This window comes from Ambystoma mexicanum, chromosome 5q (assembly GCF_040938575.1).
Source record: "Ambystoma mexicanum isolate Mex_15411 chromosome 5q, UKY_AmexF1_1, whole genome shotgun sequence".
NCBI lineage: Eukaryota > Metazoa > Chordata > Amphibia > Caudata > Ambystomatidae > Ambystoma > Ambystoma mexicanum.
Window position 1 is genome coordinate 130,418,919 of NC_090933.1, and position 72,089 is coordinate 130,491,007.

Genomic DNA, 72,089 nt, shown 5'->3' on the forward strand with positions numbered 1-72,089 from the left:
ACACATTTGTGATGGTTTTGCCCACAAAATGCTAGTATATGAGCTTGTAGGAATACACTTGTGATGGCTTCACCCCAACATGCCAGTATTTAGGCTTTGTACCAACATTCTAGTATTTTCCTCTATAAGAACACACTTGGGATAGCTTTGCCCCAACATTTTACTATTGTCCCCTGTAAAGTACTTTGCCTCAACATGCCATGCCCATTACTGCAGTGTTTACACTGCCAGCCTCCTCGACCCTCACACACACATGCCGCCCTTTGCCATACATCTCCCTCTGTCGTGTGTACGGCATGTAATACACACACACCATCAAACATACACCTCACATTCACACAACACTCACACACATACTTCTGCTTTTTTTTATTTGCCGGATGCTTGTGGATATCGGTCACGCCCCTGGTCCCCTCAGCTCCGCTACTCTTTCTCTACCTGCGCAACTGCAAGACCCGGCAGCAGCAGGAATTACGGACCATGAGCCAAGTTGGTTGGCACCTCCCGCCCTGATGGTGTGGCCCCGGGTAAACCATAGTATCTGCCAACATTGCGTAATGTACAGTGCCTGCCCTTTAAAAACAGGCTTACTAATGGTTTAAGAGTCTATACTGGTGCTGTTCTATACAAAATAATAATCGTGCCCATTCATATATTGCACACAAATTATATGTCTCTTGGCACACTCATGGTTACTTCTAACACCCCATAATGCTCTTGGCTATCAAAGACTAATGATACTTCTGTGATGTCATTTTCTGTGTCACATCCGCTAATGTCCATTTTTATGTAAAAGAGGTGGCTAGGACATCTATTTCCTTGCAAAACTTAGAACCGTTGATGATTTTTAGCTAGAGTTGATGGTTGTTTTCTTTTTTACTGGCCATGGACACGTCCAGGCGGCTATTTCAAGTGATTTAATGGTAGAGTTGTATAAACATATGGGCACAAATCATGAACATTGGGCTGGACAGCCGTAAACCAGTTTAGGGGAAAGGGTTTTCTTACAGTACGCAGCCGTGATTGAGAAACTGGGAGTAAAGATAGGAGTTTTTGGCATTCAGCTGCTAAAGTGGCCATCTCACCTCAGTCCTGCTGCTTGGCAATAGCTAATTATAGAGTTCTGAAAACAAAGACCCAGTAAGGCTGCCAGGCCTGCATGTAGTTCCTGTCAAGGGAACATAATACTACTCGTGTAACTTACTAGAATCTAGTTAATAGGGCAGCTGTGTCCACAAGGAATCATGGGTTCTCATTCATCCTGGAGCCCCACAGAAGTCATGGGGTCTCATTACGAGTCAGGCAGAATGGGTTAACGGGTTCCGCTAATGGTTGCGGACCCGTTAACATCATTCCGCCTGATTACGAAGTCCCCTCGTGGGACCCGGTAAGGACGCCTGTTAAAACCAGGCGTCCTTACCGGGTCCCGCGAGGGGCCAGGGAGCTAACAAAGGGACAGTCGTAATCGGCCCGTTGTTAGCTCCCTCTCCCATTCCTATTGAGCCCTATGGGGGCTCAAATGGGAATGGGAAAGGTCTGGGTTCCCAGAGGGAGGAATTACTGGGCCCTCCAAACTCGGAATGGCCCGGTAATTCCCCATTCAGGAAATCCGGACCCAGTTTTGGTGGCAGCCATGCCGCCGCATGGCTACCGCCAAACCCGTAATGAGGCCCATAGGATTTGATACGGCAGTACCACCATATACTAGAATAGGTGTTTGTTCATGAGGCACTAAGGATGTGAAAGCAGCTTCAGTGACATGCAATGAAGGTTTATCCGAAAGGTAGCGTTGCGTAGAGAAGAAGCCATACACCGTGGAAGATGGAGTGGAAAGAAATTAGCTAAGGATATCATAGGAGGAATTGCCATATGACAGCTCTTTGACTCTGTGCACCTCCAGTCCTGGCCCGGCTCTATTTTGAAATCCTGGGATTTATAGAGCGAAGATCATGGACCAACGCTGACAGCTCCAGCGTTGAATCTCCGCAGTGGCAGCATGTAAATATAGAGGGCGACGGCGTTCTTTACCAGGAATTGGGATGGGAGGGCGAGAGTTGTTTGAGGTTTGTTTAGGTGAGAATAGAGTTATAAGAGCAACCATCCGATAAGGGCGTGCATGTATCGGCAATGTCAGGGTCAGGATCAGGCAAACAAGCCTGACAGGCAACATGCAAGACTGAGAAAAGTATTCATCCACTCATTATGCGCTCAACATCATCATGTAATGATCAGGCCAAACAGAAAGTAGGAAAGCAGCTGTATTATTGACAGTAATGCATAAAGCTTCCAGACGTTTCTTTGCCATCAAGGTAGCCTTGCCATCTTTCAGCAAAAACTAAAAAAGGAGGGTCGCCAGAGAGATCATCATTTTCATTTGAATACTTCAGTGAGATAGCTCAGTGAGTTAAATGACCGCGGCTGACATCTGGGTGTAGCCTTTCAAAGATCTGGCAGGGCTTACTCACTTTTCCCATAATTCCTAAATTGGGTACCGTTTAGTAACGGGGAGACGTGTTAGTTGCAGTGCTTCCAAGGGACGCATTCCTTCTACTTGCAGGCGCCAAAGTCTTGCAGCCTCACACTCTGGTACACAATTTCCCCCGCCCCTTCCCGTCATCAAGGCTTTTTCACCACCACCAAGTTGCCTCACATGAAATGTGGAAGGTCCTTCTCTGCTTCTAGAATGAATCACACACCTGCCTGCTTGATTTCCCTTGTAAACCACCCCCCACATACAGCGCAGCTAGCAAAACCCCACAAATAATAAAATAAGCATTGGCAATGCCAACAGTTATGGCTTTTGTGACGACAAGGAAACGTTATTTGCCAGGCATTGTCCTAATGGTACTAACTGGCTATTCATATTAGCTAGCTGAAAACTGGTGCACATACCAGTGAAACTTTTGGCTTTGCCATTGTGTTAACAGGACCTCAGTGAAGGACACACATACTGATTATAAATCAAGTGGCTGAAGGCAAACCTGGTTAAGGTATTTTTATTACACCAGCAGCACGTTTACTCTCAGAAGACTGAATTGAAAAAACCCTGGCAGGCACTTCGAGTACAGTTTGATTTTAACGCTTGTTAAAGGTAGCTCACAGAGATCCCAGTGGGGGGCGTTTTGCATTGGGAGGGGCATGAAGCGGGTGGGAAGGGCCATAGGAATCTGCATGGCAATGGGAAGTCAATGGGTGGATAAATAACAAAAAAACAACTAAATGCATGGTGTACCTCCTCATATGCGCCTTGAATTGCCTACTTGAGATCAATCAGCGCAAAGGGTGGTGGCCTGACCTCGCGGCACCTCATAGTTGTCAGATAACATGGGGGGATTCCACTTTCACGCCCAGTGACACTATCAGTGATGGTATTGGGTCTGTTTTACGCTGTTCTGGAAGCTTCTCTTAAAAAGTTGCTGGTTCATACATGGGATCTCTTGTGAGGGGTAAGCAGTGAGTGTTCAGTGGCTGCTACTGTGGAGTCTAAGCTTTGTAATCCCCTCAAAAAGAAATTCGAAACTCAACTTTTTTCAGGAGCCCCCTGAGAGAAGCTGGTGCATGCATATTGAGTATATATTATGGGAGCTCATTTTGAACTGGGCTCACAGGAAACAAAATGTGTAAAAGCCTTGCGCGAGGCTTTCCCACATTTCGTTTCCCATACGCCCCATTTTCATTCATGTGTATGGCTAGAGGAGGGGTGGATGGTAATTTACGATTACGTTGCCTGCTTCCACTCTGCTGTATAATAAATACTACAGCATTTCCACCATCATGGAATTTCATGCTGTGGATTCCTTCAGAGTCTGACGGCTTTCTGCACCAGGAAAAGCAGGCGGACTCCATAGGAATCCATTGTAAACGTTGCCTGCCATGCGTCCGTGGCAGGTGGTGTTCACTTCATTCGCACGGTAGAGAGCAAAAGGGCGGCGTCCAATCGTGGACGCTGCCCTTTTACATTTCCCTTTTGCACTCTGCCATGCAAATGAGGAAAATGTGCCGGGAGGACCTGCCTACGCTTAAACGTAAACGTAACCGGTCGCCACTGCCCGGGAGCTCGAAATTGAGCCCCAGGTAGACGGGTACAACCAATGAAATACAGATGCACATGCAATATATCCCAAGCATACCACTAAATTTAAGGACAGAAAAATGCGGAGCAGTTGAACACAGATCATAAATTAAACGTTATTTTAAGGAAACGTATTGATATTTTCAACCGTTTCTACATAGCTCCCAACTCACACGCTTATGGCGGGTGTCACCCGCCTTGTAAACAGCGGACTCACCCGCCAAACCTCATGCACGCCCATTCATTTCAATGGGCCGCTCACCCGCCAAAAGTAAAATCGGGTGTTTTCACCCGCTTTTGCAACATAAATGGTTAAGAGCTATGGTTTCTAACCATTGGTGGGCATGTGACAGAGCGATTGATTTAGTATAAAATACATTTTTCAGGAAAGAACTGAAACCCCTAGTCCTGACTTGACACTTTCCCGCCCCCAGAAAACCCAGCACCCTCTTCCCCTCTACAGACAAGAACAAACGGTTTAGATGCAAACTGGCGTTACTGCAACGCTTCTATAGCTATTTGAAATGTTAGAAATGGGTTCCACTGGATCCAGTTGCAGCTTTGGGACTTTTGGGCATTGGCATATAATATGCCATGTGGACAAAGCAAGGGAAATTCTCCATGTTAAAAAACAGAAGCACAATTGAAATTAATAAACGGCACTGGCCAGCGCCAAACTATAAAAGTGCAGCTTTTCCACAGAAGTGCATTCGCTTTAAAAAAAAATCTGCATGGCAACATCTGGATCCATTAGAATACATTTGCAACGCTTCAACTGAAAGTTCCTGCGTGAAATGCTAGAATTCGCTATGGCTCAGCAGATCTTAGTCAGAGGCTTCCGGGTACGTCGCCGGTCTCTGCGCCTGATTGAGGCTTTGTACAGTGTGCGCAGTCTCAGGCTGGTCTTAATGCTGAGTGGATGCAACGCAGGTCCACTGCCGGGTCAAGTTCCTCCCCACGGAATTCCTCGCCGGAGACAGATCAAGCCAGTGACATGGAAAACTATGACCCCTTTCACAGAAGGTCCCGCTTCCAGGGTGGGGTTGCTCGACTGAAAGTTACTGTCCGATCCGTCAAGGCGTTTCGGATGTTAGAGGATGCCCCCTCTAAGGCCACTTACGCACTGCAGGTCACCACCTTTCAAGGCAGGTTAATGGCGATGGGGCTTAATTTGCCATGGGACGCACTTATCAACTTTCCTAGGCCGCCATAAGCATTTTGTCCAACCTACCCTTTGTTAGGAAGTGGCCCAAACCGCAAATGGTTACTGTAATTGGCAGGTCACAATATTAAGTGGAAAATGTAGTAGGGCAAAATTAAGAGTTCAAAAACAAAGTCAGCAAAAAATAAACCATTGGCTTGCATAGTGTCATAGAAATAAGTATAAGAGGAGATGGGGGAAGGCCCGAGAGTACACAGCAGCCGCAGGCAAATGGATAGTGTCTGCCACAATTAATTGTGCACCATTGCGCTAAAGTGAGAGCCGATATTTTATATAAAAACGATTAAATAAATAAAGGTTCAATATTTTGCATCAGGTGCCATACATTTAATAAAAATTCCACATCCTGACCGATATTAATGCCACCTTTATTTTGTGCCACCATATTATGCTTGGACCCTGCAATATGGTGGCTTGTTGTTCAATCTGAGTATTGAACCTTGCGTCATGCATGTGTCTATGAGAAATCTACTATTGCTGTTAGAAGCTACCGCCGGAGTGATGATTTTGGGAACTCCTATCTTGTACCTCTGTACAGTTCAGCATATTTTACCCCTATTGGGGGAGGGGTCTGTGATCCTGCAATTGGTTGTTTCTATGCCATTAATGCCAAATGTGCCATGCTGCCGCTGTATAGCTCTGCTTTATTGATGCAAGCTACAGGCTTAAGTGAACACGCTGGACTCTTTTTCAGCTACTCATAAGGTGAGTTTATTTCTTAGTTTCAGTTACACTTAAGATGTAGGTAGATACACATGGGGAGGGCCCTCACCATGCACTGTCAGCTCTCACTCCAGCTTACAAACAAAGGACACTCATTGACACCTGCAGAAACTTTGCTAGCCAATCAGCTGTGGGGAATGCAGGCTTTATCTATATATCTAAGCCAGCACTGTATGCTGCTTGCCTGTGCTTTGTTTCCCAGCGCCCTCTCTGCCCTAGGACCGCAGCTCTCCCACACTGCTCCTTGCTGCCATCCACGCTACCCCTGATCTCCCACTGTCACGACCGTAATGTTTGTTGACACCTTCCAACCACGGCCCCCTCATTTTCACATGGCCGCCTTCCTTTCACTAGCCCTTGGCCATACACATGCAAGAGTTCCACATAACACTTATATTGCGGGCATAGGCGTTGCTTATGTTCTGTAGCCACAGTTTGCGCACTTGCCATCGCCTATGCTTTCTGAATTTTAGGGAGCCTTTGGCAACCGGGGGGGTTGTCCTGGGACCCAATAACATTAGCACTCGGTTCTAAGGGTCGTACCGGATGGTAACTGCCTGGGGACCTTGCCAATGTCCCTCTCTGCCCTTGGGCCTATGAATTTGGCCTCTGGGCTGTTAGCCCTTAGAACTGGGTATTGTTGCATAACTCAAGAGCTTGCACCAACGGTCCATGATCACTCAGCCACATGGTATCATAAACATTCCCTGCAGCGGTATCCACGCAGGTCTGAGAGGCATGTCACAACACCCTTCCCTCTGTTAACATTCCAAAGACACTGAGCTAATTAAAGGATCGATAAAATGTGAATTCACCTACTACCAAGACTCAACTTACCACTATGTAACTACCCATCCCTACCATTCTAACAACGACACCTTATAAAATAGCTGTGGTCTTCAAAGCTTTTGATCCCAAGACCCTTAGAAAAGGTTGCCAGACGTGGGCCTCCCCTATACACATGGACTCAAAAATAGTACTTGATTGCCAACTGTTATTGTGTACTGGTGTATAATGGTTCCCCCTAACGGAGGTGTGGGTGCCAAACACCACATTCTTTCAAAATCATGTTGCTTTGCAGTAACAACTCCTATTAGAAGGCACATTTCTGTTTTAAACTGAATTCAGCATTCACAATTCTCATCTAGAATATGGAGGATTGGACTGAAAATAGTGTTTGGTATTTATTTTCCACAAAATAAAAACATCCAAGATGGCCTTCCTACAATACATTCTCACATGTAAGTGGTGTTACGATTCTTTCCTCAAATACAACAGCTTTGAGATTGCAATCAATTCTGCCACTTGGAAGCTGGAAGGTGGCACATCGGAGAGCAAGTGCAAGCAGTGGGTCCGTCTTTCTGCAGCCTGCCTGTCAATATTTGGGTCATTTTTGCGACAGTCAACTTGAACTTTTGTTACACCTCCAGCTTTGAATGATATTTGGTCTTTAGGGCTGCAAGTGCTGAGAATCCAATCTCACAAAGGTTCGAGGAGCTGAAAGGTAACAGTACATTGACTGTACATTTGGACAAAGCTGGAAAATCTGCAGACACATTTAGCCAAAATCCACCCAAAGAAATGTTCTTGAATTGACTTTCCAGTGTGCAGTCACTTTGAAGTTCCATTAGTTCCTGCTGGAGGTGTATTGGGAGATGGGTCTCGGCCGCTGCAAGGAAAGGCTGATCCACCCAGTCATTCAGGTTAAAATTGTCCCGTGGAAAGTATTTTTCGAGACTGGCTATGAGAGCAATAACATGATTTCCTATTACTGTCTCCTCAAGTTCATCTGCTAATATACGGAAACACATTGATAATGGATCTATGTGATCTTACTGAAAAGAATTTAAACAAATGGTTCCTCCCAAAAAAACATGTTTCCCCATGCTTCTAACTCCACCCCGAACCACCACCCACACCTTTTAAATCTTTACCATATATTTAAGTTTCGGTATTTTATCCGGTAATATTTAATTTGTTGATTTCAATTTGGTAGCATGACTGGATACCATTGGTAATACCTTAACCAACCCTCCTCTTCCAAAGCTCCAGCTTCTTCTTGTATGCTGATATTTTTGCATTCATAGCAAATTATGTGGTTTCAGTGCCATGCAGCGAGGTTTCGAAAATTCAATTTATGAAAGATGTAACCCAGGTAAGCTAACTGTACAAGCCAGCGTGAATCACAGAGAGGCTCTACCTTTGGTGTGGTCTAAGCCCAGAAGAAAGTGTCTTACTTTGTTTCTCTGTTAAAAAATGCAATTTAGAACTTTTCCCCTGGAATGTCACCTGACCTGCACATGAAACAACAAAGCATCATGTTCTGCTTCCATTTCTGCACATAATGTGGCAAAGAGACAGGCTCTTGTGGGGTGCATCTTAATACAATGTACAATCTTTTCAGCAGAAGTCAGCACCTCTGTGAGTTCATGCCCCATATTGCGCACAGCCTTAACTTCCAGGTGTATCATGCAGTGTGTCCACACAGAGGGCCTCATTACAAGTTTACCGGTCCGGAAACAAGAGTGCCGGTAAGCTGACCGGCATCCTTGTTTCCGGACCGGCAAACTACAACTCTGCCTGCTGGAGCTGCTGTGCCCGACAGGTCTGACGCAGCGGCCACGGTAGGCAGACACTTCACGGGAGCACCAGCACCGTTGCTAACAGTGCCAGAGCTCCTGTGTCCCCACTCCCATAGAGTCCGGTGACTCTATGGGAACGGAGATTAACAATTTACCGGCCAAGAGGTCAGGCACCAGTAAATTATTCTGAGGCCGGCGGCAACCCGCCGGTAGCACCGGCAGGGTTACCACCGGACTTGGAATGAGGCCCAGTATGTGGAGCCACTATCAACACAATTTGCTTTTAATCCAGCCCTAGCACCACACATTGGATGAGTAGATCCGTGCAAATACCATCACAGGCATCCCACATGAATCCATTGAAACTGAGGAGGTTGTTAAGCATGTCAAAGAGTTCAGATGCAGTCGCTTTGCCCTGAATTGGTTTACAACATAGGAAATCCTCCAATATTTCATTTTCATGGCAATATCTTACACAAGGAATAAAATGACCTTCTTTTGAAATGTCAGTAGCCTCACCCAACTGTAGGGTAAACTGACTGCATTTCAAGTGTGATATCAATTCTGTATGAATATCAGAGGACAGGTCGGTGATGCAGCGGCAAATTGTGGTGTATGACTTTGGGATAGTTTTGCATTACTCTGGTGCATTGGCACCAAGCATTACCCGGTTCACAGCAAGAATTGTTGGAAGAATCACTTTCTTGGCATCCAGAAAGGCTTTCTTGTTTTTTTCCAGCTAGTATACAATGTGCTAAGAACCTTTCAAAGCATTTGCAGGCAGTGAGGCCACATTTGTAACTGTGTCTTTTTGTTCTTTTATGCCTTGCAACTTCCGTACAACAAAGTCCTTGCTCTTCTTTGCCAGATCAACGTGTTTTGTTTCCAAACAACGCCTTCATTTTGGTGGCTTCAGGCTGTCTTTTGATAATGTAACGCCACAAACTATACACTACGGTCTACCTTATATACCAACTGCAATCCATGTGAACCCAAAATCCAAATAAGAGCAATCCTATTACTGTGTTTTCTCATTTGTTTTGTCTGTATCCAGCTCTCCCGCTTTTCATTTGAGACCCCTGCCATCTTTGGGCACTCAGAACCAATCCATCTCAAAAAGTGAACTGAATCTGTGAAAACATTGCAACCCCCTGTTTTACTGTATGTCACGTTTTTAGTTATCTTAGGTCACGTCAGCTTTAAAAAACCATTTGAAGTTTGCAAAAAATAAAAAATCCCCAAAAAAGCCTTACAATGGCAAACACCACATGCAAAGGTTTAAAAAGAACAAAGTCAAAAGCTTGAAGAAAAAAAAGATTGGGCCAGACATAATGGGTGGAAAAATGCACCACATTGAAGTCTCAGAAGACTCCATGTTCGGATCGTCAAGCCCTAGCCCGTTTTTCTTTTGAAAGTGAGCTCCCAGACCATGTCATTGGATGACGGAGGAAACCACATTTGAATGTACATTGCACAGAACCAATGTAAACCATCAGCACTTCTACTCACCAGTGATACATAGTAAAAACAAACCCTTCCCCGCCTGCGTGACTGGATCTAGTGCTTCGCTGGATTTCTACTGCTAGGACATAGATGGTTAAGCTGCTGCACTGATGTTTGGAGTGATGCTGCTGCAATGAAAATCAACAGTTTGCCAGAGATACATGGCTCTACCTGAGACTCCTCAGGGTTCAGAATTAAGATTAGATGAGCAGGAGCTAAAATCAGCTCCTGGGTGTTAGGCATCACCCAGTAAGCAGGGCCTAAAGCTGGGGAACCAGGAGCGAGTACACAGCAAACTGTAACTCCAACTTCCACATGAGAGGAACACTTTCACTCCCCCCTCCACTGGTCATGAGAAAGGGAAAACTTCAAAAATAGGTTTAAAATCCTTAGCTGAGACTCCTAACTACATCTTTAGAATTGCCCTGACCTTTTCACCCACGTTAAAAAGAAATAACTAAAAAAGGCCATCGTTACCTTTGGCAAGGTCTACTAGATATGTCAGGATTTCTGATGGTGCCACTGCTGCTGGGGACTTTGTCTGCTGTCATAACTGGGATGATAGAGCCAATTTGAAAATTACATTAAATATGAATCATAGACCTACCACTTTGATCTTAACAATAATACTGGGTAGCCATACACCATTGCCGATTGGCACTCATTTTACTTGCTTATATTTGCACACTACACTCTTCCAGATAACGCACAGCCTCCCACAACAGCTACCAGGAGCTACTTTTGGCTCCCCAAGCCAACTGGTGTCTTACAAGCATACATATGTGACATCAATTCACAGTATTTGAGAATGTTAATAGAGAAGAATGAGGACACATCTAGTACACCTTTAAACATAAAGGATCATACATAATGTGCAAAACGTTAAGGGGGTAATTCATAGAATTCAGCGCACAAGTGGCACACGCGGCTGGCGCACAGTGTGCGCGTGCAGCAGTCTGCGCCAGCCGCGTGCGCTGAAATCCATTTCCGTGCACAGCGTATTCATGGATTTCAACATCCATAACCAGCCGTGGCAGAGAGTAGCGCAGCGACCCTGCAGCAGCGCCAGTTACGCCCCCAACCCCTCCCTGTGCGCCATCAACAGCGCACAAATCCCGTACATGGCGCACAGGCCAGTGGACCAGCATACAGCCCCCCAACCACGAAAACGTCTGTAAAAATCCCTGTGCACCCCTCCGAATACACGTACCCCGATGCACGGGAAGTGTTACACGCGATTGGCCCTGTGCGAGCAGGGTACGTGTGTTTCGGGGGTTCGCGGGAACTTTCACACATGATTGGCCTTGTGCGAGTGGGGTACTTGTATTTCGGGGGTCCGCGGGACCTTTCACACGCGATTGGCCCTGTGCGAGCGGGGTATGTGTATTTCGGGGGTGCGCGGGAAGTTTTACACGCGATTGGCATTGTGCGAGTGGGGTATGTGTATTTCGGGGGTGCGCGGGAAATTTCACACGCGATTGGCCCTGTGCGAGCGGGGTACGTGTATTTCGGGGGTGCGCGGGAAGTTTCACACCTGATTGGCCCTGTGCGAGCGGGGTACGTGTATTTCGGGGGTGCGCAGGAAGTTACACATGCGATTGGCCCTGTGCGAGCGGCGTAAGTGTATTTCGGGGGTGCATGGGAAGTTTTACACTCGATTGGCCCTGTGCGAATGGGGTACGTGTATTTTGGGGGTGCGCAGGAAATTTCACACGCGATTGGCCCTGTGCGAGCGGGGTACGTGTATTTCGGGGGTGCGTGGAAAGTTTCACACGCAATTGGCCCTGTGCGAGCGGGGTACGTATATTACAGGGGTGCGCGGGAAGTTACACACGCGATTGGCCCTGTGCGAGCGGGGAATGTGTATTTCTGGGGTGCGCGGGAAGTTTTACACGCGATTGGCCTTGTGCGAGCGAGGTACGTGTATTCCGGGGGTGCGTGGGAAGTTTCACACCTGATTGGCCCTGTGCGAGCGGGGTACGTGTGTTTCGGGGGTTCGCGGGAACTTTCACACACGATTGGCCTTGTGCGAGGGGGGTACGTGTATTTCGGGGGTCTGCGGGACCTTTCACACGCGATTGGCCCTGTGCGAGCGGGGTATGTGTATTTCGGAGGGTGCGCAGGAAGTTTTACACGCGATTGGCATTGTGCGAGCGGGGTATGTGTATTTCGGGGGTGCGCGGGAAATTTCACACGTGATTGGCCCTGTGCGAGCGGGGTACGTGTATTTCGGGGGTGCGCGGGAAGTTTCACACCTGATTGGCCCTGTGCGAGCGGGGTAAGTGTATTTCAGGGGTGCATGGGAAGTTTTACACTCGATTGGCCCTGTGCGAATGGGGTACGTGTATTTCGGGGGTGTGCAGGAAATTTCACACGCGATTGGCCCTGTGCGAGCGGGGTACGTGTATTTCGGGGGTGCGTGGGAAGTTTCACACGCAATTGGCCCTGTGCGAGCGGGGTACGTATATTACAGGGGTGCGCGGGAAGTTACACACGCGATTGGCCCTGTGCGAGCGGGGTATGTGTATTTCTGGGGTGCGCGGGAAGTTTTACACGCGATTGGCCTTGTGCGAGCGAGGTACGTGTATTCCGGGGGTGTGTGGGAAGTTTCACACCTGATTGGCCCTGTGCGAGCAGGGTACGTGTATTTCGGGGGTGCGCAGGAAGTTACACACGCGATTGGCCCTGTGCGAGCGGGGTACGTGTATTTAGGGGGTGCATTGGAAGTTTTACACTCGATTGGCCCTGTGCGATTGGGGTACGTGTATTTCGGGGGTGCACGGGAAGTTTCACACGCGATTGGCCCTGTGCGAGCGGGGTACGTGTATTTCTGGGGTGCGCTGGAAGTTTCACACGCGATTGGCCCTGTGCAAGCGGGGTACGTGTATTACTGGGGTGCGCGGGAAGTTTCACACGCAATTGGCCCTGTGCGAGCGGGGTACGTGTATTACAGGGATGTGCGGGAAGTTACACACGCGATTGGCCCTGTGCGAGCTGGGTACGTGTATTACGGGGGTGCGCGGGAAGTTACACATGCGATTGGCCCTGTGCGAGCGGGGTATGTGTATTTCTGGGGTGCCCCAAAGAATTGGCAGGCAGTGTGTGTCCTCCCAGGTGTGCCCTCTCCCCCCTCCCCAGGGCCTGCAGGCAGACCCCAACACAGGGGTACACACTGCAATCCTGGCCATGCCCCACAGGCAGCCCATCCACCCTGGTGAAGCCCCCCAGCCAGCCCACATGTCACCACGCACAAGTGAGCACTAACTCATGTCCCCCAGCACCCCCATCCACCCAGCATTGAGGGGCACCTGCCAGCAGCCCCGACTCATGTCCCCCAGCACCCCCATCCACCCAGCAGTGAGGGTCAGGCCCCGACTCATGTCCCCCAGGACCCCCATCCACCCAGCATTGAGGGGCACCTGCCAGCAGGCCCCGACTCATGTCCCCCAGCAGCCCCATCCACCCAGCAGTGAGGGTAAGGCCCGACTCATGTCCCCCAGCAACCCCATCCACCCAGCATTGAGGGGCACCTGCCAGCAGGCCCTGACTCATGTCCCCCAGCACCACCATCCACCCAGCAGTGAGGGTCAGGCCCCGACTCATGTCCCCCTGCAACACGAAAGGAAGCTGCACAATCATGGGCCTCATGTGCACCAAAATACCACAGAACGCCACCCCAGTGTTGACATGTAATGATTTCACCAATCCACCCCACACCGACATGCCTATGTCAGGACTCAAATCAAAAGTCAACCATGTACATCAACTAGGGCTGTACCGAATAGCATATTTAGTATTCGGCCGGATACCGAATAGTTTGTCAACTATTCGGCCGGAGCCGAATAGTGAGCCGAAAAGTGGCTTCAGTGCCCCGGCGGCCTCATGAGTCTGGGGGGGGCCGCTCCTGTAGGAGCGGCCCCCCAATGCAAAACAAATGTCGGGCCACCGGCTTTGGCCCGGTGGCCCGACAAACACAACATTATTGCGGTGAGGCCGCGGGGGTCCCCTGTGGCCCCACGGCCTCACCGTGCTCAAGAGGCGAGGGGGCACATCTCACAGCGAGGCCGCCGGGGTGGCTTCAGTGCCCCGGCGGCCTCATGAGTCTGGGGGGGGGGCGCTCCTGTAGGAGCGGCCCCCCAATGCAAAACAAATGTCGGGCCACCGGCGTTGGCCCGGTGGCCCGACAAACACAACATTATTGCGGTGAGGCCGCGGGGGTTCCCTGTGGCCCCGCGGCCTCACCGTGCTCAAGGGGCGAGGGGGGGCACATCTTACAGCGAGGCCGCCGGGGTGGCTTCAGTGCCCCGGCGGCCTCATGAGTCTGGGGGGGCCGCTCCAGTAGGAGCAGCCCCCCAATGCAAAATACATGTCGGGCCACCGGCTTTGCACCGGTGGCCTGACCAGCATACCTGCAATTACTGCGGTGAGACCGCGGGGGTGCAGGGCACCCCCACGGCCTCACCGTGATGAGGGGGGATGGCGGGGGGGTCACTTACCTGGTGATTTCTCTGGGTCCGGGTGCTGCCATCTGCTGGAGCCCGTCTGTCGGCATAGGAAGCGACGGAAGGGAAGAACTGTTCCCTTCCCTCGCTTCCTATTTCAACACGTTAGGCTGGTTCCTCTGTGGTCAGACTGCAGAAGCCAATAGGCAAACAGCTTGTTTGGCTTCTGCAGCCTGAACACTGTCAATCTTTCTATGATTGGCTGTCCTCTCCCAAACAGGGAGAGGGCAGCTAATCATAGAAAGTGGACTTCGGCTTCGAGTCCCTAAACAGAAACTATTCTGCCGAAGCCGGATAGCTGTATTTCAGCCGAACTTCGGCAGAATAGGGACTCGAAGCCGAAGTTCGGTACAGCCCTAACATCAACACATGTCCGTCACACACACACACTGTTTGCCATAGATCGTGTAAAACCACATTTTGACATGCATGAACCAATGAGTGAATCCCACACATGGAATTAAAATATCAAAATGTATTATGAACAAAATCAATGTAATGAAATGAAAGCCAAAAAAACAATACAAACATGAAATGAAATGCATGGCCAAAAATATGAAAAATGAAATGTAGATCCAATCCAAATAAATCCTAAAGAAAAATGGTCCAAACTCTCTGTCCACCAAAACAAATCCAAAAGAAACGTAAAAATCAAATTCCATTGCTCCATGGTGAAATCCAAATAAAATGTACACATAAATCCAATGTCCAACTATGTACAAGCAATTTTCAAAGGGTCCATGAGCCTAACAAAAGAACAGAAACCTATCAAAAAAACTACCTAAGAAATAACTATATACAAAAGTGTGGGGCATAGTCCAATCACCCCAAAAGAAAGGAAAACGAAAATTAAACCTAACACTAAAAACTATTTGCAATGGCGGCGGGCTAGTCCGACGGCTCACTTTCCGATGTCCCGGGCCATGGCATCATCGAACTCCTGCTCAATGTCCTGGAGGCGGTCCTCTACCATGGCCCCGAGGGTTCGCAGGGACGATGCCATGTTGGACTCCAACTCCCTGCGAATAGCCTCGAGGCATTCGGCCCGCCTCAGTGCCCTCCGCATGGAGTTCTCCGCCCTGACCATTGTGAGCCGTGCCTCTTCTGCCCGCCGCCGCTCCGCATCTATACGCTGGCCCAACCGCAGCCACACGGAAGACAGTCCCATTCCAGGGTTCTCCTGTCCTCTGGCCAATGCCTGCCCCTCTGATGTTGATGGCCCCGAGCCATCATGGCTCCCATCTAGAGCCTGCTGCTGTCCATGTGCCCTGTCCTATGATGCCTGCACATCCTCCATCGGCTGGTCTCCAGTTGTTGGCATGTCCACCCCTGCTGGACCGCCGACTCCCGACTGTGGCAGGGATGGGATCTCCACCAAGCAGGCTGTGTTGGTCGGGCCAGGTCCACAGGGGGCCCTGGTGGAATGTGGGCCGGAAGACGGCAGGGAGAACGACTGGCGCATAGTCTCCACAGAGGAGGAGAGGTCCGCCAGAGTGCACGACACATGTAGGAATCCACCGACCAGGGCCCCTCCCAACAGTGCCACGTTGCCACGCAGCTCTTCGTGATGCCGTGCATGCTCCCCCCAGGAAGCATGCACGTCATCACAAATGTCACGCATACGCAACGCGACACCAATCAGGATGGAGCCCATACGGTCATGGGACCCCTCGTCCGCAGTTAGTGGAGAGGCAGATGACGTGGGCCTCCCCCCTAGCTGTGGACGTGCATGGGACGGGCCATCGCTGCTGGTGCATGGTGGTGTGGTCACAGGTCAAGGACAGCGACATGCACAGGCCCCTCCGCGGTGACCTGTGCTGCCTCCTGACCCTGGCCCTGGACTGCACCACTTGCACCAGTGGTACTACCCCCACCAGGCCCCATGTGCGGCTCAGTAGCGGGCTCCTCCTCCTCTGTAGAGACCACCAACCTGGATGTCTCCGCACCGTCTTCCGTCTTCCGCCATTTCCCTGTGGGGGCTCACCCGGCCCTTCCGCTACAGCCGTAGTGGCAGATGCGGCACCAGTCCCCTCGCTCCCGGATGATGGCCATTCCTGGGAGGGTGGCTGGGCCTTGCGTCGCCGCCCGGTGGAGGCATCCCCGCCGCTTGGCTCCACAGCGCCGTCTCCGCCCTCTTCTGCACTCGACGCTGCGTAGAGGGAGACATAGAACACAAGCATCAGGGCACTGTACAATAATCCCCTAGACAGGAAGCAATAACACATGAGTGGCACTGTCAAACGTCACTTCCATCCTGTCCTTCCAGAACACATGGGTCAAGGACGCAACACACATGCAGAAACAGGCACGACGCATGCAATGCAATCAACATCAGCATCCATGTACAAGGCCCTCCATGGACATAAATTTTGCCTTCAAACTCACATGCATCATGGCTCATACTGACCCCATGCACACACATCACCAGAGGGTCATGCATCATGGCTCGTACACCACAGACACAGTGGATACAACGGTGACCAGACTGCATGAGTGAATCGTCACGGACATGTGTCATGCATCCATGTCATTTCAAAGTCACACACACGCTTCTCAGATACACAGACATGCACACCATACATGTACATGAGAGCAGCACCCATCTCTCACCCACCACCCATGTCCAAGAACAGGGACTGGCATGCATTCATGTGTGCATTCTGCATGCAGCTCCCCATGTCTTATTGGAACACATGCACCATCCATGTGGTTCACGCATTTCTAGTCTCACATGCACTACCAGGATGTCCCGGCTCACACACATCCATACATGGCCTTTCTTACACATACAGGCAAGTAGCTGACTACCAGCACACTGCAACATGCCCTGTTTCACACAGCAATGCATAGCCACTTACCGCTCGACTCCAGACGGGCTTGCATCCTGAGGATCTGGTGGTGAAGCACTGGGCGAATTCGCTCCTGGACCCTCATCTGCTGGTTGGTAAACTGGCCCCGGTGCCCCGCTGCATCCTCTGCCTCTAAGAGGCACTGGGCCTTCCTGAGGGTCCTGGACTTGTAGTCCTCCCAGCGCTTCTGGACGTGTCTCAGGTCTCGGGGTGCCACCCCCTCCGCGTTGATGGCACCCACGATGTCCATCCAGATCCTCCTCCGTCCTTCCTTGTCAGCGCGCGATGGTGTGAAGAGGGCATCATAATGCGCCAGGACATGCTCCACCAGGACACCAACTTCCTTCTCACTGAAGCTGGTGGCCCTCTGCCTCTCTGGCTGGGGGTCGCCAGTGGTCTCAGATGGTGTTTGGCCCGACATGGTGACCCCCGAGGCAGGCGTGGGTGGGCAACTGGGTCCTGTGGCTGGGCTGTGGAGCGATGGTATCCCAGTTGGGAGTCTTCTGTTCCAGCAGGGGTGGACACAGCAACTCGACCCCTGTAGATGGCTGACGTGCAGGCACCAAATAGCAGGGCACGTGGGCAGCAGGCAGGCAGCAGCAGATGGCAGGTGGGAGCGTGCTCAGGGCTCTTGGGGGCAGGAAAATGGCCTTTTGAGCAGGAGCATGGTCTTCCGTGTGTTTTCGCGTGGCCAGCTTGATACGGAGTGATTTGGCACGTGAATAAATTGCACGACAGCATGAAATCCAAGGAAAGGCCCTTAGCTTGTAAGCGCGTCTGTGACGTTACGCGCGCGGGCGTTTCCCACAACACGGGTGCATCGTGAATAAGCACATGAGAATAATGCACGTCAGCGTGCTATTGGAGGAAAGGGCCTTAGCGCGTACGCACGTCTGTGACGTTGCACATGTGGGCAGGCTTAACAGATACGTGTAGGACGCCATTTCCTTGTACATGCTTTTTTGTGGAGAGCGAGCGGGTGATTCTTGTACTTCTTGTCGGTTCACACGCGATTACTTCACAACGTTTCCAGTTCGTACTCCCTGTTTCCTCAGACTCCGTTCTTTTCTTCTTTTGGCGGGGGTGTTGCCAATGCACACACGTGCGTCTTTTTCACGTTCTTTTTCAAGGCAGACGGTGAGTCACACACGTATTTTCCAACTGTGGTTGCCCCTGTGGTTGCCCCTGTGTGTCGCGTACCCCTTCAGAGGTCATTGTAGGCTGCGTGTAACACGCGTACGCTTATTTTTGTGTTTCTGGGTGCCACATCGTAGTGCGGGTTCATTTTTCCACTGGACTTTTGTATTTGGGGTGCCTGTGCGTTGCATGACCCGTCTTCTTCCCCCAGGGGTCACAGACAGCCTTGCTAGTGCACTAGGGTACAAATGCCATCTAGTACCCTACCCCTTTCACCCCAATTGCCCACGACAATTGTTTACTGCAACTCTCATACGCACAACAACATCAGTGCCATGGTTGGGAGGCGACCAAGCAGTAAGGGAGGCAAAGGTGGCCGAGCTCAAAGAAGTGGGCATGGTGGGCACGGTAGGGGACGTGGCCAGGATTTGCAGGGTGCCCCTAGAGCGCAGTGTGTGGAAGACCAATCAGTGCCATCTATACCCCCCCATGGTTGTGGGAATTGTAGCTGATACCATCCCAGCTCAGCCCTTGTTGGACCGGCCCATTTTGTCAACTGAACCGTCACAGGATGACTCCCAGGCTGACTTCCAGGTCACCAAGTCTAAGCCACGTGTGGCGGTGAAAGTTGCTGCCACCAGGCCATGTCGATCTGGGGCAGCAATGTCATCTGCTGCCCCAAGTAGCCAGGGTGAGGAGGCTGCAGGGGCAGCTGCAGCTCAATCCACCCCAGCTCCGAGTCGCCCAGCCGGGACAGTGTCGGTCCAGGTCCATCACACCGACGTTGGCCCTGCCAACAACACCCTGCAGCCAATGCCTGCACCAAGACCTTTGGTCATTGTGCATTCGCAAACTTCAAGTACCCAGTCCACCTGCACTTCTGCCCCTCCTGACCAGAGCGGCGTAAGCCACTCAGGATCCTCACCTCCTTCCAAGAAGAAGAAGAAGGGTGCTCTTGCACTACAGGCTGAGACCCCAGACACTGCTACACACGCCGGCACGTCAAGGAAGCCTAGCTTCAATGACGCCGAACCTGATGCACTTGTGGCCTATGTGTTGGCACATAGCCGCGAAATGGTGGTGACTGCAGGCTGCAAGACTACGCCTGCTCAACGTAGGGCCCACTGGCAGACCATCGCAGACCACATTATTGCCCTTGGATGTATGAGGCACACAGCTGATGATTGCTACAAGCGGTGGAATGACCTGAAACGCAGAGCAAAGAACAAGCTGGCTTCCAATCATGCCTCTACTCTGGTGACTGACGGTGGGTCTCCACCAGAGAACGACCAACTCACTGAACATGAGTCTGTTGCTGAAACCTTCGTCACAGAGGAACAAATCCAAGGCATGGGAGACCTACCAGATTACGAAGCATTGTCCGGTGAGTGCCCATGCATGTGTGTGTAATCCATGTGTATGTTGCTTGGGTGATGTGTTCTGATTGAGTGCCAGGTAAGGGTGTGTACTCCTGAGTGGTATGGGTCACCCATGTGCTTCCTCCAAACCATTCACCGGCCTTGGATTTGGGTATGACAGTATCCCTTCTGACCACAGTAGCCAATTAGCACCACGTTACTGCAGTTGCCCTTGAACTTTCATCTTGCAACAACATTGTTCAGAATTTTCAGTGTTCATTCAGCCTGATTGTTTCAATCCTCCCATTTTTGCAACGCATTTTTCTGCCCTAATGCCACATATGTGACATGCATCTGTCATAGATTACACCCCACAATGGCCCACATTTATTACCTTGTTATGGGAATGATTTGTCCATTCAGGCAGATTGAGTAAGGGCCTGCTCACATTAATTTTTGGGGCCTGTTTGAATGTGGAACATGACTGTTGTTTCCTGTCATGTTGAAGTGACCAACCATTGATGTGTCCATCTGCCTGCCATCACTGTATAATTGTACACTGGATGTGTTGCAGTGTGTGGCACATGCGTATTTTGTCACACTATTTTGCATTTTTCATCTCATCATGTCCATCTCACATGGATGGGTGACAGTACTCATTCACTAACATATGGCTGTACTTGTCAAATGTACCATGGCTATGCTACGTGCCATCTGTGTGCTGGCATGTGTCATGTATGTGTATTGGACATGCCAATCAAAGGCTAATGTGTGATGCCAGTGCTATCTAGCATGCAGCAAATGTGTTGATTTTCCATCTTAGAGTCCCCAGTGTCTGCTTTTTGCCTCCCCTTCCAACTCATTGACAGTGCATGCATGCCAGGGTTATAGTCATGTGGGACATGTGTAATTCATGTACTGGATCTCTGGCTTGTCAGGCCTATGTGTGTGCTATGGTGCTCATGCCTGTTTCCATTTGTTGTCTTTCATGTTTATGCAGGTGATGACGCACTTGATGCTGTTGAGGTGGAGGAGATGGTGCAGACCCAGGAGGAATCTCAGCCACATCCGGGCACCAGTGGAGGACGTGGGGTGGTGGTGGGTGAAAACCCAATCCTCCTGCAGACCATACTGTCCACGGGTGTCTCTGGGTGCACCTCCACAGACCTCTATGATTCAGGTGCTGAATCGGACAGTGAGACATATGTGCCGTCGCAGGTGAGTGTTACTGGGAGGGATGCTGTTCTGTCCAACCCACCTGCACCGGGGGTAGACCCCTCTATGGGGATGTCAGTGTTGGTAACTCCGACTTTGGCGGTTACGGATGCAGGGTCACACTCCACAACATCTGATCCTGTTCCTGGGCCAGCAGATCAGAGGGGAAATACAGTCCTGCAGCCTCATGCAGTGCCAGCACAGCAAGGTGCAGATCGCCTTGCCCCAAACAAGTGTGGTGCCCGCCGACGCAGTGGCTGTGCGCCACCAGGCAATACTGTATGGGAAAACTCCATGTACAGTATAGCAGCACAACAGGGAAAATCGGTTGAAATGATGGCTCAGGCAATGGATAGGCTGGCCACTTCCATTCTCCGCCCTGAAAGGCAGATGGAGCTCCAACAGCAGGCAACAGACTCCATTTGCCAATAACACAGGGAAGACATGTTGGCGTCCAACAGGGACCGACGGGCGGCACTGGAGACTCTGCGCGAAGCCATATCTGTAGAGTCACAGGGCCCCAGGGAAGCCCTGAGGTTAGAACTCCTTTTCCTCAGGGAGACTCTGGGTGAACTTGAGGCTTCCCGAAATTTTAGGTCAGAACAGCAGCTGGAGCAGCTCACACGTTCACTCTCAGCAGTGCTCCAGGCAACCCGTGCCGAGATCCGGGCATCATGCGAGGCCATGCAGGTAGAAATGCGGGCTACCCGTGAGGTGCTGCATGGGGATCTCCGCACCATCATCCTCCAGAACGAAAGCTTCCACGCCCGCATGCTTGCTGCCATGGAGGACCATACCAGGGCTTTGCGTGGGCTGCCTCCTATAGCACGGCCAGCCACCTCCGGATGTAGCAGCAGAGGGTAAAGAGAGCAACAGCAGTTCTCCCACAATAGCGTAGCCGTGCAGGCCATGAGCCCATGGAGGTATTTTTTTTCTCAACATCCACGCATGTGGGTGTTGGGGTGCACCCTGTTCTTAAACCTCCTGGGTGCCCCCCACCCCCTGGTGCACACATGGCCATTTTTGATTTTTGTTTTTTCTTTTTTTTTTACAGTGTGTTGCCTTGTGTGGCTCCCGTGGGCATCCACTGTGTATTCCAGCTGGGCACATGCAGGCTTGTCCTGTCTTTGGGTTAGATGCTTGGTTTCCTGACACACACACCCCTCCTGCTTCCCCTTTCCATGGGCTTGCAAAGGGTGTGACCAAGTGACAGTAACTTACACAGTGACATTGGGCTCCCATGAGCTGTGTGGGCAGTCTGTAGTCAAAACTGTGTGTACATCCCTAGTGGGGATTGTTGGATTGAACACTGCATGGTGTATTGATATGTGATTGTACATTCATGTCTTTCTCCTTATTCACATGTACCTTCTTCATGTCTTCACAAGGCCGTCTCCTTTGCAGATGCAGTTCATGTTGTATGCAGTACACTGACACATTTGCCTGACAGCAACACTCTGCAGTTGGAAGGGGCCGATGTGCTGGCTTAGTCAGGTTGTGAGACTTGCACTACTTTGATTTTGTACTGTCGTATTTTGACACTGTTTCATCCTGTGTTGCTGTTCTGTGTTGGTGGTAAGTATTTGTTCATGTGTGCTGTTTCTTATTGATTACTGGGAGAATATTGTCTGTGGCCTGTTTACATTTGGAACAGTGCACTTTGTGACACTTGTGTCATGTGTTATGCATTCATTTTGTTGCTTTCACATTGCATGACATGCCATGGTGTGTTGGGTAGCTGAGATGGGGAGGGGTTGGGTGACATGGCACTATTTTCATGTTGTATTTTTCAAGGGGTTAGTCATTCATGCAGCATGAATGTGTGTCTTTTTGTCACACAGCATTGGTTGTATTTAAGTAGGTAGGGATGCACAAAATGTAACACTTCCAGGTGACCAATCTCAGGCTGGTATGGTTGTGACAGTTGACTGTCCCTTATGTCATCATCATTGATTGTCAGCTGGTATGTGCCAGGGCTGTGTGCACTCCACAGGGATAGGATTTTAGGTGAAGTAATTAGCCACCAGCTGTGTACGGGCTGCCTCAACACGTGCCCTTTCACCTCCCATGCGCAGCGGCCGTGCATGTGGTTGGGGATGTGGGGGCACCACCATGTCCACCCGCAGGCCCCGGCGGGTTGCAACGTTGTGCAGGACCCATGCTGACACTATGATCCTGCACACTACTGGGGGCACGTATAGCAGCTGCCCACCAGAGCGGGCAAGGGAGCGAAAGCGTGACTTGAGCACTCCGAATGTGCACTCCACTATGCCCCGGGTTGCAATATGGCCTGTGTTGTATCTTACCTCAGGTGGTGTGGTGGGATTCCGAATTGGCATCATCATGTGGGTGCTCAGAGGGTAGGCACTGTCCCCTGAGGAGGTGATGATGGGTTTCATTAGTGGGGTTGTGACATTACTCAGTATCTGACATGCATGCATGAGCAGAGGCATTTATACTCACCAAGCAGCCATGTATCGCCATGCCGCCCAGCTTCTAGGTCCCGGTTTAGGGGTGACATTCTGAAAATGAAACTATCATGGGTGGACCCTGGATAGTTGGCATATACTGAGGTGATGATTCCCTTGGCATCACATACTCCCTGCACGTTGATGGAATGCCAGTGCTTGCGGTTTCTATAGATGTGCTCAGTTGCCCTGGGTGGACGTAGAGCCACATGGGTGCAATCAATGGCACCTAGCACTTTGGGGAAGTGTGCCACCCCGTAAAAGTCCTGGATGGCAGCCTGCCTTTCTGCAGGTTTTCTGGGCATGTATATGTGCCTGCGGACTGAGGAGCGTGCAGTCATGATGGCCAGCACCTGGTGTAGGCAGCGTGACTGCGTGGCCTGTGACACACCCCCCACTATGGCACTTGTCCGCTGAAATGAACCAGTGGCCAAGAAGTGCAGTACACTGAGCACCTTTTCCAAGGGGCTCAGTGCTTGGGAGCACAGGGTGGGTGATGTGAGGTCATCCTCCCACTCACTCACCAGGTCGAGTATTATGTGCGGTGGAAACCTGTACCTCCCATACACCTGGTCATCAGGCATCCCAAAAAGGCTGGTCCTGGGTGTAAGAATTCGGGGCCTGGCTATCCTCCTCCTCCTGCGGTGTCCCACGACCACTCTGCGAGGAACGGTATATTCATCGTAGCATCTGAGCTTGTTTGTTGTTTGCGTGCACTTTTATGCTGTGCGGGGCCGCGTACGCCTGCTTCCTGCTGGCGTACGTATTTCCAGATTGGCGTGTCTTTTTTGGCACACACGTTTTCCCTGTTCGATTCCATGAATACGTGTTGTAGGCGCGCATGTGGGCGTTGCGAGCATTTACCTCCTGTACTTCCCCTGTAACGGCCACATTTTCACGTGTTGTTCCCCATTCCGCGTGTTACGCCCCGTGTTCTGCCCTCTTTTGTTGTGTGCGCTGTGCTATGTGCGCTTTCGCTGTGTGTGTAGCGCATGCCGTTTGATGACGTGTGCGCCTTCCGTGCACCACCCATCGGCCTGTAAATGTTTGACTCTCCTGTAGAAGTTATATATGCAGTGCGCTGTGTACTTGCTCCTGGTACCCCTGCTAACTCCCTTACTGCTCGCTTGCTTTACATTTCAGACCTAGAGTACTGGTCCCCAACGCCCCTCCTCTCCCCTCACAGCTTCCAAGGTGGGTCCATGGGGGTGAAGGGCACAGGGGGACCGCAAAGCAGTGCTCTGGTCCCAAACTTCCCCTATCCCCCGCTGCCTTCAAGGTGGGTCTATTGGTGGAGAGTGATTCGGGGGACCAGCAAAGCAGTGCTCTGGTTCCCAGTGCCCTCTCTCTCCCCTGCGGAGTCCAAGGTGGTTCTGTGGGGGCAGATGGCCATAGGGGGACCTGCAAAGCAGTGCTCTGGTCCCCACTACCCCCAACTCCCCACGCGGCCTCTGATTTTGGTCCACGGAGGTGAGGAGCACAGGGGGACCAGCAAAGCAGTGCTCTCGTCCTTGCTTGCGCTCCTCTGTCGCTGTCGCTGCTGGGTCCAAGGTAGGTCTGGAGGGGGCGAGGGGCACAGGGGAGACCAGCAAAGCAGTGCTTTCTTCCCCACTCCCCCTGCAGCCTCCTTGGTGGTCTTATGGGGGTAGAGAGTGCAGGGGTACCAGCAAATGAAAAAAAAGCAAAAAAGCCCAAAACAGTGCTCTGCTGCCCGCTCCCCCAACTATTTCTCCCCCCTGGCCTCCAAGGTAGGTCCTTGCTTGCACTCCCCTGTTGCCGCTGTGTCCAAGGTGGGTGCTGAGAGGGCGAGGGGCACAGAAGGACCAGCAAAGCAGTGCTCTGGTCCCCTTTTGTGCTCCTATCCCCTGTGGTGTCCAAGGTGGGTCTGTGGGTAGAGAGGGTTGCAGAGAGACCAGCAAAGCAGTGCTCTAGTACCCACTCCCCTGAGGGCCATGGGAGACCAGCAAAGCAGTGCTCTAGTTCCCACTCCCTGCTCTCTCCCCATGACCTCCAAGGTGGGTCCTTGGGGTGGGGGGGTGGGAGTGGGATCAGCAAAGTATTTCTCTGGTCCTCATTGCTGCCCTACTTCCCCGTGGCCTCCAAGGTGGGTCTATGGGGGGAGAGGAGGTGCACAGGGGGACCAGAAAAGAGGTGTTCGCCCCACCTCCCCCAGTTCCTCAAAGCCTCCAGGGTGGGTCAGCGGAGGGAGAGGGGTACAGGGGGGCCAAAGCATCAGTGATCTTGTCCCCGCTTGTGCTCCTCTGTTGCTGCTGCATCCAAGGCGGGTGTGCAGGGGGAGAGGGGCACATGGGTACCAGCAAAGCAGTGCTCTGGTCCTTGGTTGCACTCTTCTCACCCTGCAGCCTCCAAGGTGGGTCCGTTGGGGGAGAGGGAGAGTGGGGGACCAGCAAAGCAGTGTGCTGGTCCCCTGTTGCCCTCCTATCCCTCTGCAGCCTCCAATGAGGTTCAGTGGGGGTTGAAGGCCACAGGTGGACCAGCAAAGCAGTGCTCTAGTCTGCACTCCCGGCTCTCTCCCCATGGCCTCCAAGGTGATTCTTTGTGGTGAGAGGGGCACTGGGGGAACAGCAAAGCAGTGCTCCAGTCCCCACTGCTGCCTTACCCCTGTGCCTTCCAAGGCGGGTCTGTGTGGGTAGAGGGGCACAGGGGAACCAGAAAAGAAGTGCTCTGGTCCCCACTCCCCCAATTCCCTGTGTGGCATCCAAGGTTGGTCTGCGGAAGGGGAGGGGCACAGGGGGTCCAGCAAAGCAGTGCGTCATAATCTGCGCTGGGGACTGATTATGGCTATGTGTTGCTATTGGAGTGTAGTGATGTCACTGACCTAGAATGTAGAGTGTTAGGGGGGTTTTCGAGTGCTGGGTTCTACTGGTGTCAGTTGGACCTAATGTGCTGGGCTAGATGGATGTACCAGTGCTTTTTCTACTTATCAACTGGAGAATAAACCTACATGTAAACTACTTACCTTCTGGTATTCTTGTTCTGTGAAGGAGGCTTAGTTTACCACACTGGCGACAAGGATGGTTCCGGTGCTGCTGGGAAGGGGCAGCTGGTGAGAAGCGCTGCCTTCCATGGAGACATCCATCAAGCTGGAAGAAGCTGCAAGCCAGGCAGTGCAGAGGAGGTCCAGGGCAGGGTCCAGGTCGGGGATCCTGAGAGTGCAGTTTGGCGGCCAGAGGTGTGGCTGTCATTATCTTGTCAGGTGGCGCAGGAGCAATGGAGCGGAGGTCCAGGGCAGGGTCCAGGTTGGGGATCCTGAGAGTGCAGTTTGGCGGCCAGAGGTGTGGCTGTCATTATTGCCTTGGCCCTCTTCCCGCTCCTACCTGCAAGGCAAAAAACCTTGGGGTCATCTTCGACTCTACACTCTCCTTCTCTCCTCACATATCCGAGGTCTCTAAGAAGTCACACTACCAGCTACACCTCCTCAGAGGTATCCTTCCTTTCCTCTCCTTCCCTCAGAAGCTCACTGTCTCTAGAGCCCTGGTTCTCTCGAAGCTGGACTACTGTAACAGCCTCTATCTAATTCTGCCCGCCTCTACTCTCCGCCCTTCGCAACTCATCCAGAACAGGACTGCGAGACTTGTCCTTGGCCTCAAGCCCAGGGACCGTATCTCTCCAGGACTGAAATCACTACACTGGCTCCCAGTGACTGCGAGGATCAAGTTCAAAACCCTCTGCATTGTCCACAAGGCCGTCTGGGGCCTTGGGCCAAAATACCTTCAACTCTTCCTTCTCAAGCTCTTCACTCATCCGCCTCCAACTCCCTCAGGGTCAGCCTCTTCTCCAAACAACGAATTGGTGGCAGATCTCTCTCCTCTGCAGGGGCCTCCCTCTGGAACAGCCTTCCTGCCTCCTTGAAACTTGAGGAGAACCATCTCCGGTTCCAGAAGCACCTCAAAACCTTCCTCTTTGCCTCCGCTTTCTCTCCCCCTCTCCCCTGCTAAAATTACTGAAACTACACTGAATCTGCAACTGGGCCACTCACCGTTCTCGGTGCCTGCCCAGCCACTCTTCCCTGCACTGCGGGACTGTGTCTGTATCCCTACAGCCCCCCTTCCCTAGCACTTGTCTGCACTTACCTCGCACTTGCCACCAGCTGGCCCTTGTTATTTATAATGTTTTTTGCTTATAACCCTGTACTGCACTTTCCCCTCTCCCTTTCCCCTTGCACTTTTTCCCTTCCCCTCTACCCTTGCACTTGCGCAATCTGAATGACACCTGGCCTAGTAGGATCATTGTCTGTCTCCCCCCTGCCTCGTCGCGCCTTGAAACACTTGTGTATAGGTGCGTTACAAATGCCATATCATATCATATTATCCTGTCGGGTGGCGCAGGAGCAGTGGAACGGAGGTCCGGGATCAGGGTCCAGGACAGGGGCGCTGAGGAATTTTGGTGGAGCTGAGGACTCAGGACACGGGTCCAGGGAAGAAGGGACGGCTGGTGGTGCTGTCAGGCTCCGTGGTCCAGCATCCGAAGTTGGGACCAGATGTCAATAAGGGTGCAGGCTGCGCGCCGGGAAGCAGCTGCCTCCGCACGCATGAAGCAGTGTGAGTCCCCGTGGCCCGGGGAACAGCAACGGTGGATTTGGAGCCCCGATGAGGAGGTGGGCCTTGTGGAACTGTGTTGGGGCTACGGGTCCATGCACCTAACATTTCATGGACACTACAATGATCAAGATGGCCCGTGTTATTCTCCAGCGTGGTTGTGGCTGGAGTGAAGTTGGTGCGACTAGTACATAGAGATCCTGTTGTTCCCAGGAGGGGCTGGCTGCCTGTGTCTCTACAGGGTCCTTGTGCGGAGAGCAGCGGGCAGAGCAAGGTGCGGACCGGGTCGGCCTTCGGAAAGAACCTCGCAACACACATATATATATATATTTTTATATATATATATATATATATATATATATATATATATATATATATATATATATTTTATATATATATTTTTTTTTTTTTGTGGGGTCGGAAAGTGTTCTGTTACTCTTCTGTGACAGTAACCAGGACTGAGGCAACTGGGGCATGGCTGAGGAAGTTGGAGTTTGTCCCGTTGGCTGTGGTGTGAACATATCGGTGCCGGCAAGCAAAATGATATGTCACGGCACAGGGGGCAGGCATTCCAGCGGGTTCAGCTGGAACGCAACATTCCATTGGATCGCAAAGTTGTTTTGGAGCGCAACTTTATTTTTGTACGTAGCGCCAGCGTCGGGGGTGGAACCTGCTGTGTTCTGGAGAGGAAGTTGAAGTGCGTGATCGGGACACGGGCTACAGTTGCGCGGTCCACAACAGGAGTTGGAAATCCTAGAAACTGTTCAGCACAAGTGAAGAGCGCGGTGGTCATGACTGGATTGGGGGACATCTACAATGTATGTGCTGGGAAAAGGTCCAGGATGCAAGGAGGTGGTGATCCGACGAGGAGGTGGGCAAGGAGTCGAGCGCTGGATCCAGATCAGTGGGCTCATGCATCCTTATGATGGACCATCAATGATCGAAGTAAGGTGGGTGTTGCGGAGGCCTGTGTGAATATTGTTGTTGTTTCATGTTGTGGCCTCTGGGTTAGTACAGGTATTGGTTTGGGCTCTGGGTAAATGTTAGTTGTTAAAGGCCTGTTGAGTTTCATTTACTGTTGTTGTGTATATGTCGGTGGCCTGATGTTAGGATATTTCCACTGCATTCAGCTATGGACTTGTGGGTGTGGGGTTCATGGGCAGTGGTAATGTTTTTTTGCATTTTATACAGTGTTTTCATTTGCAGGATGGGTGGCTATGGACATGTGGGTGTGGGGTTGGCGCAGGGACTTTGGCGCAATGTCAATTTACTTCCCCTGTATTTTATTCGCCTTGCATTTTGTGAACATGTTGGCGAAAGGGGATTTTAGCGCCATGTCATAATTTTTATTTGCATTTATTGCCTGCATTTCATGGTCATGTGGGTTGGGGTTGGTGCAGGGTCTTTGGCGCCATGGACTTTATCTGGTTATTGGCTACTGTGGGGTTTTATGTGTTGCCCTGTGATGTTTTATGTTTGTTCATAGGGGCATGTCCCCTGGTCATATGTTTGGGGTGCCGTCAGTGATTTTTAAAGGGTAGTGAGGTGCTGTATGTCATTTTTAGGGGCAGTGAGGTGCTGTCTGGTGGATTTAAGGGGCAGTGAGGGGTTGTCTGGTAGATTTAAGGGGCAGTGAGGTTCTGTCTGTTGGTTTTATGGGGCAGTGAGGTGCTGTCTAGGTATTTTTGGGGATAGCGTGTTGATGTGATGTCTGGGGGTAGGATCAGAGTTTTGGTTTGAGTTTTCTTTGGGTTGGACATAGACATGGTGGCCACATGTTTGTGTGGGGCTTAGAAGGCGAGTGGGTTAGTTTGGTTGTGGTGTGTGAGGTCTCCACCGGCGAAGGATTTGTTGTTTGGTTCCTTCCATTGTTGTTGTTCTTCAGCGGATTTATAGCTGAGTGGGTCTTCAGGCTTTGGGGAGGGCCTGTGGTTTGGGTTTAGTTTCTTGTGTTTTCCATTTAACATCACTACACTCCAATAGCAACACATGGCCATAATCAGTCCCCAGCACAGATTATGACACATGGTATTCATCATGGTCCCTCATACCTCGATAAAGGCCCTCACATAGTTTTTTATTCTTATAACACCCTTTGCACTTTTGCTGCAGGTTTATAAACTGGTAGTATAGGATCACTCCATCACATGCAGCCCATCACACAATTGACTTCGGATCTATGGTGTTTCCCTGCAGGCTGATTTCATCAAAGCCTGTTTAACCGAGCCTGGTTTCAGCACTGTGGAGAAACATAATTTTCTTGTGCATCCCTTCCCTACCCTACTCCAAACCGGGGGACCCCCCTACAACTGCTATTATCTCCCCAGCCCTCCTACCCCCACCCCTTATCCGGTGTTCTGCAGGGGACAACCCTTCAACCTTTGGCCTGCTCTTTCATCCTATCCCATTCCATTCTCCCCCTTCTGCACCCCATTCCCTCTATCTCTCTCTCACACGCGCGCGCGCGTGCGCGCACACACACACACACACACACACACACACACACACACACACTTACTTCTTGGTGTCGGACTCGCGCATGTGCAGTAAAAGCATACAGCATTTCTGGACAGGCTGCCATTCGGTAAAGGCAGCCTCTTGCAGTAACGTTTACGATAAAAGTGACGTAAACGTTCACTTACATACCAATGCATGATGGACTAAATTAGACCACAACCGCCTGAGGAAGGGAATCACCCAACCCACCACATACATAGGGGTTCCCTGGGGCCACTACTGAAAAGAAGACCTTACCACAACTTGGGCAGACACACAACACATATGCAGAAAGGTCTGGTCACAATGACTCTACCTAGTATTCAAAATACAAAACTCAAGACCGAAATATGTTCACGAACAACAACTCCCATTACACTGTACGGCCCAATGGCATTGCAGCCCACGGCACAAATGAAAACAAGAAACTTGATACACAGACATTGCTGCACTCCCAACTGGAATACAACCCAACAACAGGTCGCAACACACCTTGCCACTCTCTGTCTGGAGACAGCCAACACACCTCACCAGATACGACAACCCACAGTCCATAAAATGTTATGCGTTGAGGCAATCAGACCTGCCTCAAACACACCCAGCAACCAACAATGCCACATAAATATGTGGATTCTAACCTGCCTGAATAGTAAATGATGCAACGACTGGTGCATCACATTTGATGGACTCTCAGAACCCATCTGCAAATCCAGAACCCCAATGTACAATGCTCAGACAATTTAACAGGATATGTTTCCGAACTCCCCTCGCTGTTTTAGATACATTGGCCACTACCAAAACTCTTTGAACCCACCAGGCCGTCTTGGAGACCCCCCATACACACCAAGTAAATGGAAGAAACATGCACTAACCACAAATGCACGTTACACAACAAACAGCACATGCAACCCACTCTTTTGCTCAAACCCAATCAACTACTAGCCCAACTTTGCGACATAGCTTATAAGAGACACTAATACTTTACTAAATAAAATGTATTTAGGACTGAATTCCACAGTTCGCCCCGAATAGGTCTGTCATGAGGTCACAAATTATTACACGACCACTAAGTGACAACTACATTCTGAAAAACTACTGGCTGACTCTCAGAGTGACACTCACCATAACAAACTTTTTAAACACCTTGATATTGGCCTCTGACCTGTTGGGAGCAGGTACTCTTCTTTGTAACTCAAAACGATGGGGAACTCCTTAGTGAGATTCATATTACGGATAGGCATAGCAACAGGAGAACAAATACAGGCTGATGTGGAAATCACATCCACTCACAAGACTGTCCCTGGAAGCACCAGTTAGTTCTCACAAGCGGAACCAACATGCCAGTCCATGTATCCAATAAACACGTTGGGAAGGTATTGATGCACGCACTCGGGAATGTATCATGGATTTCACCGCAGTCAGAACAAACTCCTGGTGCATAATGGCATGCACCTCAGAAGCATGCCACACACCACATTGATCCTTTTAATTGGGACCATGTCAACACAAGTGTCAACCACTGTCTTCCTCCTGAGCACTAACATCCACTGCTGATACTGTGCCCTGCCTGTGATATACACATGATTCTCCCCGGCTGTGTCTCCTACCATCTTAAAGCTGACAGAGCACCCCCAAAGCTACTGACCTTCCTTTATACAAAAGAGCACAGGCAGACATGGCTACTCCAGTCTGCACCACAGTTTTGGTTTCACCCTGGCCTGGCAGTCCATGCCATCTTCTCGGCATTGCCGGCCACGCTTTGCTCTCTACTGCTCACCATCACAGTCAATACTAGGCCACATGGCTAGCCCATCGACACAGCCCAGACAAGCTAAGTCTTACAATAGGAGTAGTCAGAAAACCTCATAGCTACAGGTCTCAACACCAACTGCTACAAGAACCGGTGGGTAACTTCCCCACCCTCTAGTGCACACTCGTTTACCACAACAGTTTGCAAAGTCTCTGAGAAGGAGCAATATGCCACTCCTTTTTTTCAAGGCTGGCACCTCTCACAACTTGGCGTTCCTTGGTGGACAGTACTTTTTGTAGGTGGCGAGTGTCCAATTTCGCTGCTCCCCCGTTACACCACATACACGTTTTCTGCTTTCACCTTCTTATCAGGGTATTACCCAAATTGACCTTTAACAATTGACCTTTTTTCCTAATTGACCTAATTATAGTGGTCCTAATTGACCTTCTGCACAACTGACCTTCATATTATTTTAGTTATTTTATATATGTCTTGGGTTGGTTTTAGATTATAAATAATATAAGGGGATTGGGTGAGAGGTTGCAGGGGGTTCCCCCCGCATACATGTCCTAATTGACCTTTTAAAGTAGGTCAATTCTCCTGAGGTCAATTCTCCCGAGGTCAATTGTGAAAAGGTCAATTAGTATACATCCCTTATCAATGCAGTAATGGTTGCTAAATGCTTATATGAACACAGTGGAATCTTCAGCGACTAGGAGGGTATGTTTATTCATTTGTTGCATTTAGGGTTACACTTAAGACCAACATATATGGGAATAGGGTCCCCCGCCGGACGATTCATGCACTGTCAGCTCGCATTCTAAATGACAAACATAGGACACTCATTCAAACCTTCACACTAACATTCCATTTTCACCCTACAGGATGACACCCTTGACATTCTAATCAGCAGCATTCATCCACATTAGACAAGCATCATCTGTAAAAAGTAGGACATTCCAAAGATCATGCATGAAAACACACAGAAGAGGGGTAGTTGGAAGAAGGCAGAGGCCACACATTTTTCAAAATGGGCATGTTGCAAATTAATTTTGACTCATATTCAGTGGTGTTACACAAAATGTGGGGTTGAGGGGGCCCTGCGAACCATGCTAAGGGCACCCCCCAAACCTGGCAAAAAGCATGAGCCGTGCCACACTCTGGGCTGGCCTGGACCACCACGCATGCGCAACGTACATGATGATCATGCTGCTTCAGGGGCACGCTGCACGCTGAACTAGGTGAAAGATATTAGTATGTGTTTTAATTAAACCTTTAATCTTTCACTTAACTTAGAAACAAGGGTGTCATGCTTGAGACCTGGCAACCAAATGTACCAACCCACTATGTGCTTGACCAGTTAAATTAAGCACATTAATGATACCATAAGAAAACATGTTCATGCTGGCTTTGCTAGAATATACTTGTATCCCCATGTACAAACATTCTCTTGGCTTTGCCCTTAATGTCAATAATAATCTCCTAAAACAGGAAGAAAACATGTTAGAGCTGCTGCACAAATGCTTGCCAAATCCCTGCACCACCTTTTAAGAATACTCTTCATGTTGACTTTGCCCCCAACGCTGGTAAACAGGCAATGCGCCAGTAAGAAAACATTTACTTGCTGACTGCACAAGCGCCCCCCATCCTCCCCATTTAAGAACATACATCATATTGGCCTTGCCCCTTATGTGAGTAAAGAATACTATGCCGCAGAAAGAAAATGTCCAGTCCGCCTGCCCCTTTGTGCTACAAAGCCCCCAGCCAACATAAAACATGTAAGAAAACATTTATGCTGCAAGGCCCCTCGCCTGGGACCAAGCCTTTCACGCACATATTCATGCCCATTCAGGCACTAGACCCACACCTTGTGGTTACTGGAGAATTCTTTAATACGAGGGCCACAAATATGCCAGAGTGAACAAGTGTAGGAAGGGCACCGACCCAACAAAATAAGGTTGGGGCAGTGGGGTTCACTACTGAGAATTATTTTTGAATAATGGGTTAAAATGGTACAATATAAAGCACAGTTTCTGTGACAATAATGGGTAGAAAGTCAGGTGGTTTGCAATTGGTTTTGTAGGGTAACTCCAATCCAATAGATGAAGTTCACCAACAGTGCACAGGATTTGCCAAAACATTTTCATGATGCCTTTGGCCACAATATATGCTAGCATAAAAAACAACTTGTTCACACTGACTCTGCCCATACATGCCTATAACGGCTGCACCAATATATGCCAGTATTACCATATAAGAACATATTCATGTTTGCTTTTCGCATAATGCCAGAAATTATACTATAAGAAAACACATCCAGGCTGGCTCTGCCAATTTATGGCTGAATACCCACATAACGACATACTCCTGTTGGCTTTGTCATTAACAATGCCATGTCACAATAAGAAAACATGTCCGAAATGGCTGCACCAAAATGCCAGTCTAGCCACCTAATATTCCTCATCGTGGTTACTGTATCATAGAAGTCCACATTAAAGTGACATGCTACAGTAAGTAATAGCTAGTCAGGATCACCAAAATGACTAAAACTAATTCTGGGCCACAGTATGAAATAGCTGAACTGGCTGCACTAAAATGCAGTCCAGCCATGTGAGAACACATATCATGCTTGCTTTATCATAGATATTGAATAAAAAATGCAATGCCACAGTAAGAAATGGCTAGACTGGCTGCACAAAAATGCCATTGTAGCCAAGTACTAACATTTATCCTGCTTGCTTTATTATAAATGCCCAGTAATTAACATCACCAGTCTGGATGACTGCAGATGCAAAACAGTGCCAGATTTACATTTCTTCTCCCGTTTCACAAATCTATCCAACCTTGTGCCCCCTCATTGTCCCCTTGCTTCCTCTTGCTTTTGCTCTTTCTCTCTTTTTCTCTACTTGCATGGAATTCTCTTCCCCTAGACATCTGAGAAACATTCTACATCAAAACCAACCATTTTGAAAACCTACCTCCTCACCTCAGAGGTATCCTCTTAACCCACCTCTCATCTGACTTTGCACTAACATATTTTCCCCTCACCTCATACCTGCCTCTGTCCCTCACTTTCTTTGCCTCCACTCTAACACTTCTTCCATCATGTCATATCCCTAACATAGCAGCCATGCTACCTACCTGCACTGAACATTTTTTAATGTTGATTGTCTTTAATCTATGTAAGTCCAGCCATGCATTGTCCCAAGGAATTATACAGTTAACTCCCCACCACAATCTGGTTAGAATAGAACTCAGCAACAAAAAAAAGAGGTGATGGCTGGAAGGTTTAGAATTAACTTTAACCTCTGGCATTGCTCTGGGGAATCCTTCAGACCATCGTTTTTTGCCTGCCAAGCCATTACAAAAGGGGAAAGACCATATGCAAATCAGGCTTGGTCCCACCCCAAAAGGGGTAGTCCAGCTTGAACTGCTTGGTCACATCCCTTCTGCACGAGACTACAAGCAACCCCAAAAATGTTTTGGCCTTGTTGGGTCAAGCCTGATTTGCACATGGTCTTTCCCCTTCTGTAATGGCTTGGCAGACTGAACAATTATGGTCTGGAGGGTTGCCCAGAGCTGTCCCCGTGGTTATGATTAATTCAAAACCTTCCAGCCATCACCTTTTTGTTTTGCTTAAGTCACCCTGAGTGGGACGGTTATTCCCAGACACGGATCCCGAGCCTGCTGGGCCTAGAGACCCAAACTACTCCTCACTGATGACGCCCAACAAGGCCCAAGCATGTCTGGGAATGCTTGTGGTCTTGTGCAGAAGGGATGTGGCCTAGCAGTTCAGGCTGAACTGCCCCTTTTGAGGTGGGACCAAGCCTGATTTGCATATGGTCTTTCCCGTTCTATAATGGCTTGGTAGGCTGAAAATAAATGGTCTGGAGGGTTGCCCAGAGCTGTGCTTGTGGTTATGATTAATTCAAAACCTTCCAGCAATCACCTTTTTGTTTTGCTAGAAGGTAACTCGAACTTACCCCATTGTAAGTAGCTCATTGCTTCCCATCAAATCTGATATCTTATCTATTGTATGCTGTTTTGCAATCAAAATAACATTGTTCTTCCCTTTCATTATATCATACTATATAATAAAAGACCATATGTATGTTTGTCCGAAGCTGTCTTGCCCGCTTCACCTGTTATCACCACTAGAGGGAGCTGTTGCCTTACACATACAACAATAAGACTTCAAGTTCATCTTCCAGTTGAACAAAATGTGTATTTCAACAATATCACCATTAGAGGGAGCTGTTGCCTCCAATAAGACTTCAAGTTCATCTTCTAGGAAAATAAAATGGGTATTGGATACCCCTTTAACTGCATACTTTAAGTTGCATACTCTGAGAAAATATATACATTTAAAAAAAATATTAACATAAATTCTTTTGATTAAACACTGTTTCTCTAACAAAATAAATTACTTTTTCTTTCAGTATACTTATGTATTATGTAATGTATTCATTGTAATATTTCTTGGTATGCATTATTATATCAATGATATTCTTCATGTACATTTTAAAATGTATTTGACTTCAATGTACTTTATTTTATGATCTCATGTCTACTTCGAATATTGCTGCACGTGAAGCAATTGGCTGTATGTATTATGTTGAACTTTCAACGGATTCTGTGCGATTTTGTTTGAGGTTACTACTCATCAAAGTAAAAGAAGCAAGATCCTTTACATATTTTATTTCCTATTAACATAAATTGTGTTAAAATACACCACATAATATGTTTACACTCTGAAAATGTCTTTTTTTATGCACATTAGCCTGTGTACACAGGCTTTTCCACTAGTAAATAAATACAATTGAAAAGAAAATGGCTAGACTGGCTGCACCAAAATGCCAGGCTAGCCATGTAATAACACATGTCAAGCTTGCTTTATCATGGATGGATGTCTATCAATTTTGCATAGTAGCACAGACCTCAGCCCCTCCAAAATCAGCTCCTCTGTGGCTGACCCAGCACTAACACAAACTCATACCCATACATGCAATAGTCACTTGCCCATTTACTCACACCATTCACGTGCTCATTCATACGTGCACCCATACACTTGTTCATTCACATGCGCACCAGCCATCCAAACATCATACACTCACTCATTCACACACTCACATTACATAATATATAACACCCTCTTGAATGCACGTATGCATACACACAAACATACACCAAAAACATACAACAACCTTGCACGCACGCACATACTTAAAAAAAGTTTTATTCCTTACCTGCTATTTTTCTAATTCATTTTCTCCCGGGGGTCTCTTCTAAAGGGAGGCCTCCGGGCCTGCACCCATGCTCCACCTCCCTGACAGGAGTCAGTAAGCAGGGAGAGCTTTCTGGTCCTCGCATGCGCAGTGGAGCCAGAGTGCCTAAGAAATGCTCTGACTTCAGAAAGAAATAATTTCTTTCTGAAGTATTTGACTTGTAACTGCAGAAAACAGGTCACTGCTGACTGCACAAATATGGGCCAGTTACCCCTTGTAAGAACACTCATAATGTTTATTTTACCCATAATTTTAGTAAAAACGCAATGCCATTGTAATAAAACATGCCTGTGTGGGCTACTTCAAGATAGACTCATCAAGTGGCTTCAGGACACCAACTTACAATGCCCTGGAGGGAGTGCAGTACACAGAGGTGGACACTAGTTATGCAGAGTGGGACTCGGGGAGGGCATGGTGAACGTCCATCCACCCCTCTAGCTGGCGGTTGTGTGGACCTGGCGTGGAGGTGGACACATCAAACAGAAGAAAGCCTTCCAGCAAGACACAAGGGGCGATAACTGTCCAGCATAGAAACATTTTAACGAAATATCACATTACCAAAGAATCATGTGAGAAGTGGGAAGTCTCGTGATATCTGGAAGTACTGGCATCCATTTTGGGCCCCAGCTTCTATATAAGCCCCGTTTGCATGTGTGTACATGCTCCGTGGTTGTTCTCTTCAAGTAAAGCTTACCTTATGCTTCACCCAGCTTGCGTGTTGGAACCAGCATACTATATTTGTGAACTTACCCTAGGTATCTTTGGAACCATCTGAGTTTGCTAAGGAACTTACCTGAGTCTTGGAACCAAGTGACTACACCTGAGAACTCACGAGTGCCAATATTCAGATTTCTGTTACGGTGCTGAAAACTCGTCAACTCCACCCAGGTACAGCATACAGTCAAACACATTCACATGACATACACGCACCCACCCACCCAAACACACACCTGTACGGAACAACATACACACTGCACTCTCAGTCACATGGGCATACATTCGCAGGTGCACCTATACAGTCACGACCCTCACATGCACGCATGCATACATACAAAATGTCTTCTTGCTTGATACAGCTTGGGCCGCCCATCACCACACACACACACACACACACACACACACTGCTCTGGATGGGCCTCCCCATGTACACTACAACCAGGATCTGGGACACGTGCTTCTCTGGTTCCTGAAGTGTATTGTGCAGCCAGAGCACCAATATCTCACCACACCAGGGGCCTAGTAGCACAGAGATATGCCGGAGCACCCCCTATGAATATTTGGGCCCACAGTACCCCAGCCTACATGCCCCACAGGCCATGCAAGGCTGGCGAAGCAAAATGCTGCTCACCTTGCATGGCCTCATTGGGAATGGTACCATTGCTTGCTGATTAAATGATATTTTATGGCTTCAATTACATAGTCACATAAGTGTGGCTGACAGCGGTGGGTCTTCCATTGGGGAGTACAAGGTGGCAACCTACTACCCAATGTGGAGGAGTCAATCAGCCAAAGCAGACCCGTATGTCTAACACTATGGGCCTCATTACGAGTTTGGAGGCAGCCATGCCCTTAATAATAGCATGGCTGCCTCCAAACTCGGGTCCGGGTTCCCTGAATGGGGAAATACCGGGCCATTCCGACCTTGGAGGGCCCGGTATTTCCCCATTCAGGGAACCCGGACCATCCCCATTCCCATTTGAGCCCCTGAATATGTGAACATGTGTTTTTGTGTGCGTGTGTGTGTGTTAATACAGAAGCGTGAAGCGTGCATGGGGCAGTGAAGGGGGATCCGTGACATCCTGGGGGAGAGTGGCTGTCCTTGAGGTAATGACCCAGCAAAGACATTTATTATTGTTGCGAATCCACACAGCCAGCATGACAATTTCTTCTTTCAGTGACAATACTGCCATTATTGGGTCAATGCCAGGGCAAGTGTGTACTTGCAGTAGCAGAACCTACTGGCATTACTGGACAAAGTGAACATGTTAGTGTGTATGTGTGTGTATGTGTTTACAGTGGCACTAGTGGATTTATTGAGCAAACCCATCATGAGTGACTACTTACAGGAGATGCACTGTGATCTTTGAACAAAGACACTATACGTGTGTACTTACAGAAGCACTACTTGCCTTATAGGGCAAAGGGGTGGGGGGGTGGTGTGTGTGTGCGTGCGTGCGCGCGCGCGCGTTTACAGTGGTAGTACTGGATTTATAGGGCAAATCCATCATGAACGGGTAGAGTAGCAGTAATGGCGAATATGAATGTGTATTTAGCATTATTGTGCAAAGCCATCATGAGTATTTACTTACTGTATCAGTACTGCATTATTGGGTAAAGCCAACACGAATGTGTACTTCAGAGTAGCACTGCTGGCCAAAACCAACATGTACACTTGCTAAAAATGCGTACTTGCAGTAGCAGCATTGGGATTATTGTACAAAGCCATAATCAATGTGCACTTATTTGGGCAATGCAGGCATATATTGTGGGCACAGACATCCCAAAAATGCATTGGTATAGGTACTACTAGACATCTGAGATCTATTGAATTGTATATGAGAAATCCTATTTTATGTTTTAAGTGGATTGTAAAATGCACCAGTTAACCAATTATTTAAAAAAGATTCCCTGGGTGTGAGCCCTCCCCTGCTCGAAATCCCTCAAATTGGTTTGTGCTTGGTCCCTTGCCCTCATTAGTGGGGAATGTTTACACCATCCATTGAAAAGAAATCACCAGCTACAACTGGGTACTGATCGAAGTTTAAGGAAAAAAGGAAAAGTCTGAACACAAATGCACAAGTGATTTTTATAGCCTGCATAAAGTGTGTCTACCTAGTATGGAACTTGTGTAAAGAAAAAAACCTTTAAGCCGGAACACTGTATTAATTTGCACCTGCATAGCACTGATTCACATAGCTGGATAAGATTTGGAGACCAGATAATCGAGGTTCCAGTAAAAGCAGAATGTCAGCAAGCTTTGTGATCAGGTCTTTGCACCGATTTTCCAGACCTCTGCAACCCAGATATCTGACATTTGGTTGTACGTCCCATTAAAAATCTCCAGCAACACTGTGCTCTGTGGTTAATCAGAAGACGGACTCAGAGGATTGAGAGTTATGTTTCGAGGGTTTTATTAAAATGAAAAGGAATCAAATGCCTAACTTACCCTATTTCTATGAGGGAAGTTGCCTACCTAACAAAACAAAAACTAAGGATGGAGGCTAAAGTCCAAAATAAAACTCTTTAGTCCGAATCCTATCCAGGTACCTGACCCTACCACTATTGAAAACCCCTAACAAAAAGAAGGAAAAGGGGATGCTTTGTACACTACTAGCCTCAGCAAGGCGTCTTCCTCGCCCAGTTTATACTTAACTTGTTTTTAGTCTTCCAAAGTTGCTTTTCCTTTGCAGGATATTCTTTGCAGCCTTGATACCAAATTAAGTTTTGAAGTCTCTCCTTGTAATAAAGAAAACTGTTTCTTGATGTGAACAATTCCATTCCTTCAGGATTGCTTGAGAACACACACAAAAAAAACGTTTCAGTCCTTTCCTCCTCTGAGATGCTGGGAATCCCCAAAGTCCTGTAGTCATCAGACAGCATTTTCTGTTTCACACAAGCTATTTTAGATAGGATGGTGGTCCACCGTGGTTGTTCAAAGTTTTATAATCTTTCTGTCTTTCTTAGCCTTAATTAAATTATTCATATCTCCTTCTTCCCCTTCATGTGTTAGTTGCATTCTTGGGTTTCTCAGGCTCCTGTACCCCGGATAGCTTTTTCCAACTGTTGTTCACACTGTTAGTACTTTTCTTAGTCACCCTTTCATAGTTGTTTTTACAAGCTTGGGTTTCTCAGGCTCCCGTAACCTTAATAACTTTTCCAGTCATCATCCCCAATGTTTGATTCACAGTGTTTGTATTTCTTTCAATTCCCTGGTATATAAGATTTTTCGCTCTCTGGTTTTTTAGGTTCCTGTAACCTTAGTAGCTTTTCCCAGCTGTTATTTACAACATTATTGTTACTCTAAATTCCCCACTTTCTTAGGGTGTTGTGTTTGTACACATATCTCTGTAGCTATGAACTGATGTGCAGAGGGCTCGGGATCCATGCTTCCTCACATGGTCTTGTCTCTGCATTTGTTACGACCTACCGTGCCACCAGACAATATGGGTGTCTGTCCGTCTGTGTTTCCGTTCCGACCTGGGCTTTTAGGTCAGATAGCGCTCCAACCTGCAGACATTCGTTTCGCGTTTTGCTCACCTTCCTTGCTTCTGCTGGCTACGCGGCCAGCGTGGCTCTGCCTCTCCAGGACATCATTACTGAGGAGGCTCGCCTCTGCATGGTAGTCCCAGTGCCTCCTACAGAGTCTCTCTTTGCTTTACAATCTGCCCTTTTTTAGACACATCCAAGAAACAATTTGAACGGGGTCCTTCTTTGTTGACCAGGGCATTCCGTTTGTGTTCAGCATTACCTGTAGCCAAGAGCAGTAAAGGTGTATCTATGTAAAGTACAGTGGTTGCAGAAGATATAAAAGTCTTTTCCATATTCATATATGCAGACAAGGTGGTTTGGATGGGGAGTTCCATTCTGGAATGAGAGTCCTTGCCCCCAAGAGGGGAGTCACTCCCAGTGAGTTCTCACCTTCCCAGACCCCTACATAGGTTCTTGCATAGCGGGTTCACCTCCCTATCCTCAAAGGTGGTGGCTCCCCTCTGGGAAGAAGGGACAAATCATCCAGATTCATCACAGCTCCGAATGGTGTAGGATAAACCAAGCCTTTACTCTATTTAGCTCTAGTGACAGGTGAACATTTGGTGAACTATTCAATATTCAGCCAAATGTCCCCTAAATTGTACTAATCCTCATTCCACCAGTTATTCCTCTCACAGAGACACTTGGTAGCCTAGGGAATTTGAGTATGGACACGTTTTTTGTCTTCAGGATATTATGTTATTTGGAGCAGTAGGGATGGGGCATGGGGGAGACGTAATTCTGGTAGACTTTGTGAAGCTGCTGCTCCCTCATTCCTCTTTGCCTATTTTACAATGTATTGTCCACACAGAGTTTAGTACATGCCATGTATTCTAATGGTATAGACTTATTCAGTCCGGTAGATATATATGCCAGATTCCATTTTGGTTGAGTTGGGTGCAGGGTGTAGGTGTATCAATAACAGATCAACAATGGAAAATGGCCTGCTTGCTGTTGTCTGCATGCTCTAGTATTTCCTGATATTGTATATGTAGACATGTGTTTCAATGTTCTGACTACACAGGATGGATTCTGTGTTTTAATACCAATATATGTGCTGTGATGTTCTTAATCAATGATACATATGGCCACAATGGATGGCAGACCTGCGATGTCAGTTCTGATAGTTCCCTTGAATTATGAGATACCATGGGCCTCATTACACGGACGGCGGTAAGGGTTAACGGTCACCGTTAATGGCAACGGTGACCGTTAACCCTTACCGTCGTACTACGAGGTCCCTTTGCGGGTTGGTGATTTAAATGCCTGCTTTTTGCAGGCGTTAAAAACCAACCCGCTAAGGGACCTCGGAGCTAATTACGGCACCGCAAAATTGCGGTGCCGTAATTAGCGCCTTCCCCATTCCCATAGAGCTCTATGGGACAGAAATGGGAATGGGGAAGGGCAATGGCGGAAGGGGGATTTACCGCCCCTCCAACCTTGGAATGGGGCGGTAAATCCCCTTTCCGCCAAGGCGGTGCCGGTATTTTACCGGCATGAGCCATGGCGCTAATAGCGCCACGGCTCACCGCCTTCCGTGTAATGAGGCCCCATATCTGTAATGACAGTACGGATGTTCTTTTTTTGTTTTTGAATTTTAGCACTGGAAGGCTAACACTGTTAATTCCTGTTAGCTGTCGAATGTCAAACTTCTAATGACAATCCTGATTTTTCCATTGAGTTATTGGATATCATAATTGGAATGCCAGCATATATAGTTCCTGTTAGTTGTCGCAAATCATTATTGGAATGTAAAAAGTACCCTTGAGTTATTAGATATGTAATGTAACAGAATGTAAAGTGGTCTTGTACAGCACCCTTCTGTCATTTGTGTTGGGCTCAGTGTGAGTGGCCCTGTAATAAAAGAGGAAGGGGGGTTGTTAGTGAGATAGAGGGAGAGTCAGATGTGAAAATCTGTAGGTGTTGATCGGTGGGTGTCGGAAGTATCCAAATCCTGGTTTGCTCTGGTTCTGTGAGTTTACCAGTGACACTTGGAATATCTTTATCAAGAGTGGTGAGCCCAAGGTCTGATAAATTACAGTGCAGTGGGTCTTGGTTAGCTGCTGATATGGGCTATGGTACAGCTAAAGAGGTAAAGTTCAGCAAAGCTTGATAATGTTGATGTGGTAAGTGATAGGCCTGACGTAGCCATGGGGGAGATTTCTGTCAGTAGTGTATCGCAGCAGGAGATTTAAAAGGGGAGTTAGGAAGAAGAGGGGAGTATGCAAACAATGGGCACATTATAGTGGTGGGGAAAGCTTTGGGCGACCTACGGGAGCGCAGAAATTGACACCAAACAGGAAAATTATTGAAGCTGTCTGTTAGATGCTTGTGATAGTATTCGTTTGATTCTATTTCTGTTGCATGGAGTTCAACCTGAATGAGTTCATTCTCCAGTAGTCTTTGTCAGTGCGATTCATGTGTATTCCTGTTATGTTCATATCATTTAAATGCACAAACAGGTCTGGGAGCCCCTCTAACGAGAACCAACACGGCCAAATAACCTGTTCTATGGGAAGGTGTCCACTCCGCAGGGTCTACAACCACCACATTTTAGCTCACTGTACCTTTCACAGAGGAGAAATAACTATTTGCATATCAGTCTTTGTCCCAAGGGCAGTCCAGCACTGAAATGCTAGTCAATTCCCCCCTGAAAAAGAGTACCAACAGCAACACCAGACATGTACTAGTCAGGCCTCATCAGTTAGGTGAGGCTGTGCCTCTCTAAGCACAGTGAGCAAGGAGTCCACGTCTGGATACCATGTTTAACCTAAGGTGAAATTGAAAGTTCCTAAAATGCATTAAAAGGTCTGGGAGCCTGTCTACCGAGAACAAACAGGGCCAAATAAACTGTTCTATGGGAAGGTGCCCACTCAGGAGGGTCTACAACCACCATGTTTTAGCTCACTGTACCTTTCACAGAGGAGAAATATCCATTTGCATATCAGTCTTTGTCCCACCCACAGGGGCAGTCCAGCACCGGAATGCTAGTCAATTACCCTCTGAATAAGAGTACCAACAGTAACCCCAGACAAGTGTTTCGGCCTAGTCGGGCCTCATCAGGTTGTAGACCCTCCTGAGCGGGGACCTGCCCATGAACAAGTTATATTATTATTAGGAACTTTGGGATTCACCCTAAGTTTCCCTGGGTAATCCGGACGTGGACCCCTTGCTCACTGTGCTTATAAAGGCACAGCTTCAGCTCACTGTAAGGCCCGACTAGGCCGGAACATGTGTCTGGGGTTGCTGTTGGTGCTCTTGTTCAGAGGAGAATAACTAATGAGAATCACCTGGATGTTGTGCAGCCTAAGTACCTGAGATCAGTGCACGTTAAATTGCAGTTGGGCTTTTTAGCAGTGAGGAAATAGACGAGTAAATGGCATAAAAGGGAGGTGGAAGCATGTCTGTTGTGTGGAATGCCATTTTAAAGTATCACTCATTTCCTGCCAATCTGCCACGAATATCTAGATCTCAGGAAACATGTTTTAAAACCGCTATTTCTGGTAAGGTCTAGTCAAACTGTGGAGCAGGCCATGAAACTGTTTCGAGGCTCTTCTGATGGCTTAGCGGTTCACTCTGTGTGCGTGTGTGTGACTACTTGGCCAGAGCGTGGAGGAGGAGGAGGATGGCGAAAATCAGAACAGTATCATATATGGTAGCCATCCATCTGGGAGGTTGTTTTGGCCTACTGCTTGTATTTTGATACTGTTAATGATACTGATTGTTCATATTGGTTAAATCAACTGTGAATGTACCAAAAAGCAAGCTGATTTTAATATGTGTTGTTTGCAATGGAAGATGTTGTCTCATTAGTTAGGCCGTCGATATTTGTGCTCGGATCACCTTGAATGCAGCAACTTCGCACTTGGGATCGTTGCGCTGTGATTTTATAGGGGTGCAGCTGCTACTGTTTTGCACAGGTTTTTGCATTGGATGTGCAATGTATTTAGGTTTCGGATTCTGCAACATATTGTACAATTGTACATGTAATACTTGTGTATTGTTTATTTAATGTGCTTTTATGGTGAATTTGCGGAGGAAGGAAGGAAGGAAGGAAGGAAGGAAGGAAGGAAGGAAGGAAGGAAGGAAGGAAGGAAGGAAGGAAGGAAGGAAGGAAGGAAGGAAGGAAGGAAGGAAGGAAGGAAGGAAGGAAGGAAGGGAGGGAGGGAGGGAGGGAGGGAGGGAGGGAGGGAGGGAGGGAGGGAGGGAGGGAGGGAGGGAGGGAGGGAGGGAGGAAGGAAGGAAGGAAGGAATTATTATCTTTATTTAAAAAGTGTAAGCTTGTTCTATAATGTTTAACAAGTAAGGACACCATGACATATGTGTCCTTATTGTGATACATGTAAACAGTGCAGAAGAAGAAGAGCTTACTCCACGCTGGATTCTAGAGTTGCATTTTTTTTTATCTGATGCTGCATGTGTTATATTGTGGCCTTTTTGCTAGGTGTTCCTCTTACCTTCTTCACAGTGCCCCATCACATGTTACGTTGTTGCTACAGCTTATTCAGGGCTACTGTATGGGCTGTGAGGATAGCTCAGAGGCAATGGATGTCTTGGAAACGAGACGACGAGGAACAGCACGCGTTCGAAACTGGCCCGGGGCTTAGAGGCTGGACTCCAGCATGAAGTGCGATATAAAAGAACAATGTACATTTTCTTTAGTGTATTATAATAGTAGACTGAAAAATAAACAAAATAATGTCTTTACTATTTCCTTCTCATTGTTAGGAACTAGCAAAATGGTGCTTGTTGCTGCCTCTAGATGTTATCTTTCTGACCTTGTATTCATTTGTTCATTTGTTCAATCATGCTTTTTTCTTAATTTTAATCTTCTTTTTACATTTTTGTTTTGAACTGATTGTTTCAGGATTTATCTGTTAGCATAGAATACATAGAAAAGCATAGGCTAACATTGGTCTATTATGTAATACGTGTCATGCATTATCCATTTCTCCTGGCATTCTGATTTTTTTTATAACATTGTTAATACGTTATGTCAAGTAATTTGTATTTACTTCATATTTATCTTTATTCTATATGTCCTCTTTATGCCAGTGACTGCATAAAAATAAATAAGCACCAGTGCTGTTCATATTTTTGGTCATTGATTTGTTTGCTTCCAAATTCATTATGTTTGTTTATTTATTTATAGAGAGCGCGCTGTCCCGAAGATATCTGGGCGCTATTTTGTTTTGTGCACATTCTTTTCATTTCAAACTTATCTTTTTACCTTTGTGGTTTTTATATCAAGGCCATCATTTACAAAGGTATTATTTGTACAACAAAGTGTAAAACAAAGGGTAAAAGCAGCAACATTTACCGCCTGGTTATTGAAATTTGTAGTGCAAATTGTGTACATAGCACCTGCCATTTATGTGTGGCAGGCGGCCTTAATAATGGATTCCTCTGGAGTTTGCCTGCTTTCAGCTGGTGTCAAAACAGGTGGATTCCAAAGCTATCCAATGTACTACCACCAGCACTTGATAAGGGCATGGCTACCCCCAAACTCGGGTCCGGCTCCGGGTCCGGCAAAGGGGACTTACCAGGCCATTCCAACCTTGGAGGGCCCGGTAATTCCCTTTCTCGGGACCCGGAGCTGGTACGACCCCATTCCCATTTGATCCTGCATAGGGCTCAATGGGAATGGGGAGGATGGTAGCAACGGTACCGTTCATAATGGTACCGTTGCTACCACCCTGGTCTGCTCGCGGGTGCCGCTCTGCACTCCTGGTCTGACCAGGCATCCAGAGCGGCACCCGCGAGCAAACTCGTAATGTTGCGGCATGGCAACAACGGCGCCGGTAGCACTACCGGTGCTGTTGTTGCCTTACTGCAACAGTCGTAATGAGGCCAATGTTTCTAAACAAAGACTATGGATTTGGTTTGGTTGGTTTGAGATCAGTAATAAGTGTTCATATTATTTTTCTACTTAAATTCTAAACACCTTTAATTAATAATAAGCTACATCTAAATATTTCTTGAAAATGATTCCCCCAAATTCGAATAAAAGTGATTGCATCTCATGTATCTAGTTCTACAACTCTGCCTATCACTACCGAGGTCCAAGCTGCAGAAAGCAGGGCGTGGCAGCTTCCCGGTGCTTGCCACCAAGCTGTGGAACTCGCTATCTAACCCACTCAGATCAGAACCCTCATTCCATTTCTTCAGAAGTAAAGTTAAAACTTGCTTGTAGCGCAGGACTGCTAAAGCCAACACCTTACAGGAGGGAGGATAGCTAAGCGGCAACATGCTCGCCTTAGAAACAAGACGACGCAAAGCAACACAGGTTCGATCCCCGGGTCCGCACCTAGAAACCTCTGGTTAATAAGCGCATTATAAATACTCAACTAAGACAACAAAAAATAATCCTGTAACAGCGCCTCGATGCTCCCGGGCTGTGTGAGAGCTTTAAAAAAGAAAATAAAAATAAAAATAAATAAAATTGCCCATAACAACCTACGCTGCTCTCTGCTGCTTTGTTATACAGTCTTGTCAATTTCCACTGTAAATATTGTACATAAATTGATTTGTAAAATGATAGATAAATGCATCCTCTGTATATTTATGCTACTGTAATTGTGACCTTAAAGAAATGCGCCCAGATGCCTCTTGGCCAGGCGCGCTATACAAATAAACAAAATACAAATACAAAAACAACTTTCCCCCAACCCACGCAGTTGCCATTACCGCTACAAAATGTCCGATGCTATAGGAAAGCCTTCAAATTATGCACTCGACCATGCATCACATATAAGCCTGCTCACTTCACACAAAAAATAATGCCACAGAAAGTTTCAAAAGAATCAATGCAATCGGCAAGATAGACACACATCACTCTTCCAGGCAAAATTATGCAGCTCTGTCTCAAGTGTACACAGTAGTAGCACTGACTTCAACAATATCGATAATCCTACAACAGAGCCTTCGCCATGATCTGTTTGGGCATGCATCACAGAGCAGCTGATTGTTACTACGATGCGTCATGTATGTGCATGTAAATGCTCTGACGGAGAGCGCTATTGCTCTCATGAGCAGAGCTAAAAAGAAGTTGCCCACACCTGTTCTCTTGATAGAGAGGACCGCTTCAGGGCAATTAAGCTGTGCATCTCCATTGGCCTCAATACCACCTTCACTAATGAGAACAGGAAACCATTTTAGAAGCAGCCATAGCGCCGACTGTTAAGACGGATTTCTGAACTCTGTCCTGGTGGCGCAGAAGTTCAGAAGGCCAACCTAATTACTTGGAACAGGGTAACCTCTGGACGAGCCAGACCAATCAAGGTAGCGATCGCGGCGGTCAAGACTAGGTCTCAAGAGGGGTGAGGGTGACTGAAAGCCCGCAATGAGCACACAAAGCAAGAGCGCTTACAAACTACTCCAAACAGTTGTTATATCAAAAATATATACACATTTATTTTAAGGCCTTTAAAATAATGACCGTAGCGAGAAAATCACAATATCACAATATTAAGCCAACACATACCATATCAACACAATATATATACAAATACGACAGTCGCCAGCGTTATATGCACGAAATGTGTAGTCCACCTGAAAGGGAAAGAAAACAGGCAGTGCGATAATGCTTTAGACTCAGTTCGCCTTCAGAGGCACCTGACTAGATGGAAGTCTGAGCCCTGCGAAGAGTGGAGCCTTGTGCTCAAAGTACCTGCACACGCTGGTGCCAACGGGCAAAAGGAGAAGCTCTTCGGAGGAAGTCAGGCAGTTCGGGTTAGTGCACAACAGAAGAAGAACAGGTTCTGCGACTCAAGCGCAGCCTCCACAGTGAGCAGAAGCAGAGCGCGAGTACGGACAAAAGGGTGCTGTTTTTACACAGCGGGGAAAAGCAATGGGCTACTGCAGGAGGGCGACCAGATCCTAGCTCTACTACTCACCGGTCCCCGATGCAAGCAGACCCAGGCTTCTCCACGTTAGTTTCAGCAGCTGGCAGGTTCAGAAGAGCCGGGAATGCCTCGTCGTCGTGTAGAGAAAAAAGACGTCCCAATCGAAGAAACCTGCACAGTTTTGTCACCACCGCAGGGCAACAGAGCGGCCGTGTGTATCCGAGCCAAATGTACACTACTCACTTCAGACTTGGGAACGCCAAGTGTACTAAGCGTGTGAGAGTGACCAGGACTCGAAATACAACACAACCTGGCGGCGGTTACAGAGCAAGACTCCCTTGTAAGCTGGTCAGTCAACTGGATGGCCCAGAGACGCTTCCGAAGGCTTATTGGCAGGAGTTGATGAAGTCGCCGGGAATAGCTGCTCCTGCTATTCCAAAGGTCGAAGCACCAGTACAGGCCTTCTGGTTCGATCCAAGGAAGAAAGGGTTTCACAGGACGACAGCAGTGCAAAGGAGGAGTCCTTCAGCGGGTCACCAGCGATTCCTCGGTCCAGCCTCTTGGTTGCAGGATACTTGGCTCCTGTATTCCTTCGTTCGTGAGAACTCAGGAGATCGACATGGTAGTGGTGTTTCCAGCCCCCTCTTATCCACGGTTCCCTTCGCGCCAAAAACGGAGGGGAGCCAATGGGAGATCCGCTCATTAACACACACACCATTCGTGGACCAATCACGGACCACGGTGGTCCCAGGCATTCACACTACCCTAGATTCTCTGGCACCCAGGATGTGTATTGGGACCAGACATCCCAGCCCACACCCTGGAGGCACACAAAAGACATGTAGAAGCCCGCGAAAGCATCCGTGTTTCGCGGGAAAGTACATGCCCAAATAAGGAAGGCCCCGAGTCACTCGACCTGGGGAAGGTGAAGGGAGCAAGACGGTCAGTGGACAGGACAAAGGAGCCTCGTGGTCTGGCCATTTTGGGAGCCAGGCCACCATTTTGGGTTCAGCGCGAAAAATGCGCTCAGAACGCCAAAAGGAGCTCAAAATACACAAAACGATCGCTGCCACCATTCCAATCCCTGAATGACTTGCACCGATCAAATACAATCCTAAACGAGTATCTAGGGCCTGTAGAAGGCTAGAGACCCAAGAGAGCTGTAACTTAGCTTACAGTGCCCTCTTGTGTCATGTTGCACTAAAGCCGCAACATGATAAAAGAAACTACGGGAAACAGCGTTCCCCGGTACTGACTGTCTTAAGGGCATGTCAGTTTCCCCATAAGAAAAGAGCGAAAGCCCAGAGGAGTGCGGCAGAAGGCTGCACTTCTCTGGCAAAGTCAAGAGCAAGGTGAAAAACAACAGCAAAAAGTTTAGGGGTTGCCACATGGAAGGAAAATTACCTACAATTACGAAATCTTTCCTAACACTCGCCCCTCCCAGACTATGGACAGGGGGAACTAATCCACCCCTGGATGAGTCTCTTGTTCAGGTCGGTTAAACATTCTGGACAACCCATCAGCATTGCCATGTTGGACACCTGGTCTATGCTCAATAGTGAAGTCGAAGCCTTGTAGACTTATGGACCACCTAAGCAACTTTGGATTCTCCCCCTTCATGTTCATTAGCCACTTTAACGGCTTATGGTCAGTTTGCACAGTGAAGTGGGTCCCATAGAGGTAGGGCCTCAGCTTCCTTAGGGCCCACACAACAGAGAAACATTCTTTCTCTACCGTGGACCATCTGAGCTCTCTGTCCTTAAGCTGGCGACTAATAAAACCGATAGGGTGTTCCTTACCCTTCTCATCTACTTGTGATAGTACAGCTCCTATCCCAGTGTCAGAGGCGTCCGTCTGCACGATAAAAGGTCTTTGATAATCAGGGGCCCTGAGGACAGGGGCCTGGCACAAGGAGTCTTTTAAGCCATTGAAGGCCTTCTCACACTCGTCGGTCCAAGTTACCTTCTTGGGTTTCTTCGGAGTTGTGAGGGCAGTCAGAGGAGCAGCTATGGTGCCATAGTCTGCCACAAAATTGTGGTAATACCCCGTGAGTCCTAAGAAGGCTCTCACTTGGGTTTGCGTAGTGGGGGTAGGCCAGTCTTGTACTGCGTGTACCTTACTGGGTAGAGGCTGTCTCCTCCCTCCACCTACTTCATGTCCAAGGTAAACCACTGAGCCTTGTCCATTTTAGTGAGGGGCCACTTGGACACCCTCAAAAGAGCTATCTGAAGGACTGCTTGGGAACAGGTCGGGGAGAGGTTCAGACTCCTCTTCTTCAACATCTGAAGCCAGTAGCAGTGCTGCGATTTCGACGCTTGGGACGAAAGCCTTCAGCCTATTCACGTAAAACACGTTTGGAGCCTGTCCAGGCCTTCCAAGGTCCACTGAATAGTTAACCTCACCCAGGGGCTCCACCACTGGGTAAGGGCCTGACCATTTGTCCTGTAAAGCTCGAGGCCTTATGGGATTCATGATCAGGACTTGCTGACCAAGTGTAAAGTTGATGAGGGAAGCTTTCTGGTCGTAACAATGTTTTACCAGCGCTTGCCCTGCCTTCAATTTATCACTAGCCAAGCCCATCAGAAGTACCATCCGTTTTCTGAGCCCTAGCACATAATCAACTACGTTGGTAGTAACAGGGGGAGTGGGCATCTCCCATCCCTCTTTGACGATGGCTAAGGGTCCCCGTACGGGATGACCGAACAGAAGTTCGAAGGGGCTGAAGCCAACACCCTCCTGTGGTACCTCTCGGTAGGCAAACAGTAAGCATGGTAAAAGAAGATCCCATTTTCTTCTCTGAGGCTCCTCCAGAGCCCCAATCATGCTCTTTAACGTTCTGTTGAAACGTTCCACCAGACCATTGGTCTGGGGGTGGTATGCAGAAGAGAACTTGTAGGTGACCCCACATTCTTTCCACATAGCCTGCATATACTTCGACATAAAGTTGCTGCCACGATCCGACACAACTTCTTTAGGGAAGCCAACCCTAGTAAATATGCCGAGTAAAGCTTTTGCAACTGACTTGGCAGTTACAGTTTTCAATTGGATGGCCTCAGGATACCTGGTTGCATGGTCGACCAGCACCAGGATAAACCTATTGCCTGAGGATGTTTGCGGGTCAAGGGGACCAACGATGTCGATCCCTACCTTTTCAAATGGTACCCCCACAACTGGGAGCGGTACCAACGGAGCTTGGATTGTCGCGCCAACCTTACCAGACAACTGGCAGGAGGTACAACTCCTGCAGTGACTTTCTACTTGCACCCCCATCTTGGGCCAGTAGAAGTGCATGGATAACCTTTGCTTGGTCCTCTTCATACCAAGGTGACCAGCAAAGGGAACTTCATGCACCAACTGCAGGAGGAAGGGCCTAACAGCAAGGGGAACCACCAACCTCCTATGGTCTCCTTCTGTAGACTCTGTGGGCTCGCTATACAGGAGTCCACCTTCCCAATAAATCCTATGCGTCCCAGGAGGTTCACCCTCAAGCTGGGAGCAGGCCTGTCTCCTTAGGCCTTCCAGAGATGGGCACTCACGTTGGCCTTTACTGAATTCGTCCCTATCAGGACCTCCTTCAACTAACAAGTCTTTTAGTTCAGGATGATCGTTGGGGTCAAATACTTCAGGCATCGCCACCTCCTCGTCAGGCCCGGGCGATTGACCAACTTCCTCCACCGCAGTGGTAGGCGAGCTCGGGGGAATATTCTCTTTCCCTCGTCTTGACTTGTCGACTCCTTTCGCCTTGGGTTTCCCCTTCGGCTGGGGCGGCGTATTGGACTTGGCCAATGCTGCCCGTGCTTGAGACCGTGTGTAGGGTCTTTCGGCAGTGTCTTCTACGAGCCCTAAAGCTCTGAGATCATTACCTAACAAGACCTTTCCTGGGACGTTTCTCTGAATGCTCACTGGAATCCTGACTGCTGTACCATTTAAAGTAAGATTTACAGGTATTACTGGGAACATACGGAGTGGGCCGTCAGCCAACTTAGTGGGCATCAGAGTAGCTCTGGCAACTTCCTCTGAGTCTACCAAGGTAGAATCCACTACAGTGCGACTGCACCCACTATCCCTAAGAGCTGGAGTATCCACTCCATTGATCAGCACACTGTCTTTAAAGTAGTGCTTGGTATTATCCGGAATCCTAGCATAAGCCTCTGCGACTTTAGGCTCCCAGGAACCCAGGGACACTAAAACTACCTCAGCCTCTATCCCGCTGGGAAATGAGTCTGAGGAGAAGGATGCTCCTGTAATCTCTTCTTCCTCGTAGGAGGAGAAGGCCAGATTAGCGGAGTGGACCCCCAAAGGTCTAACCTTACACCGGGGATCCCCCTTCACATGGTCAGTTACTCCACAAGAAAAACAAGATCCATTGGGTCTGTTTACGTAGGGAGGCTTATTGTAACCAGAGTTCTGTTTCGGAGGCTGTCCTCCACTACCCTGTGAGTTCTCTTGTGTCTTACCCTTATTTTTCTTTTTGTGGCCCTTATGAGAAGAAGATTTAGCAGATTCTCCACCCTCCATATCTTTGGACTTTTTCCCTTCCTCCTGCTTACCAGGATGAGTTTTGTCCTTATGGGACACTCGATGTGACACCCATAAGTCGGCTGCAATGGCCAGCTTCTTAGGATCTATCTCCTTCGAATCGGCCAAATGCTGCTTAAGCTCCGGGGAAGAAGAAGCAAAAATGTGTTCCAGCATGACAAGATTTATCATGCCTTCGAAGGTAGAAACCTTATAACCTTCGACCCAGCCAGTTAAGTTTTTCAAGGATTCAGTGACATAAGATACCCAAGTACCACCTTCCTTTTTCTTATACTCTCTGAAACGTTTCAAATATTGGGCCGGAGTCTTCCCAAACTTTAAAATGAGAGTTTGCTTTAACATTGCGAAATCAGCTCGCTCAGCCTTTGACATTTCCATAATGGCACTACAGCCAGAATGGGGCAGTCTGCTGAGTAACCAGGCAATCTTATCAGCATTGTCAACTTGTTGAACTTCACATGCATACTCAAACGCATTCAGCCAGTCCATAATGTCATTCCTTTCTTCATACACACTGAGCAGATCTTTCGGAAACCGTGGATGAGAGGAGGCCCCAGACCCATGTCCAGGACCCTTGGACCCATTTGCAAACTGAAGCTTGGCCAGTTCCAACTGATGATCCCTGTCTTTTTGTTTTTCTGCCTGTTCGATTTTCAGTTTGGCTATGCTGAATTCAAGCTCCTGCTGCCTAAACCGCAGCTCTTGCTTCTTGAATTCAAGCATAGCCTCCCCATCAGCACTGGCAGAGGAAACATTAGACATCACATCCACCCTGTCCTCGTGGTCGCGATGGATCAGTGCAGCGGCAGAACCGTCGGTTCTACCAGTGAGAGCAGCCCCACCACCTTCTGCACTGTCCTCAGAAGTTATAGCGTCAAGCTGCACTTCTTGCCACGCCACGATTCTTTGGATCATTTCCAATTTCGTGCCTTGAGAGGAAACACCTCTCTCCGCACACATCTTCTTCAATGTTTCTGATTTGGAAGCATTTAAAGTTAACAAGGTATTTGTTTCCATACTGTTAGATAGGACTATGGCCTTTTTAAAGTTATACTACAACAATTCACTACGTGTCCTGGTTGGAATAACCTGAAATGCCTTAGTTCGTGCGCAACACTGGATACCTTCAGTCGTATCCCACCGCTGTACACCAATTTGTTAAGACGGATTTCTGAACTCTGTCCTGGTGGCGCAGAAGTTCAGAAGGCCAACCTAATTACTTGGAACAGGGTAACCTCTGGACGAGCCAGACCAATCAAGGTAGCGATCGCGGCGGTCAAGACTAGGTCTCAAGAGGGGTGAGGGTGACTGAAAGCCCGCAATGAGCACACAAAGCAAGAGCGCTTACAAACTACTCCAAACAGTTGTTATATCAAAAATATATACACATTTATTTTAAGGCCTTTAAAATAATGACCGTAGCGAGAAAATCACAATATCACAATATTAAGCCAACACATACCATATCAACACAATATATATACAAATACGACAGTCGCAAGCGTTATATGCACGAAATGTGTAGTCCACCTGAAAGGGAAAGAAAACAGGCAGTGCGATAATGCTTTAGACTCAGTTCGCCTTCAGAGGCACCTAACTAGATGGAAGTCCGAGCCCTGCGAAGAGTGGAGCCTTGTGCTCAAAGTACCTGCACACGCTGGTGCCAACGGGCAAAAGGAGAAGCTCTTCGGAGGAAGTCAGGCAGTTCGGGTTAGTGCACAACAGAAGAAGAACAGGTTCCGCGACTCAAGCGCAGCCTCCACAGTGAGCAGAAGCAGAGCGCGAGTACGGACAAAAGGGTGCTGTTTTTACACAGCGGGGAAAAGCAATGGGCTACTGCAGGAGGGCGACCAGATCCTAGCTATACTACTCACCGGTCCCCGATGCAAGCAGACCCAGGCTTCTCCACGTTAGTTTCAGCAGCTGGCAGGTTCAGAAGAGCCGGGAATGCCTCGTCGTCGTGTAGAGAAAAAAGACGTCCCAATCGAAGAAACCTGCACAGTTTTGTCACCACCGCAGGGCAACGGAGCGGCCGTGTGTATCCGAGCCAAATGTACACTACTCACTTCAGACTTGGGAACGCCAAGTGTACTAAGCGTGTGAGAGTGACCAGGACTCGAAATACAACACAACCTGGCGGCGGTTACAGAGCAAGACTCCCTTGTAAGCTGGTCAGTCAACTGGATGGCCCAGAGACGCTTCCGAAGGCTTATTGGCAGGAGTTGATGAAGTCGCCGGGAATAGCTGTTCCTGCTATTCCAAAGGTCGAAGCACCAGTACAGGCCTTCTGGTTCGATCCAAGGAGGAAAGGGTTTCACAGGACGACAGCAGTGCAAAGGAGAGGTCCTTCAGCGGGTCACCAGCGATTCCTCGGTCCAGCCTCTTGGTTGCAGGATACTTGGCTCCTGTATTCCTTCGTTCGTGAGAACTCAGGAGATCGACATGGTAGTGGTGTTTCCAGCCCCCTCTTATCCACGGTTCCCTTCGCGCCAAAAACGGAGGGGAGCCAATGGGAGATCCGCTCATTAACACACACACCATTCGTGGACCAATCACGGACCACGGTGGTCCCAGGCATTCACACTACCCTAGACTCTCTGGCACCCAGGATGTGTATTGGGACCAGACATCCCAGCCCACACCCTGGAGGCACACAAAAGACATGTAGAAGCCCGCGAAAGCATCCGTGTTTCGCTGGAAAGTACATGCCCAAATAAGGAAGGCCCCGGGTCGCTCGACCTGGGGAAGGTGAAGGGAGCAAGACGGTCAGTGGACAGGACAAAGGAGCCTCGTGGTCTGGCCATTTTGGGAGCCAGGCCACCATTTTGGGTTCAGCGCGAAAAATGCGCTCAGAACGCCAAAAGGAGCTCAAAATACACAAAACGATCGCTGCCACCATTCCAATTCCTGAATGACTTGCACCGATCAAATACAATCCTAAACGAGTATCTAGGGCCTGTAGAAGGCTAGAGACCCAAGAGAGCTGTAACTTAGCTTACAGAGCCCTCTTGTGTCATGTTGCACTAAAGCCGCAACATGATAAAAGAAACTACGGGAAACAGCGTTCCCCGGTACTGACTGTCTTAAGGGCATGTCAGTTTCCCCATAAGAAAAGAGCGAAAGCCCAGAGGAGTGCGGCAGAAGGCTGCACTTCTCTGGCAAAGTCAAGAGCAAGGTGAAAAACAACAGCAAAAAGTTTAGGGGTTGCCACATGGAAGGAAAATTACCTACAATTACGAAATCTTTCCTAACACCGACACCCTCAGTGGGGTGGCACGGTGGCAGACCTTGTTGCTCCCAATGCCCCCCCCCCCAGCTCTCATTCCACATTCCGACTCTCACTCCTGCCCAGCTACCCTCCTCCCACATTAACCCAACCCCCATCCACCCAAAGATAGGCAGAGACCAGTAGGATGAGTGGGAGAAAAAATTGCCACAGCAAACTTTATTACACATAAAGTCAGGAGTTAGCTTACAGGTGTTCCGTTCACGCTCAGGATTCTGCGCTGAGAGCAAGCAACTTTTCCCCCCCGCCCCTTCGGGTCCTTGGGGGACCCGACGCGGGCGCCCAGTCCCTTCCTCAGCAGTCCCTCTCTACCCGTTGGCAATTTCTTTGTTTTGCAATTTTCTTTTCATTTTTCTTTCCCCAACGCTATTTAACTGCAATTTTATTCCGTGCTTTACTTTCTTTCCATTCTCCATTTCCGCTTAGGCTCCTTCTAAAGGATGCGTTCCGGTCTCCTTTTCCCCTTTTTGCTCCCTTACCCCAGGATTCCCTCTTCCCGTTTCCCCGGGTTGGCTTATTAATTATTGTTAAATTATCTCTCCCCAAACAGGTCTTCCTCCAACCCATCCTGCCAGGGAGCCCCTCTCCCCCCTTCCGCCAAGACCCCGATCTGCCCTAGCTCTCCCCGCCGCCTTAGTTGTCCCATCCCCTCCGGCCCCCATCGCGGCCTCCTGTTCTAGAGAGCCCCATCCAACAAGCGCTACCTATCCCCCAGAGCCCAACATTATTCTTATCCCCATCCTCTTCCCCTGCTTTTCGCTAAAGAGGGGTCCTCCCCAACTATCCCCCCTGCTCCTCCTGGCCCCTACCCCCCGCACTCCAAGGCCCCCCCCCAAGTTTCTTTTTGATCTCCTTAAGCTGCCAATCACGAAGGGTCCCCCTCTCTTGAACCCCCCCTTAACATCCTCCAACTCCCAGGGGCCCCCCTTCCCCTCAGTTACCAACGTACTTGCCGGAGCCCCGTTTACAGTGCAAACTTTCAATTCACCCCCCCTTGCTGACTTCATTGTTGCTTTCCAATTTTCAGTTTCCAACGATGCACTTCCCATTTCCCCCACCCAATTTTGGAGTTGGAAAGGTCTTCCAAGCCCCCTAACCCTCCCCATTAACGTGGGCCTCCCCTGAGTCTAATACTGCTGGGCGCCGTTCTTAATAAGCTGATGGATGTGCAGTTCCCCTTGTGGTATCCGCCAGTACTTTCTAACGGGAACACCAGGTAACATCCGCTGGGCTTGTCTGCAAGAGACCGGTCGCTGCGACCGGTTTCACCGCCACGACTCACAGCGGGCCACCGGCCACAGTGAGTTCCCCCTCATGCACCTGGTCGCCTTAGTGCACGAATCCCCAGTTACAATCCCAACCTGTTCTTTTTACCCCCATTCATTCCGTCCGCAACAGACACGCAGGCCCTCCGGCATGAACCGGTGGCGTAATGAATGGTGCTGCAGCCTTCCCTGCTGGTGCTCCTCCTGTTTGCTGCTTGTTCCGTACTCCCTTGCAGGAGGGCCCCTGACCTGGCAGCAGCGTTCCGAAATGAGGCCTTCCTTTGACCGTTCCGTTCCTAGCGGAGGCCCCCAAAACCCCCTAAGTGTTGGGGAGGGGGCGTTTCGGGCCAACTAACGGCCTTTCTTAATGGGCAAGTCTATAGCGTTCCACCCCCCCTTCCTTGTGGGCCCTCATTTGTAAGCCTTTTGATTACTTCTGTTGTTGCATCTGTCTAAGCAATGTCTTAATGACTATTGATTTGATAGACTGATTTACCCATGTCATATCCTTTCCGTATGCTAAGAATCCTGTCCCATTCTTCCACCCCCCCTCCCCATGTCCGCTCTACCCTCCCCCACCCCCTCTTCCCTTGCAACCCTCCCCTGTCACCGTGCGCGTCCTCAGCCCCTCCTGGCGCCCCCTCCCTTTGCCCCCTTCCACACGCCTGCCAGAGCACCCCTCTCCTGCAAGAGAGAGAGGGGGATCCGGCTTGCGCACCCTACCTTCCCCCTAGCTTAAACCTCCACCTCTCCTTGCTAAGTGCAACTGCCATGCTGCGTTTTTGACTAAGTGCCTGTTAAGTACATCGGATCTGCAATGCCGACGAAAGGAATTGCCGAATGAACACAAAGCCTACTTTGAGCACACCGCAGGACGCAAATACCCTCCTTTACCCACTAAACCATATGACATTGGTAATCTTAGCCTTGCAAATCCATATAAACAGCACGATCCCGATGTATGAAATCCCCCCCCCTTATGCAACAAAACATTAGAAATGCGACCATCCCACCGTAGATTGAAAGCGAATTATCCCTAATGGTCGGCGCTGTGGCCACTGCCACCATGCCCCTTGGGTATCCAAACCCCCCCCACCCCAGCCGGAAGCGCACCAACGGACCCCAGCACACAACCGTCCTGCCATTATTTGCCTTGTAGCCCCTTGGCGGGCCTTATCGCTGCTGTACTACTGTTGCACGTGATGCAAAACACCTTCCCCTACCCCATGAGGGGTGACGCATTTCCCTTCGTGTACCCCATCTATGCACAAGTTTGAGCACTGGACATACAACGTCTTAAGGTTGCAACCCCCATTTCCCAGCGTGGTCCCAACTTCCCGAAAGCCCAAAACAAATGACATTCCCCAATTTGAAAGCGAAACCCACACGTACTTTAAACAATTTAATTTTAAAAGAATGCCAAAACGCCTTCCCCATACCCGAGGTAGAAACCAGTGACGTAGCTAGGTCGAAGGGTTTATACTTAAAGAGAGCAAAATGACTATGTGGCTAGTAGTTTGGAGCAGTCTTGCTGAATGAATGTTATTTACATGCACAATTTACTTCACATTTCATCAATGCCTGCCCCTTGGATACCCCCAAACAGTAGGCCCAAAAGGACTGACTTGGCATTTTCAACTGTGGGCCACTTTATAATTGGCGCCCGGGTCAACTTTATGCCCAGTCCGACCCTGCTCGGCACTAAGCTACCTTGAGCACATGTCCCCCCTGCACCCGTCTGCATGCAGCCCTGCGAGGTGCTGCACCGATCCCTCCTGCACACCGCTGCATCCCACAAAGGCCCTGTGAGCCGCTTCGCTGGTCCCTTGTGCTCCCTGCCTCATCCACTGGTACCTCCTGCACACCGCTGCATCACACGGACGCCCTGCGAGGCACGGCACCAGCTCATCCTGCATCCCATTTAACTTGAAATGAACCACGGCCCCGGCGCCCATACTGTCCTGCCATTTGCCATGACGCCCCATGGTGCCCTTTACATGCCACTGTTTACCCTGATAAATGAAAAGCAAAACGCCTTACCCAGCCCACGAAGGGGTGACTCATAACCTTGTGTAGCCCACAATGCACCTGATAGTGGACCAGCAAACCCCACCCCTTCACCTGGAGCGCGCAAATATTAACCCCCGCCCGCACTTGGAATAAACTTTAATGAAGACACACCCTATGCCATGCCACTAGTCTCCATTTCCACCTCATAACAGTTTAAATTATTTATTTATTTATTTTAATTTTTTTTAATTTTTTTTTTTCTTCCCCCAATTGCAACGCGCCTTCCCCGAAACGCTAATCATTAAAGCAATTGACTTCGTGTAACCCACACAACTGCACATATTAGTTAACCCCCAGTGTAGCAAAACCAAACGATGCCAACAACAAAACATTTCCCCACACTTAAACACCAGTAAATTGACGACCGCCTGAAGCACCTTCCCCGCCCACGAAGCAGGCATTTATACAGCGCTACAAACCCGAGCACTGCTTATCATTACCCACGGTGTCGACCTCGGAAGGAATAAAGGCTGAGTTTGGTCCTGCCGGGATTCGAACCTGCGTCAGCAGGCTCTACTCGCTGTGCCACTTGACCGGCTTGAGTTAAAAGCATGACTTGCTGGGTGCTCTAGGCCCACAATCCTGAGGCTTAAACAAAAACTACATATCCCAGAATGCAAAGAGTGCCTGCATATTAACGTAGGTAACAGCCACCTGTGGCACAACGGCTACATTGCAGTCATCAGAGAAGGCCCCACGCGGTACGTCCACCAGCCGAGGCACCAAAATGGTTCCTCGCACCACACCCCTCCCTCCCCCGACAACAGTCGGGGATACACAGTATACGTTTATGAATGTTTGAGGGTGTGGAACATTTCGCGGGTGCGCTCCGCTCTACGAATTGCCACTGAAAGCTCAATTGTAGATGTTCAATAGTGTGCGGAACCTTGTGTAGTGCTTATTTAATACTAGGGCACTGAGTCAGTAAGGGCGCTTTCGTTCGTACTTCACCGATACCACCAACATCAGTAGTCTGTCTTCACGGCGCACAACTCGCACGATGCAAAGTTAAATTAAACGTGACGAGCCTCGGCCCCTCTAATGTATCAGCACGGTGGCCGTACCACAACTCCGCCTTTGCTAACAGTGCTTTTAAATTATCCCAGACATGGGCACAAACTCATGCGCACGCTGGCCGTACCACAACTCCGCCTTTGCTAACAGTGCTTTTAAATTATCCCAGACATGGGCACAAACTCATGCTGCGCGTTCGGGTGTTACAGTCCATGTCCGACCGCCTCTCATCGCGCGCCAACTCCTGCCCTTGGCCCCTGTACAAGGCAACCCCCTATGCTACCTAATTCCATCCTGGTAAAAAAGCCTGCACCCAAGCCAACCGTCCCACAACAATGCCCCCTCTCGACCCGACCCCCATGATCTCCACCCATCGCGATGCCCTCCGCCTTTCCCACATAACCTAATGCAAAACTTCCCGTAAAAGCATTTATCTTCCCCTTCTTCCCGGAACCGATCAACTCCTTTACTGGAACCGCAGGAACAACCCGACCTGGACCGCTTCCTTCGTCGCACTGGAACAGACACAACAGCAACGTCGGCGAGGAGCCGGCAAAGAGAGACCCCGCGACCCTTGTCCAGGTGTATTTATGGCGCCAATGGGCACGCGGGAGATGACGTCACCCACCCCCTCCACCCCCCCTTCCCCTCCAGACTCCTCTTGCCGCCGTGCCGCGTGAGGCAGTCGGCACTAAGGGGGGCCCCCGCCGAGGGGTCCTCCTTCGTAGGGCGCAGGAGCCCGTCGTAGCGCCGACACCCTCAGTGGGGTGGCACGGTGGCAGACCTTGTTGCTCCCAATGCCCCCCCCCAGCTCTCATTCCACATTCCGACTCTCACTCCTGCCCAGCTACCCTCCTCCCAAATTAGCCCAACCCCCATCCACCCAAAGGATAGGCAGAGACCAGTAGGATGAGTGGGAGAAAAAATTGCCACAGCAAACTTTATTACACATAAAGTCAGGAGTTAGCTTACAGGTGTTCCGTTCACGCTCAGGATTCTGCGCTGAGAGCAAGCAACTTTCCCCCCCGCCCCTTCGGGTCCTTGGGGGACCCGACGCGGGCACCCAGTCCCTTCCTCAGCAGTCCCTCTCTTCCCTTTGGCAATTTCTTTGTTTTGCAATTTTCTTTTCATTTTTCTTTCCCCAACGCTATTTAAGTGCAATTTTATTCCGTGCTTTACTTTCTTTCCATTCTCCATTTCCGCTTAGGCTCCTTCTAAAGGATGCGTTCCGGTCTCCTTTTCCCCTTTTTGCTCCCTTACCCCAGGATTCCCTCTTCCCGTTTCCCCGGGTTGGCTTATTAATTATTGTTAAATTATCTCTCCCCAAACAGGTCTTCCTCCAACCCATCCTGCCAGGGAGCCCCTCTCCCCCCTTCCGCCAAGACCCCGATCTGCCCTAGCTCTCCCCGCCGCCTTAGTTGTCCCATCCCCTCCGGCCCCCATCGCGGCCTCCTGTTCTAGAGAGCCCCATCCAACAAGCGCTACCTATCCCCCAGAGCCCAACATCATTCTTATCCCCATCCTCTTCCCCTGCTTTTCGCTAAAGAGGGGTCCTCCCCAACTATCCCCCCTGCTCCTCCTGGCCCCTACCCCCCGCACTCCAAAGCCCCCCCCCAAGTTTCTTTTTGATCTCCTTAAGCTGCCAATCACGAAGGGCCCCCCTCTCTTGAACCCCCCCTTAACAACCTCCAACTCCCAGGGGCCCCCCTTTCCCTCAGTTACCAATGTACTTGCCGGAGCCCCGTTTACAGTGCAAACTTTCAATTCACCCCCCCCTTGCTGACTTCATTGTTGCTTTCCAATTTTCAGTTTCCAACGATGCACTTCCCATTTCCCCCACCCAATTTTGGAGTTGGAAAGGTCTTCCAAGCCCCCTAACCCTCCCCATTAACGTGGGCCTCCCCTGAGTCTAATACTCCTGGGCGCCGTTCTTAATAAGCTGATGGCTGTGCAGTTCCCCTTGTGGTATCCGCCAGTACTTTCTAACGGGAACACCAGGTAACATCCGCTGGGCTTGTCTGCAAGAGAAAACATCACACATCAGTACAACATTGTAAAGGGCGGGAGGGCAACGTCGGCGAGGAGCCGGCAAAGAGAGACCCCGCGACCCTTGTCCAGGTGTATTTATGGCGCCAATGGGCGCGTGGGAGATGACGTCACCCACCCCCTCCACCCCCCCTTCCCCTCCAGACTCCTCTTGCTGCCGTGCCGCGTGAGGCAGTCGGCACTAAGGGGGGCCCCCGCCGAGGGGCCCTCCTTCGTAGGGCGCGGGAGCCCGTCGTTTCCTGTGAAATGGCCGCGCCGGTGTTCTTCCTGCATAACAATGTGTGCTCACTGCACCCGCCTCTCTTCCTGGGAGATTTGCCGATTGAGCAGTTCGCCGCTTGGCGCCTTCTTGCCTCTGCAGAGTGTGGCGGCTGTGAGACACGGAGGGCACTTGGCAGACACTGACCTACTCACCAGAACTAAAGACACTTTAGAATCTGAGTGGGGTCACACACAAAAAGTGCACCAGCACAAAAAAGCACGTGAATTAACCAGCAGCCGTGTTGCGAAACCACACGGTTTCCAGGTCCCTCCTGGATTTTAAAAAATGCAGCAGCACGAGCGAATCCCCTTGCCAGCGCCGAGTGCATTCAACTATTTTGCATAAAACTCGGCCTTTCGTCCAACTAGGATTTACAGCCCCAAGTAAATTACTATAACTGAACCTATCAAACTTTAATAATAGTCTGTCTGAAAATGGAACTATGTGGCAGACGGAAGGCGGTTTTTTGTGTCTAGTTAAATGTCGTTTTTACGTGTTTGGTCTTTGTTAATTAACACTTTTTGTGGCGGTTTCTGCATAAACACTAATATGGCGCAGGGATTGTGATAAAAAGCCCTTTCATATCGGCGAGAGATGGAGTGGCTGGGCGCACCGGCTGCTCATGGAATGCCTGCCCCATAAGGAGCTTAACAATCATTACTGCCCCCACTAATAAGCGAAGCAAGGCGTGTGTGTGTGTGTGTGAGATTAACCATTCACTGACGTTCCTTTGTACAGGAAATTATCAAATATGATACCGCTGCGTTTGAATTACCACATGTTTTACATCAACATATTTGTATGTACATGAATGTACATGTAGTTATTCCATGCAGGTGAGAATACATGTAATCCAGTAAATAATGCTGCGTTGTAAACATAACTGATACCTTTTTTTTACAGAGCATTTTTTAAAAAAAATGTTTTTATTTTATTGTTTAAAATGTGGACTTAGCTCGAGAGCTGCACGGTGTAAAGGGTGTGGGCAGCCGCGTATGGGCTGGCGTCTTTTGACAGTAGCACTGTATTGTGGGTTGCGATCTGTGTGTCGTTCTGCACGTCCATTTGGGATTAGTCAATTTCAATTCATTTTCATTTATTTGAATGTATACTTCGCCAAAACGCTTTAACAAGCAAGAGGGACAGTACAAATAACAAATGCAGAATTGGCCGCACACATCAATAGTTTATAGAAAACACAGAGGAGACAAGAGGCGAGCCTTTAAGCGGGTACAAAAGATGTGATATGTGGAAGAAGAGCGGATGCTAAGAGAAAGAGAATTCCAGGGGAATGGAGCAAGAAGCGACAAGGAACGAAAGCGACAAGAAGCACAGGGGCGCTTCGGAACATTAAGACCATGATATGATGTCCCGGGAGGATAGCTCAGCAGCAACGTGCTCGCCTTGGAAACAAGACAACACAGGTTCGATGCCCAGGTCTGCGCTTAAAAACCTCCAACTAAGAGACATATTCCTGTAACAGCGCCTAGATGCCCACGGGCTGTGTGAGTGCTTTAAAAATGCAAATAAATACAATGATATGATAAGCCATTTATAAGACACTTGTACACAAGTGTTTCTAGGCGCGACAAGGGAGGACAAGACAAGCAATCTTACTAGGCTTTCTGTCATTCAGATCGTGCAAGTGCGAGAAGGGGAAGGGGAGAGTGCAAGCGAGACAAGAGGGGAAAACAGCCTAGCAATGCTCTGAGTAAGTGCAGCCAGGGCAGCATGGCTCTGGGTTGTGCATGGAGAACAAGGGACTGTAGGGTTACAGTTACAGCCCCTAAATGCATGGTAGGGCAGGAGGCAGTGCAACAGGGACTGATCAAGAAAGAGTCTGGTACCCAGTGAGACTCTGAGGGTAGCCAAGCAACCAGTTGGCACAGCAGACAGGTAGGTCAGGTAGGTCAGTAAGGGAGAGAGAGAGAAAGCAGAGGAGAAGAACGTTGTGAGCTGTTTTCGGAGCTTCAGGTGGTCTGGCTCAAGTTTGTGAGGGCCAGGGAGGCCATTCCCGAGGGAGGCACCTGTGGAGGAGCCAGATCTACCCCCACTCTCTGCCTGGAGAAGTGTCTAGCCCTTAGAGAGTTGGAGGTAGCAGGTAGCAGAGTGAAGGGCTCGATGAAGAAAGGTGTTTTGGAAGAGAGCGTTGGATGTAGTGCAGGTCCCAACCCCAGAAAGCATTGTGGACAATGCAAAGGGTCTTGAACTTGATCCTTGCAGCCACCGGGAGCCAGTGGAGAGATTTAAGGGCTGGAGAGATACAGTGCCTGGGCTTGAGTCCAAGGATAAGTCTTGCAGTCCTGTTCTGGATTAGTTGCAGAGGGCGGAGAGTAGAGGCAGGCATATTGAGAAAGGGGCTGTTGCAGTAGTTCAGCGTAAAGAGAACCAAGGCTCTGGAGACAGTGAGCTTCTAGGGGAAAGTGAGAAAGGATAGAATCCCTTTGAGGAGGTGCAGCTGGTATTGGGGCTTCTTGGCGACGAGATGTGAGGAAAGAAGGAGAGAGTGGAGTCAAAGATGACACCAAGGTTTTTTGCCTCGCAGGAAGGAGTACGAAGAGGGCCCAAGACGGGTGTCCAGAGTGAGAGAGGGAAAGCAGAGGCAGGGGTCCCAATGAGAAGGATCTCTGTCTTACTGGCATAAAGGCAGAGATCATTGGAGGTGCACCAATCCTGAATCGCGGATAGACAGTCAGGAATGACTGAGAGAAGAGAGGTGGCTGACGGGAGCCTGAAAGAAAGCTAGTGTCATCAGCATAACACTGAAAGTTAGAGAAGAAGGTAGAGATCAAATGGGCCAAAGGCGCCAAGTAGAGGTTGAAAAACCAGGGTGAAAGGATAGAGCCCTGGGAAACGCCACAGGTTGAGAGAGAAGTGGCAGAGTGAAAGGGACCAAGTGGGACCTGGGAGGGGCGGTCAAAGGGGAAGGAGGTCAGCCACTCCAGGGCCTGGTCCGTGATGCCCAGCTTCTCACAGAGTCGATTGATAAGGGTGGCATGGTTGACTGTGATGAAAGCAGAGGAAAGAACAAGGAGGATGAGGACAGAAGGAATGCTGGAATCAAAGTTAAGGAGAAGATCTTCACGGGTGTTAAGGAGAGCAGTTTCCGTACCTCTGGCAGCTCTGAAGCCAGACTGATGGTCATGGCACCAATCAACAGATTCAGTGCAGAGGGTAAGCTGGGAGATGGCCAGCTTTTTCATGAGTTTGCCCAGGAAAGGGGTGATGGAGATTGAGCGATAGTTTGCCGGGCAGATAGGATCGGCAGACAGCTTTTTAAGGAGGGCGTGAAACAGGGAGTGCTTAAAAGGAGAGGGGAAAGGTCCAGTGGCGAAAGAGTGATTACAGAAATCAGCCAAGGCTGGAGCGAGGGTGTCAATATGGTCCTTGATGGTTCTGGAGAAGCAGGGGAGCACCTGTTCGGACAACACTTTCATAGATAAGATTTGTCTAGACACCTTGTCAGGTGTTGTCAGAGAGATAGAGGAGGAGGAGAGGGAGAGATGGCCGAAGGGGGTGCAGAGAGAGGAACCATAGGTAGACTGGGAGCGAAGAGCGTAAGAAGGGGAATAGAAGGAAACTACGTATGCAAGATAGGAGGCGGAGAGACCATGAATACATTTGAAGACGATTTAAATGAAATAAAATCGAAGACGCGATTCAAATTGTAAGAGAGAAGCAGATAAAAGTGAGCAGGAGATTGAGGCACAGGGAGATGGACCAAAGAGAAGACGAAAAGCAGAGTTCTAAATGGAACGAAGGGGGGTAAGACGAACTGCAGGGAGTTCAATCAAGAAGGAAGAACAATAATCAATATTGGAAAAGATTACAGCAGAGTTGAGAAGTTTAGAAGCATGAAAATAAAGGAAGGGGTGAGCGCGACGAAGATTAAAGAGAAGAAACAGGAATTGCGTGCAATGAGAGCAATATGAGGGGAGAAAGAGAAGAGTCAAACAGAACACCGTAATTCTGAACAGAGGAACAAAGGGAGAGCTGAGAGGGGGGGAATAAATAAAAGGAAGAGGGGGAAGTGGAGGGAAAGGAAGGAGGGACGAAAAGGACTTCCATTTTAGATGGGTTAAGATGAAGAAAATGGAAACGCATCCAGGATTGATGGAAGAAAGACAGGCAGAGACTTGAGAGAACTCAGAAAAAGGAAAGAAAATTTGGGAATCATCCACATAAAAGTGACAAGAAAGATTGAAGGAAGAAAGAAGTGAGGAGAGAGGGACGCTGTACAGTGGATAGGAGCAAAACGCTGTATCGTTCGGAGCTCTGGACTGAGAAAGACCACCCTCCAACTGTTTCCTTCCTAAATATAGGAATCCTGGTTAGGTAATTGGATTTAGAGCGCAGAGCTCGGACTGGACAGTACTGATACATTCTGTCTGGCAGTAGTACGGGTTTGAAGATGGAGTTCTAGGGAGCAAACGTTGCACTGATTAACCATGAGCCAATGCAGAGAGGTCAGAACCGGTGAAGTATGGTTGAATGTTCACAATCTAAGCAAAAGTCTTATCCCATGTTGGCGGCAAGTGCAAATAAACTGCAAATGACATTTTTTTTTAGTGTGCAATGAGTTGGTGCAAAGGCTGGTAGGTATAAGACGGTACCTGTAATGACTTGAAAGAGGAATGGTGATAAATTTCTCTGTACATTTCCATGGAGAGCAGCAGAGGACTGGAAGAGGCATTCATGCATTCACATTCTCATAACCACAAAAATTCAATATATATGACTGGTGTGACATGCCATCCACTAATTCTGCTTTGCTTGACTTCTCAAGCTGCCTGCACTGGAACGCTTGTCCGGGTACTGCAGCGAGATATGGGGTCTGCAACTGGGTGGCGGCGACAGCAAGAGGTCTCAGAAGACGGGCAGTCTGCAACTGCTAGATTGAGCATGTCTGACAATGATGCTCCCTGCATTTTATCTGTTGACTCTAACTCATTGACTCAGGAAGTGTAGAATCCAGCAAGTACCACCAGTTCCGCCAGGAATGAGAGCGGTGAGGAAGACATCAGGCACTATGAGTGCCAATGTATGTGCCACTTTGATCTCCATGGATGTAGCTGTATCTCTTAATAAATGGGGTCACAGAAAGATTAAGGATGTCCTCTCTAAAATGGCACCAACAAATGTAATGCAACCGGCAAAGTAGGATTTGTAAAGTCTAGATGCAATCAGCCTGCTATGAATTGAGAAACATTCTCTAAACACAAGCCCAACTAGATCAAGCCTGAAGAAATAATGGGAAACATTGCTAAAGAGCAATTCTAAAAGTGCAGCAGCGTGGCAAAAACCACCTCCCAGTAGAGCTCCGAATAACGGACACTCATTATTTAGCAAAAGGTTGAAAACTCATCTATTTGAATTTCAGAGTTCCCCTCCTTCTCCTTTCTTTCTATTTGTTCTTTTCTAACTGCAGTTGAGCACTGTGCAAGCTTTTTGGTGGTAGTGCCTTTAACCATAAGGAAATAGAAATAGCAGAGATAAAAAAGCTAGGAAGGTAGAGGCGGGGGCAAAGCAGAGACTAGGAAAACTGGAAAGAATACTTAAAAAATCTCCTGACGGAAGGCAGAGCCTCTGGTCAGTCCCCAGAAATCTCAATGGTAATATTGAAAAAAATGAGCTCAACATGTATTAAATATCAGGCGGGAGGTGGAGAGAGAGCGGAGAGAAGGATCTCCAGAAGATGGAGGAAGTCTTCTATATGTCCTTCAACACATGATCAAAGAGGAGAAAGGGGGCGAGCAGTCCAATCTTCCCCAAGTCACCACCAATGCTTGTCTTTGGGGGTTTGAGACCACTGGCACTGCCGTTGCTCAGAGAGGCAATTCCCTGGAGAACTGACGAGAAGTCAAAGAGTTGGTGAGAGCATTGGTGGAAGTCCATGCAACCAAGAAGTTTTCTCCTTATAGGGAAACCAAAGGATCACCCGCAGAGCACATACCAAGATACCATAACTACAAGGAGCCAGAGGGACTGAGTTCCTTGCATACCTTTGGAAGGATCAGCATTGAAATTGTCTGAACAACAGGCGTACCCAAGAAATGAGGGCCCCAGACGAGGCGGAGATGGATAAGAAGGAGCCCTAAGATATCACGGGTGTCGAACCGAAGTGAACTAGAAATAATGAGGCTTTGGGAGTCCAAGAAGGAACCTCTCTCTCTCCTAAGAAAAAGAAAGCACCGTGAAACAATCCATCTCTTTCACAAAGAATATGAGCATGTCTAACATTACAATCCAGTTCAATGGGACTGTGCCTCCATTATCTCATCCACATGGTATCAGTCAAGACCAAACCACAATTCCATATGGTGATAGTGAGTATGTTGCTGGCAAATCTATGTAGGGCACTTGCTAGGATTCCTACACATTTAGCAATCACTCAGTGTGGGAGCTCCAGAGTCACACCCAAACCATTGTGGCCCACAAAATGGCCTGGCAGCTGTGATGGTTAAACTATGCAGGAGAAAGTAAATGCCTGCAGGACATATGTTCATAGACAGTCCACTTAAATTCACAAAGTGTGACCCGTGAGAGGTGCTATGCAATGGGGTTTCAGGCAAAGGGACAAAGCAGGCACTGGAGTGGCTTGGAAAAAACAAGGGGGGTCCTGGGAGTCCCTCTGCCAGACATTAGTCCCGGTTACGAGAGACTTGCTGAGAGTCATTAGCTCACTATCTTTCATAGAGGTGAAATATTCAAAACATATCAGTCTTTGTCCTGCCCTAGGGCAGTCCAGCACCGAAATGCTATGTAATTCTCCTCTGAACAAGAGCACCAACAGCAAACCAAGACACATTTCAGTCTGGTTGGACCTCATCAGTAGGGTGGAGCTGTGCCTCTCTAGGAATAGTGAGCAAGGGGTGCACGTCTGGATTCCCCTAGTAACTTAGGAAGTGGCTTGGTGCACTGACTTCAAACATTTTCATTGAATCCATATTGTGGAATAGGAGCCCATGACTGCTCTCTAATTTTGGAACACTCGTAAGGATGTATTTCAGAAACCTTACAGAATAACTAAGACCTGAAAACAAGACATTCAGATGTTAAGACTCCTGGACTAGAAAGAAGTCTTGATCATAAAGATAATACCCCTCCCCACACCTCACCCCCACCTAGATCCATCAGACAAGCCAGCTGTACCCAGTGTATCCTAAACCGATCTATCCCTCCCTCTGCCTCACTCTATTCCTCTATCACTTTTAATGCAGGTGAGAGTCGCATAGTCAGGTGCACATTTGCAAGAGCACCCCCCGCCCAGATATTGCTGACACGTTTGTGACCAGAGGACACAGCTATCTTGAGGGGGTACTGTGTTTGTTTGTAAAAGCAGCTACAGTAAAAACGTTGTCATCTGCCACCTTGTTCACAGGAACGCTCTATGAACCGGCACCTCCGCTGCTGTTAATAGTAACGGTTCTGGATAAGAAAATGCTGGATAACAGAGTAAACAGGCAAACATCTTGTTTATCCAGACTATTTGCTTTGTTAGTTGGCTCTGACAACTAACATTCGGGTTACCTGGAATTTTTGATTGTCTGGTTTAATTGGGTTCCCAATGGTGCTCGATAATCAAGCTTTTGCTGTATTGAAAAAAGGAAATCATTTCATTGTATTAATATTGTAAATTGGTCCTTACAATTTTACAATGTTTCTTTCTAATGAACACTCACGGTATATATTGTACTCATAATAAGCACATTAAATGTTTCTTATTGTCTTACTGAGTGAAGCACATGACAAAAACCCAGAATAGCCATATGCATTATTTTCTGATAGGTTAGC